Below are 60,000 nucleotides of genomic sequence, written 5' to 3'. Positions count from 1 at the left end.
CAGGTCACGCTATAGGTCAGCGTTGGCTGTATGTAGGTTCCTCTCCTAGACAATGTCAGCCGGGTGGAAATCCCTTCCCCGCCATTGTTGCCGAGTGGAGGCTCCGCAATCTGCCGCCCTTAGCTTTGGTGCAGATTCCCCTTTCGCCCCGTGTCAGCTGTGTAGAGGTCTGTCTGCCAGGCAGCGTCTCATGCGCGGCAGTCCCGCCGCCACCCACCGTCCGCGCGTGTCGGACCCTCTTACCCGGGTCAGCGTCGCGGCGCGATGCGACGCGCCGATCCCTCGAGGCGGGCTGTCATTGATTCGCGAGCCCCGGGGAGGCCGGCCGGCGGCTGACCGAGTGTCGGCCGCTGCCGGCTGGCCCGATGGACGGCGGCAGAGGAGGTCTGGACGGCCGCTGCCACCCCACCACCCGCCCACCAGGCCGCGCAGCCCGCCAGACCGGCCGCCGCCGGCTCCGGCCCACCCTGCCCTCCCCGGCGTCCGTGTGCCACCTCCCCACAACGGTGTCCTTGTGCCGGATGTGGACCGCAGCTCTCTGTCCCACTACGTGGGGGAGGGATGCTGCCAAACCGTTTTCAGCCTAGATAATTGACCTCGACGATCTAATTGGGTTGCCCGTGCGCTTTTTTTTGGCCGCCGTCTACGTGCATGGTCCGTAATGGCGTCTGGGCACGCCCCGCCAGCATAATCGAGGAGGATTTCTCGGAGCAGACATCATTCTGCGTTTGTCGCAGGCAGTCCACCACTCGCAGATGATTAATGAGGCCACGTGGTGCGCTGCGGACATGTTACGCCGTCTCCCGCTCTAGCATCGCTGTCTGCTAGCCCTGTCCGTTCTGCCAGCACGCTCCCTGTCCCCCTCCCCGCCGCGTCCCCCCCCCCCCCCCCCGCCTGACGAAATGAGCCACAATCGGGGCGACGCCGCGGTTTTTCCCTGACTGTGATTGGCCGCTGGCGGTTTTTCGCTCGTTGGCTGTCGCTGGCTCGTGGCGTTCTCCGGGCCCGGCGAGCTCGGCGAGCTCGGCGGAGAGCGGGCTCCGTGGCGTTCTCCGAGCCCGGCGAGCTGGGCGGAGAGCGGTCTCCGTGGCGTTCTCCGAGCCCGGCAAGCTGGGCGGAGAGCGGTCTCCGTGGCGTTCTCCGAGCCCGGCAAGCTGGACGGAGAGCGGGCTCCGTGGCGTTCTCCGGGCCCGGCGAGCTGGACGGAGAGCGGGCTCCGTGGCGTTCTCCGAGCCCGGCGAGCTGGACGGAGAGCGGGCTCCGTGGCGTTCTCCGAGCCCGGCGAGCTGGACGGAGAGCGGGCTCCGTGGCGTTCTCCGAGCCCGCGAGCTGGACGGAGAGCGGGCTCCGTGGCGTTCTCCGGGAGCCCGGCGAGCTGGCGGAGAGCGGGCTCCGTGGCGTTCTCCGAGCCCGGCGAGCTGGACGGAGAGCGGGCTCCGTGGCGTTCTCCGAGCCCGGCGAGCTGGACGGAGAGCGGGCTCCGTGGCGTTCTCCGGGCCCGGCGAGCTGGGCGGAGAGCGGGCTCCGTGGCGTTCTCCGAGCCCGGCGAGCTGAACGGAGAGCGGGCTCCGTGGCGTTTCGATTCAGTGGCACCGTGCGGTTGGTGCTGGGCAACTCGTGGGAGGGGATCAGCTCTAATGGTCAGGCTCAGGCATATGATGCTTGTTCTCCAAACTCTGCTGAAGGCGTGGAAAAAAAGAGATTGTTTCTCGTGGCATCAACCGATTCCATTCGGTCGCATTTTACTCATTTAATCCTGCAGACTGCGTTAACACAACGTCAATGAACTTTCCCGTGCCGTTTTCCATTGTCTGGCTGCATGAGACCACCATTCTTGTTTCAAACCTTCACTGATTCGCACCTCCTATCATCCGAGTCTCGCCTCCACCACCTGCCGTTTTCCGTTCGAGCCAGCCGCCGCGCGCCGGAGCGGTGACGGCGGACCGGCGGCAGCCGTGCGAGGTGACGGGCGTGGCGTGTGCACTCGCCGGAGACGGTCCGGTGAGCCGGTACGGCCTGGGGCTGCCGGCGCCCGCCTGCCAGCCGGAGCAGGCCGCACGGGCACGGCAGCGGCGGTGGCGGCGGCGGCGGCGGCGACGGCGCGGCGCGGCGCCCCCGCCTCGCTCAGTGACGGCTCGTGCCACCGTCACACGCTCAGCCGCCGTCCCGCTTCGCAGTGACGGCGTTCGTCATTAATGCATACTGGCTGCCACGCCGGCGCTCTCACCGCCGCCCGTGTTGGCTCAGCCCGCTGACTGGCGAGCCTTCTTCTAACGGGTTCGCGGAGTGGGAATTCGAACGAGCAGACAGACGCGTTTCCAAGCCCGACCGTGCCAATTCCATCCAGCGGTTGTAGCGGGGCGCCGTCTGGTCGCCCGCCCGCCTGAGGCCGGTGGACGAGCGGAGCCGGCCGGCGACCGGCGCCCGCTCGTCGCCGCTGCGGTGCCGATTCTCGGCGAACGGCTCGCCTCAGCGACGGCTCGACAGCGCCTCCCGATTTATCTCGCCCCAGACGGCAACTGATTTGGCTTTCTGGCAGCCTCCACTGCCACGATAATGGGCGCTGATTGGCGCCTTGTCTGCTGCCAGAGCGGCGCTCGGGACGGTTTCAAACGAGATCGGCAATGTTTGCCTGAGCAGTGATTGCCCCGGTACGCAGAAGACTCGATACGTGCTCGAAGACTGGTGTTCAGTGAAGCGCTTAATACGACCTTATCGGCCGCCGTCTTGCTGCGAGCCGGGCCCTTTGAGGGGCCCGCTATATTCTCACCATGAGTTCGCCGGCGGCGTTTATTATCTGCTTTTTTATTAGCTATCGTGTCGTCCGTGATGAGGCGTCTCGCATCGCTGCCCTAGTCTCGACGCGTAATTCCAGCTCCGTCGGAAAATGCTTCTTTCCACGCATCTGTTTCTGCGCGGCATGTCGAGGCTGCTTTCTCGCGCCAATCGAGCGGCATACCGCTCCTCTGTCACACTGCGCACAGGTGGCCGTCTTCGGCAGGGAACGGTCGCCATGATAGCGGAGAGTAGCGATCGCCAGCGCGACGGTGCTGCCGTCCGGTGGCAGCTGCCGCAACCGCGTAGGCGGCCGATAGTCTTGCCGTGTGTTGCGCCCAACGGACCTGAACGTACACCCGGCGGGAAGGGAATCCATCGCGTGATCAGCGGTCGATTCTGGGTCCGTTGGATCGGAGCAGAACAGGACGGGATGGACGCTGGACCAGGCTGTCCCAGTGCGAAGACGAAGCGTCCGGGCCGGAGCATCGCGGTCCGTTGGGTCGATTGTCAGGATGCGGTGTTCCGGTGCCGAGGGGGAATGCTTTGAGATGCCCCAGCCAAGTGAGGCAAATGCTGGGCGTGAATGGAGGCTCGGCAGCGTCCATGAATGGGCATTCAAAGTGTGAGAACTTCTTAGCGGATTGTAAGCGAACAATTACCTTATCGACGTTAAATAAAGTCACTAAGCTATTCCTCTTTCACCATACATTACGACCATCATTGTTCGAAGTGCCGTTTCTGATCGCTGCTCGTAACGTGCATCCCGTGTTTGACGTTCTCCGAACCCGTCAGAGGTCTGCTCTCGCAGTCGTACTTGCGTTCCCTGATCGGTGTACATGGACGTCCTGCCCCCGCGCCCGGCGGCGGCCGTGCCGACAGCGCCGTTTGCTAATGGTCCAGCGCTGGTACAGGGCTGGTCTTTCCCGGCGATGTTGCCATGTCATAAAAAAGGATACGAGACTGGCGGCTCCCGAGGGCCGCGGAAACTCGTTTCGAACGCAGCATCTGCGTCAGCACCTTGCGCTGTCTTCGATTGTGTCGAGTTATCTAGCACTGATCCCACGAAGTGGCTGTAGATGCGTCGTACAGTTATTATTGCAGCGTAGGCTGGTGGGTAACGATAGTTAGAGAAAGTAATATAACTCTCACGCAAAATTGTATTTCGCTTTATATGATGTCAATGCCGTTCGTCGGAGGATCTATAACCGAACGTTTTAGCCAAAGTGCTGTTACATACAATGATCATGCACGCTAGATTGATGTTTTCTCTCGCCGCAAGTAACAATTTCTCGACTCTTCTGAGCATCCTAAACAAAGCTTTGTTCTGTTGACATGGTCCGGCGCTTTACTGCATTTGGTCTTATATTTACGAGCCGGAGAGTCCAGGCGAGATTGGCCGTTTACGCGCATCGTGTTGTATGCGTTTAACTGAGGAGTGGAATTATATAAGATAAATGTGTGCATTTAAACTACTAATCTTATAGTGCCGGAGTTCACAATAATCGAAGAAACCCGAATGTTGCCGCCAGTCACCTACACCAAAGCTTTTTCTTCCAGTTTTTCTTGTTTCCGGTAAATAGCATCGTAGAATCAGTCTGAAGCCTGAGCACGTTCTTTATCCATCGGACATGCGTGGCTCTATGGCTCTGACGGAAAAGGCTCTGATGGCATCCATCAACAACAGCTCGCTTTCCTGGAATAGGTCAGAAATATCATCAGTCAAAAGTGGCAAGGTTAGACTATCCAGGGCCAAAGCTGCTTTTTAAACCGCATTGCATAAAGAATGTTTTTGTACTGGACTTACAGACACCATTTCGTGTTGACTGTGATCACCGAAAAATATTGTGCATGTTTGCAACTTAGTTTTGTTGCTCATTGCATTGTTAAGCATATTTCACAAGATAGACCTTAATCGGTTACATGTGGCAGGTCACTTTCTCGGTGAGATTGGTATCAATCCCGTTTATCGTGGTTGACATGTGCTTATTTACCAGAAAAAATAGTGTGGATCAGGCAGAGAGCTTTGATATTGGATGCACTAGCACTTACGAAGTGTGTTCGGTTTGAAAATGTCCAGTGTACCGCTGTGAAGTGGCTATGGCTGCAGCCCGCCATCTGCGATGCCTTCCATGGCGTTTCATTTGATTCAGATCCCTTGCTGGCAATTACACTGTTTCATAATAAACCCATATGCTATGAGAATTGATGTAAAGTGTGTTATGGGCTATGACATTCAGATAGATGCTGGCATTGCTGCATCGTTGCATCTATAATTATTCCTTGAGATGCTTGCAGCGTTTACGTACTTTAATTCGCTTTTGGAGCTGTTGCCGCTTAACTTTCCAGGATGGAATCCAAATTTGTCACGCAGACCACCGTGTCGTTTATCATACTAACTACACGGTAATAGTCCCGTCATTGTACGCTTAATTGGATGAGCACGCTGCAGAAGGCTTTCAAGAAATCTGCAAACCGATCCAAACTCGTTTCCGCTTCCCGAAGTTTCTTGATGGTATTCTGTTTGGGCTCGGTTAAAATCCACAACAGAAGCTCTTTGAAGGGCACTACCAGGTCTGGCGTTGCTCAAGCTTGTGTCAAGTTCATAATAATCGAAGAAACCTTAATGCTGGGTTTCCGAACGCTCGTTGGACGGCCGTGTCTGTCTGCTGAGATTGTGACGGCAGCCGTTCCGGTGGAGATGGGCTTGAAAAACACCTGGAGAAGGAGGGTCTGACAGTCGACCTGCATCGGTCAGCCAGCAGCTCTATCTAAATCAATCAGTTTTAACATGAGCCAAGCCTCGGCAATGGGTGCTACGTCGATGCCGGAGGTAATGATGTGACGGAGACAGCTTTGATCTGATTGTATGGATAGTAATCTCTAATTAACTTTAAAATAACTCAAGCGTGACTTGTCGCTCGTCCAGCTGTTCCAGTCCACATGTTCGGATTTCGCTCCTTTGTGCCAGGTGGTGGCTCAAACGGTTTGTCAACTGCAGCCCGTTTTATCGCGTTGGATATTACTGTCCGTGCGTGATGAAAGTAAAGCTGCTCCTGCACATAAGCAGCATGACACTACATTTGTGAAATGTTTTTTGGGGGAAATAAACCGGGTAATTTGCGCCATTCAGTAAATAACCAAAATATATGTTTGTAGCATATGTTTTGGCGTCCTCTTTTGCTTTCTTTTGTTTTGTTTCTTTCGTGCATGTTTCTGGTACCATTAATTCATTCTGAATTGGATGTATCTTTCATACACTTACAACATACAAACCATGCCTGTCTTTGTATTTGTCTGACGTGACGCCTGCTTGGTAAATCAAAGTTGGCGTGTTTTGTTATCGGGTGTAGTTTTCCACTTTCCTTTAGTTTGATGGCTCCATGCGTGCTTCATAAAGCGGGTGCAACGCACATTGCTAGATTTTCTGACTAACAAAAACGTGAAAAATATACTCGAAAGAGGGATAATTTGACACGCGGTCCGGCAAGTCACCCACGAGGTTGGCCGGGTCAAATGTCACGGGTTGGTGGAATTTGCGGAAAATCGCACACTTCTCTGCAGCCCGTCCTGGGAAGACCAGCAATGCTGGATCAGTGCAGAGTAATCGAAAATTATTCCTAACGCGTCCAAAAAAAAATAATAGCAACCCTATGGCGTCACATGAAAGGAAGCCAACGGAATCGTGCCTCCTCCACCCATCCTTTGCGTTCTCTCCACAAAGTTACTGTGTCAGATGTTGCCGACAGCCTTATTGAGGATACTGCGCGCACAATCCCTCTGATTGCCGGGTTCCACCCAACAAGTAATGAATGTTTCTCCCCGCCAATTGCCGCTCTCGGGGTTCGGCACAGGCGGGATCCCTGGGTGGGTAGACTGACCCGCAGTAAACGTAGGCAGTGCGGATAGGCTACCAACCGCCGGCGCACGAGCGGTCAGTGCCTCCATGCCCCGGTGATTTGAAGTTTTCTAGTCAAGGCTCTTCTCAGAACCGTCTTTAGCTCATTTGCCTACTGGATCTGAACTTCTGATACGGTTTTACTCCATGAAGATGTCGCAAATCATGGAAAGTTTAGCATGCGTTTTTGTGCGTTACGTTACTTGAGGGTTATGATTGGAGAAAATGTACTCAAATGTATTAGTTCAAACCATTCTGCAGTTTTTTGTTTGTTTAACATTACGTAAGGCTTCAGTTATCCTGAGCTCGTAATTACCAATTATCCAAAACAATGCATGTCATCACACCCCTCGGATTCTGTCCGTAAAAAAAAAACAATGCGTGATTGGTGTGGCCGGCCCGGAGCATCGGCAGCCAATAGTCTCTCCTCGTTTATCACACGATATCAGCATCTCGTTCCACACGTACATCGATCGGGTACCATCACGCAATGGCCCCAGGCGCGGGTCTGTGCGGGCCGGGCGGGGAAGCTCCATTCCCGACTAAGGCAGTGACGCGGAGATCACTGTGGGGGCATGGCGGCATTGTCCTACACCGGACAAGCGCACACGATTATTAATATTTACTCTCCAGTGGTTGGACACGGCTCTTCCCCATGATGTACAGAAGGCGTTCCTGTTGCGATGGTTACACGGAGCAGGCTTGGTCGTGAGATGTGCATTAAGTTTGCTGGATTAAGCTTACTTAATGGTTTAACGGTAACTTTAAACACTTAGAAGATCTTAAAGCCTTTTTCTTTCGCGGGAAATGATAAAAGCGGCGACAGCTATTATCGTATGTGGATTATACGTATGCAGGACATTACAGGTCCATGTCAAAGTATATGATGGGCTGACGGACACATATGGCTTGCTTACCAAGGGCCGCCCGTACTCAAACGAAAAGGAGTACTTCCCTTCTGCCTCCTTCCGTGCCCCTCTAGCTATGCGTAAACGTGTGTAAAACGTTCCCCGCGTTGTTGTTTCCCTGAATATCCCAGAAGCTGTATCGTCCCTGCATTTTCTCGCGAGGTACCTCGGCGGTGCAGCCGTTGTCAGTCGCCGCCGCCGGCCCGCCGGCAAACTAGATTGCTCGGATCTCTTGAGAACTCACCGTGTCGAATTGGACAGAAAGTGATTTCATGGTGTGCGAATCGGAGTCGCCTTTGTGCCTTCTAAATCCGTGCTGTTCTCAGTGTCAGACACTCGCGCTGGAATCGACTTGTCAGATTTGAGCTGTATGACGCTAAGCGGGGCTGCCTGGCCGGATCCCGAACTTGGATCCGTGGTCGGACCCCGCTCCTAGCCACACACTCCTGGCGGATCCCTAGTCGGACCCTGCGCCTAGCCACGCACTCCTGGTGGATCCCTGGTTGGGCCCCACTGGTAGATCCCTGGCCGGATCCAGTTCGTAAGTTATAGCCCCGTCCTGCTTGTGGATCCCTAGTTGTAGCCCGAACGTGGATCCCGGGTTGAGCCCCGCTCCTGGCCATACATTCCTGGTTGATTCCCGATTGGACCTCACTTGTGGATTCCTGGCCGGATCCGGTTCTTAAGTCTATAGTCCGGTCCTGCTTGTGGATCCCTGACTGGACCCTGATCGTGGATCCCGGGCTGAACCTTGAAGGCGGGCTCCTGAGCGGACCCGCCTGTGGATCCCAGACATAACGCGGCGCTCTCAGCTTCTGCGTACCCCACGAAAGCGCAATGTAGTGTACGGGACAGGGTAGGTTTCAACACAAAAGCAAGCCGTAGAGCAGTCGCAAGTTATTTTGTAATATGGCACGCCTATGATGTCGCCACCAATGGGTCGTGGTCAAAGTGGTGGAGGACCTAGCTTTATGCGAGACGTGTGCGTGTTTGATGTGCGGGGGTAGTTGCCTCGATGTGTTTCGGGCAATGCACAGCCGTTACAAAAATAGTTGTGTAATGTTCCTGCCATTCGCTCTGGTAAATGGAATGGAAAATTGGCCAATTTCAACATGCGTCAGCTGCCAGCAATGCATTTGTCTCGATGGTTGTGATGCGTTCTATGACGTACGCTTTGCGTCATCCAGCTATTTCTTGTGTGATTCAACTTGATGCTAGCCAATTCGCATTTCACGGACTTTATTTCCAGATAAATCACCTTTGAACGCAGCGAGCGTTGTTTCATTTTACCGCCACCGTCCTTAGAGTATGGAAATTGTATTTTATCTCTGCGTTGCATGCATCATGATATGTTCTGCTATCCAGTTCACGTAACCATTATTCACAACAATTGTTTATAGCCACACATTACACGCCCCGCCCCCTTCCCCCTCGACAATGACCGCCCCTGTCGCGTCACCGTTTTGAGGGTCACCCACCGTTCACCCTTGTACCCAGTATGCCACAGCGTCTTGCGCCATGCCGTCCCCGACGGCGCGTGCCCGCTATGACCCGCGCTCCGGCCGTGTTTCAGAAGCCGCTGGTGCGTCGCGGCGACAGGGGCGGCGGTGGGTTCGACAAGAGCCGCCAGTGTGAGATTCACATGCAGGTGGGCGGCGGCCACCAGGGCTGCTGCCGGAGCTGGCTGGCCAAGTGAGTGGGCGCCGCGTCCGACCGAGCGCGCCGCACAGAGGGGCCGCATCGGGCGCCGCGTGCTCCCCGGGACTGGTCTGGCACGCGCACACGCACACAAACACACGCGCACACGCACAGGTGTGCATGCACCGAACAGATGTGCATCCTGGGCTGCTTGTATGGCTAAAAATATTCCAGGACGCTGCACATTTGGCAAGGCATTTTTGCGTTCAGAACATACAAGCACGAGGAATTTTGGTATAAGTGCAGTCTCTGACCTTTGACTTGCGATGAAACAGATATTGCACAGCTCGCGCTGGCGTCATCGATGCGTGGCAGGGCCGTCACTCGCCCATCTGGTTTTCTTGGTCTCTGGTGTCCAGGTGTTGAAGCGTGCAGCAGCCATGTAAAAAAAAAAAACGTTGGTAACGTGCGATCCATTTTCACATGTGGACTTGCTCTTTACTTTTGCGTCTAAGCACGCGGCGCGCTGGATCGTACCTGCGTTGCAGCGGGTCTGGTTTGACATACTTGCGACTCTCCTACCACTTTTCCACGACAAACATTCGAAAACTTCCAGCACTTCCCAACTATATACCCCTAGCGTCGTGCTTTTGTTCCGCGTCGCCTGTTTTCGGCGTCATTCCACATTCCACGCCGCCTTACACCGCACCCGCGCCCGGATCGCCGCTGTCGGCCTCCCCGCCGTCCTCCGCCCCGGTCACGTGAGGACGGCGAGAGCGGGCCGGCCCTGCCGTGGCGTGCCGGGCGGGGCGGGACGTGCTCGCCACCGACGCCCGGCCTCCGGGGTGCCCTGATTCCTCCGGGTGATCAGGGCGGATCAGGGCGCCGTGTTCCGGTCTGGAGACGAGCGACACGCTCGGGGGCGGTGTCCTGAGTGGCCAGATAGGCTCGGTCGAAATCTCATTGTCAGCACCCAGAGATGGAGATTTTTCAGCGGCGCGTATATTGTGGGGGCTTGCCGGCGCTCACATTTTGGAACGCAGAGTAATATGGGGCGAAGCATGAAACCTCTCCAGAAAATTAGCAGCAGCCAGCATGTTCAGTTCATCAATGTTTGGCTCGATATATGTAGTGGAACCAGCCAAACGACACAAAATTGGCAGTCATGAATAGATTTGACGACCACAACTGGTGAAACGTGGCGGCTTCTTACTCAGAGATAGCCGATAGTCTACAGAAGACCGCACTCCGTCTGGCAACTTGAATCTAGACCCCACAGTTGGCTCGCATTGTCATTCGACCTGAGTCTAACAGCTAGCTCTGACCCGAAGATGGAGATGGCTGCAGATACAGACCCGAACCCAGCGCAGCGCAGCCACAGATCGGACCCAGATATCCTATCTCCGGCCGGTCCCCCGGGAGCAGACCCTGGATCGGCCTCCAATCCCGCCTCGCAGCTGGCCAAACCCAGCCCGGACGCGAGCCCACGACACGCTGCCGATTTTGCCCGGGACCGGGCCGGGGCCTGGCCGCCGCGGCGTCATCCTGATTGGGTCGAAGGTCGAGTCGCGTGCGCTCCCCCGGGGTCTCGTTAGGCTCCGCTGCCATCTGGACGGGCCGCCCGCCTTCTGGGACGAAGCCGCCGCGCCGCGCCTGTCTACGGACGTCCCGCTCTCCTCGGACTGCGAGGACGGCTACAGCCGCGTCGCCGCCGGCAGTGGCGTGACTCGGCCGTCGTCGGATGGCAGTCCGTGGCGAGATCTGCCGACGAGACGAGATCCGTGACGAGATCTGCCGACGTGCGGCACTGAGCGGTCGGACGTGGGTGGAGTCACGTTCGGATCCGCCCCGGCGGCCGGCGCCGCGCGTCCGGACTCGTACCGTCGGCTCTCGTCGGCGTCGTTCGCCCGTGTGTGCGCTCTGCACACAGTGTTAAGTGCCCCGCCGGCGGCCGGGCTGCCGCGTACCCACGCTCGGCCGGGCCCCGACCGGACCCAGTCCACCCCGCCCGCGCGCTCCCCGCCGCACTGCTGGGTCAGCTCCGCCGTCTGTGATCTAGTGCGGCGGTTATGGCCGGCTTTATGCCCCGCTGTGACGGTTCGCTAAATGATGTGGGCTCTTGACGACCGGCGCTGCCGATTGCCACCGACTATCAGCGGGCGCTGACACCGCCGTTGGCCGACGTGATCGGCCCGCCAGTCTGTTCAGTGTTATTTGTGACCGGATGAGCCGTTCGATCAGCGGCGCGTTCCGGACTCGGCAGAGCCGCGAAGCGGGCCAGACATTAATTACACAAAGCTGCGCGACCCGCCCACCCGTTTGGCGCGGCCCACACGATCGCCGGTCCTTAATCGGTCACCTCGGCGCAGCAGTCGGATGAGCCGCGCAGCTTTGGCGGCGTGGGGCCCGACCGGATGTTGTCTTAGAGGTCGTGTCGGTCGGAATCGGTACGTGCAGGCCGCGCCACATCCGAGCACGTGACGTGCCATCTGCAGCGCAACGACGGCGCATGACGTCGCGTAACGGCGTGTAGCGCATGGCGGCGGCTTAGGGGGGCGTGTGGCGCTACTGGATAACAAGCAGATGGCCATGGCATTCTGCTCAAACCGACTCCCGCAGGCGAGGGCGCGCTCCGAAGCACGGACCAGACCAACTTCAAACAGACTAATTTGGCGTCCGACCGCTATCGGTCGGGGCAGTGGCGGGCCGGCTGAGCCGCGGCGCGGACGGCGGCCCGTCCCAAGACAAACGGCGCCGTTTGCGGGGCATGATACATCGGGCGTGCATCGAGCCTGCCGCAGCCCGCCGCGCTCCGTGACCTGGGCCCCGGCGTCCAGTGAGCGTCACTCGGAGCCGGCCCGGGGCGCCGGAGCCCGTGGGCGGCGTGGTCTCTGCCGCGCTCTGTGACCTCGGCCCCGGCGTCCAGTGAGCGTCACTCGGAGCCGGCCCGGGGCGCCGGAGCCCGTGGGCGGCATGGTCTCTGCCGCGCTCTGTGACCTCGGCCCCGGCGTCCAGTGAGCGTCACTCGGAGCCGGCCCGGGGCGCCGGAGCCCGTGGGCGGCGTGGTCTCTGCCGCGCTCTGTGACCTCGGCCCCGGCGTCCAGTGAGTGTCACTCGGAGCCGGCCCGGGGCGCCGGAGCCCGTGCGCGGCGTGGTGTCTCGGAGTCAGTACGCTCTTATGAGGACGTTCCGCGAGTGGTAGGCTAAATCATCTACAAATGTAGGCGTGACTGATGCAAGTATCCTTGATTGCCTTGCCTCAAACACACATGTTCGGTGTTTATGGTGCATCTGTTTTAGCCATGAAAATATGTTGTCCTATGTTTTGCAGACAGCATTTAGAGATGCGAAGGCTGAGGCTTTCTTAACTTCCGCATCACCACACATCCTGTAAAATGTTAGCAATTCAAACCTCGTTTTTTCGGCGATGGCAAGCGCCTTCTCACACTGCTGAAAGGGCTGGACCATCCAAGGACGGTTTCCAACTTCATGTGGCGCAAAACGAGGCGAAAATTGCCATTCCAAAAGCAACCATTCAACTCAAGCAAACGCAAACCGGCGGAATATTGACACTTTGGCGACTCTTCCCCCGGCTCTGGGTCATAACCCGATGGCGTTAGGCGCTGTAGTGCCGCTGTCACGACTGTCATGTTCTGGCCTTGCTCCGAACGTCGAGGTCATAATGTTGCAGAAACATTGTAGCGATAAAGAAGGGCGGCTGACAAAGAGAGATTACCACAAGAAACGGTAGGAAATGCTACAACTCTGGGGCGTGCAATGAACCATCATTTCCGCTCCTCCCAGTGTTTTTTTTTTCAGAGCGAACTGCTTGCGTCAGCATATGAAATTCACCGTACAAAGAGTATTCGCAACAGAACTTTGCACTTTTCTTCGCTCAGCCAAGGCAATTCGTGTTGTGTTTTATGGAAGCATACACTTTACAAATGAAGTTGAACGATGAGGAATGCGCCTATGACGAGAAACAGGTATGAGAATATGCTGGTGCTAACTCGCGGCAGGCTGAAACAAGACCACCAGATCTGTTGTGATGCAACCTAGTACGCGATGTGGCGTGTGGGGCGTCTTGGGTTGTGTTGGCACTTAATGTGGGATGGAAGGCGAAGGATTCTAATGTTTTCATCGTTTTGTTTGGATAATGATTTTTACTACCCACTTTAGGACCTTATGTGTTTCTCACACTTTGTGCCACAACTGCAATCGCTGGATCTATGGTCTCAAAATGGTTATAGCAAATGCAGTGTCCCGGTGGTAACTTGACGCCTGCTCAGATGCTGGACCTATAGCCTTTTGAACTTCATCGAGGTGGATCGTATGGTTTGTTTATCTACTTTCACGCTGGTTTGGCATGTATGGTGTAAGCTTTTCGTTACGGTTGTGTCACAAACTCTTCATATAGCAGAATGGGCTTCCTGTTGCTCAGAAATCGGGCTTCCTGTTGTCAAAAACGATTTGGATATGACCTTTTAAGATATGACCTACCATGGTGTTTACTTGGTACGCACTACGGCGAACCAAGATAATGCAGTGTGATGCTTTTGTCAAATGCTAAAAATTATTTGTCATATGCAATTTGTTTGTTCTTTGTGCAAGCCATTTGTCCTGTGGCTATCAGCTACTGTTAACACTTTTTCATGTGTTTTTCGACTTCCTGTGTCAAGGAGAAGTGCTAAATTACGAAAGGTGCAATGAAAATTAGACGGAATCTGTGCTATCCACGCGTTTAGGGAATGCATCATGCATATTTACGCCAGTCAACACGTATGTACGTGACTAGGTTATGGCACCTAATACGGCTCGTGTCAGGCAGTTCATTTTCACAATGCAGGGGGAAAGCCTGAGAAATGGCCAGAAGAAATGTGCGCGCCCATCCTAATTTTAGAACCCCGTACACGACTTGCGGCGAAACTCAAACACAGCGATATTTTCATGTAGATGATCCTTCCACCCTAACAATGGCAGCATCGCAGCATAATACTGGCATCGATCGGACGTCACCACAAAGCGTGACATCAGCTGATGCTCCGTTTACAACAAAATCAGTCATTCCGGTGATATTCGCACTTGGTGTTATGACACCCCGAAACGTCACGACACCTCGAAACGTTACGACATCCCGAACCGTCACGATATTCCTAGACGTCACGACATCCCGAAACGTCGCGACATCCGAAACGTCACGACATTCCGAAACGTCACGACATCCCAAAACGTCGAGCTGCTGTCACTTCATGTGACGTCACGTGGGCTGGTATGGTAAACTGCCATCTCTGAAACAGGACTTGTGTCTTCTGCTCACTCTTGGCGCCATGAACGGCAGCTCTCATTGTCTACACGGGCCTCTGATTAGACAATGTTCGCCGACGTTTATTGGCGAGATGTTCTGAAATTCTCGCAGTCTTTGCACATGAGCGAAATCGCTTCTCCTCCGAGATACGTGGATAAAACTGGTGATTTTCCACATCCATGTCTTTCTCAGAAATCGTTGGCACTTTAAAGGTTTTCTTTGAATGAGACCAAACTGTTTCGGCTGGCTCGATCCCATTTAGTTAGAAGCACGGCTTCTAGGTGCTGGTCGTGGGTCCCAGCAGTGCTTTCAATGGGAATAAACTTTGGCTCCCTTTTCGCACTTCACTGGGTGTGAACTTGCAGTTTGGGAAACTCTTCGATATCGGAGATCGTGAAGTTAGGTTGGATTGTGTTTTACGTTACCTTAATGTGCAGAAGACGTTTCGGAGGATTCCTCGAGTGCAATTTTAAATTCATGGATACTATTCACTTCATGTCCTAATGCACTCCATGTGCTGCCACCAAATGCGATTAACTCTCTCTCGCAATTTTCGTAACTGTCATCCCCTCTTTGTTTGCATTGTTCCGTTTCCGTGTAACGATCGCGATTGAAATCCAGTCCCGTTTTTTCAACAAGTGCGCTGTTGTTCACCCGTTTCTGTCGTTTCCTGTTTGAGCATGAGGCCAGCGACGTTCTTCGTTTTTAGGTTCCCGACACGTTCAAAGCATGAGGCTAACGACGCTCTTCGTTTTCAGGTTCCCGACACGTTCAAAGCGGATAGACGTGATCGCGCGTATCACGTTCCCTCTCGTCTTCGCTCTTTTCAACCTGATCTATTGGACCACCTACATCTTCCAGGAAGGTGGTCAGAAAATGTAGATGCTCACTGGCACAAGAGGTATGGAGAGCGGAGTGAAAAGGGAACACCACTCGGGCGGGCGTCGCACCTCCGTGCCAACGTTTTCACTTTCACAACAGTATGCGATGTAGATATATATATATATATATATATATATATATATATATATATATATATCACCTAGCAGTGCGCGCTGGTCCCAAGAGTGTACGGGTTTGTTCGCGTGGTTTATATATGCTTGCCTCCGCCAGTCCCCCGGGGGCTTCCGGAGAGGTGTGTGCGTTTGCGCTTGGACAACCAGTGCTGCTGCTTCCGGGGCGCGGGCAGCACCCCACGAGACCCCACTCAACTGGACAGGATCGGCCTCTCCTGTCCGGCACGCGGTCGATGCGTTCACTGTACCCGCAGAAACATCCATCGTTCAGCTCTGAGCGGCTGTCAAGGGCTAGATGAAGCAACAGGGCTCTCTTGGTCAGCTGAACGTCATGATTGTGATACCAGACAATGTTATTCGACACTGCGACAATCGGACATTTTATAGCGTGGCAATTCAACTTGTTCGAGCGTCTGTGCTTGATATGTTACCTTCTTTAGTTCGAGATCGCGCGCGTTTTATAATCATCCGCCCAGATTGCCCCTCAAATACGAAGCACGTGACGGTGAAGTAACCTCTAAGTTGGAATTTATTTATCTTAAATAAGTGTTCAAACCACGCCACCAGTCCCTGGTGTCTACCGGGGCTCTTGTATCGACGTGGAATGTGCGTCCTGTGTATGGAATGCTTCGTTGACCATCTCGCGAATTTCTCGTCCTGTGAATCGTTCTCATAACGATGTGTACGTGTCCGTAAGTGCGTGTCACGCTGCTCAGTCAACAGCATCTCACCACAATAACTGCGCTCAGTCACGACCAGCGCCGTCACAGCGTGCTCATCGAAGGTGTGTCCGCTGTCTTTCCGTCGACGGGGCGAGCGCGGACCGTCGCTGCGCGCCGCCGCTGAGCTCGGCTCGCGAGTGGCGGCAGTGCTCACCTGGCACCGGTGCTCAGCTGGGCGGCGTGTGTGGCGAGCTCGGAGCGTGACCGGAAGGGACCGCAGGGGCGTGGCGTGCGTGCGGGCCGTGTCACGTGTCGCTGGTGCGTGGACGCTGCTCGCCCGTGGCCATTTGTGTCACTGTGTCATGGGGCGACTTTCTGCTGGTAGGCGGCGGTTGGAGCTCTCCGCGCTGCTCGCAAAACACGTGGCTGTTTTTCGTTGTGTTTCGACGTGCTTAGCGACGGTCTGCCGGCGTCCACACACTGATAGCGGGCACACGCTTCAGAGAACCGCGAGCGGGCACGGACCAATCCTCACCTGTGCAGCCGCGGGAGCGAACAGAGCGCGTGAGCTTGTTTGCGGTGCTTGCTCCTTACCACAGCACTGCTACGGAGGACTGTAGCACCAGCCTTGGTGCGGGCGGTATAAACTAGCTTAAATATTCATTCGCCGCTCCCTCGAGTCGTTTGTCCTCGACGCGTGTTCCGCAAACCCGGTTCCCTGGTGGAAAGCTCACTTCTGTCGAGGGGCCGAGGCGATGGCGAGGCGGTGGCGAGACCCGCGCAGGTTAACAACGCACATGATCGTACCAGCCAGCCGTCAGACATGGCGCACCGGCGCACACGCACACAGCGCACACCACTCATCGTTTGCGTCAGATGTCATTCCCGTGCTGTCGGCGGCGGGAGCAGACGTCGACAGCCGACGTCACGACTAAGGATTCATGGACCCTGCTGTTGGTAGCTGTTAGTCTGCGTTGTTTTAATATAACCATTCCGAAAAAGCATGTTTTGACGGTCATCCGGGACCATCCCCGCCGGGACGTGGTTCGGTTCGTCGTCGCCAGGTGCGACTGGGGAGAAGCGGATGGGACGAGCCTCGCGTGAGATGACGTCACCATTGAGCGCCGACTGGATCGAAGAGCCGGCGCGTCCCGGACTGCGCGTTCCGCTGCGTAGTCGCGCCGAGTGGTCGGGCCGGTCGTGAGGTGGCTAAAACTGAGCGTCGGGCTTGGCATGCCTTCATCGTTGCTTTTTCATGCGTGTAATACGACCATTTGTGGACGCTACCTGCATGCTAATGATCATGTTGACGCATGTTCGCAGGTGTAACTTTGCTGTTAATTGGGCTCGTAGCTGTAAACTCAACAATTCAGAAAACTAGCATTAGGTGTACGGCGTTGGCGCATCAAAGCAAAAGAAACAAGGGGATGGTTGCGAAATACGACGGTATTTTGGTGTACCATAATGTACTCGGAGATAATTCCCATATCACCTTAATCATTGGCTCATCATTCGAAGCCTTCCGTCTGTCAGGAATGGCAAGTCCTTGTTCGAGAGCATGGCATGAAACTATTCCCATTTTCATGCATCTGAGCAAAGCAAGGGAACAGCCGCGAATCCCTGCATAATACCGGGCACGGTCTCAGTAACGATGCATCACACGCAGAAGGCATGCAGTTTCACCAGTGGCTGCGCATAAAAGACAGTACCTCACGTGCGTCCCGTACTTGCCGCTGGACCAGCGGAATGATTGTCTCTGCCCCCAGACCGACAGGCGCTGCTGTTAGCTCTCCGGCAGGGTCTAAATGTCACGTCAAATTAACCCGAGGCGTGAACTCCATGCCCGATGACTAGCAAGGGACACACGCGCACACGTCAAACAAGCCATGGCGGTGGATGAGGCTTGCTTAGTTCATTAGTTCCACATACGGTCACCTGTGATTTGCTGTTCTACATGAGCGTTAGAGCATCTGAAACTTACGTCGCAGTTCATTGCGCGGGAAGAATAACGGAGCGGCGTCAACGACGTGGTGAAATATAATCGATAGCCTAACAACGCGTTTGAAACAAAGAGTGATCGATGTTTGGCAGTGTTTTTCAGCCAAACCCAGCAACCTTCAACATCAGTATTCGCTGACGCGGCCCGCGCGATCCATTTCATCCTGTGCTCCTCGCTACGTCCATCAAGCTACCCACACACCCGCCAGAGAGCGAGTCCTGACTTAAATACCGCGAGAGGGCGGGTCCTGATCACGCTGGAGACAGCACCGCTCCCTTCATGGCCGGCCCGACCCACACACCCGCCAGAAAGCGAGTCCTGACCTAAATACCGCGAGAGGACGGGTTCTGAGCACACTGGAGACAGCGCCGCCCCCTTCATGGCCGGCCTGACCCACACACCCGCGGGAGGGCGGGTCCTGATCACGCTGGAGACAGCACCGCTCCCTTTATGGCCGGTCTAACCCACAAACCCGCAGGAGGGCGAGTCCTGACCTAAATACCGCGAGAGAGCGGGTTCTGAGCACACTGGAGACAGCACCGTTTCCTTCATGGCCGGCCTGACCCACACACCCGCGGGAGGGCGGGTCCCGATCACGCTGGAGACAGTACTTCATGCCAAAATACGGCCTGGACATACGCTGGTGAAAATTTTGAGAGGGAATCGATGGCTCACATTGCGACAGATTTTTCACGCGCCTTCATTTCGCTGGCAGCTTTTCAAGAGATAAGACTTGTCGCAGCATTTTAAGCGGGAACAAATTCGGATGCCTGAAACTTCCAAAAACAATGCGACAAAATCCACTTAACTGGATATTGTTCTTAAAAAACCAGGCCACAGAAAGAGGGAGGGCCCTTCTGTCATATATTCGTTACCTGGACCCTGCTCCCGTCCGCCGTTGGCGGCCTAAATACCGCGAGAGGACGGCTTGGATACCGCGAGAGGACTCCATCAAACCCTGGCCTGGCCGTCTCCCGCATGATTGACCGCAAACTGATTGTATTCCTGTTTTCTTGCATATTTCTGGATCGGCGTTACTAATTGGTGTGTAAAGCATATCTTGGATACCCGTCACAGTATCTTTTTCGGAGTCATTTTCCCTTTCATCACACTGCCACAGAAAAAAAAAACCTACGGGAAGGTCCCGGCCTTATGGCTCAACGGACATTCAATTGCCCATCATTCGACGTAGCTGATTTAATCTGCTTTTGTGTGTAGGCAGGAGCGTAGTCAGAGCCTTGCCTAGGGGGTACACAGGGTTGACAAAAGTCCCTCTTATGGTAACCCCCCCCCCAAAAAAAAAAAATCCCCGGATGTAGCTTGCTTGTAAACAATGGACACGGTTTCTTTGCTTTATCGTTATTTTGCTTGTAACCAGAACAGAAACCAGGAGCTAGCGTGCAGTGATTTTTCTTTGTATTTTGAAGTTAATAACCTGCAGAAATCAGGCGATGAGCAACCGCGTGAAGCAGATTACCGGCGCCCTTAATCTATAATGGTCTAGTGGACTACTTCAAAGCCGATAAAATTTAGAAGCTTTGTCAGAGTTATTTCCTGGTTCTACAGACATTAAGACATTGCAAAGGTAGAAGGTAGATCGATATGTTTGATCGAAATTTGGAGATGAAAATTTGATTGTAGATCGAGCGTTTGGCAATTTGTATCAACATGGTCAAACCTTGTTTATCTTAAAATGCTCAAGATTCAGTCAGAATTGATCAGTGGTAAAAAACTATGTAATATGGCTTTGAGCACGCGCGCTCGTCCTAGCAACCAAGTCCTAGCAAACAGCCCCGACGTCCAACCTCGCAGTGTTCATAGGCTGCGCGGCGTCGGTCCCGCGGCTGTGACACTAAGCGATGGCCAATGAGCAAACGAAAAAGATGACGCATCTTGAGGAAGATGGTTGGTGAATTTGGTAAACCAGCATGTATGTTTAACGTAGTGCAGAAGTAAGCCAAACACAACCTTAACACGCGCCCGGGTGGCCGGTTGGATACTTTTCGCTTGGGTGCGAGGGGGGGGGGGCGCCAACTTGACTCCCCCCTGAGATCTCTGGAACTAAGAGAGCTAGAGATACCAAATTATTAGGGTGTGTTGATCTGTACGTGAACTCACTAAGGTGAAAGTTTAAAGCTCTTAGGTCATGACCTGCGGGTCAAATAAAGTCAAACCAGGTCAAATTTCAAACTGGTTTCCAAAGGGCCCCTAGCACCTAGGGAAATGTTCTAAGCAAAATTTCGTACGCTCAGTTAAGGTTAGCGACTTTGCCTAATCTTTTAACACTTGCCCGTGCGGCCGGTTGGATATCCTTCGCTCGGGTGGGGGTCAATTTGACTCCCATGAGATCTCGGGAACTAAGAGACACCAAATTCACAGGGTGTGTTGACTTGTACGTGGACTCACTTATGTCAATGTTTGAAGTCCCTAGGTCGTGACCTTTGGGCCAAATGGGATAAAAATATCAAATTCCAGATTAATATTTTAAGGGCTGCCAGAACCTAGGTAACTGTTCTAAGCAAAATGTCAGATCAGTTAAGATCAATGATGCTCAGTTAAGATCAGTGACCTTGTCTGACCTTTTTAAATGTCATGGTGACCAAAATGATGCAAGAACGCTTTGAGTTTCGTATTTCGATAAGCGACAAAAATTATACCAGGCAGCATGTTCCTAAAAACAAAATGTTGACCTGGGTCCTTTTAGGTTACTGACCTATTCTGATCTCTCAGAAGTCGATGGAAAGTGTATTATGCGGTTCCTGCTATCAATAAATGCAAAATGAGCATCAGAAACTACCCCATACAGCAAACCCGAAAGTGACTAAGCACGGTGGTTTTGACCTTGGTCTGACCTTCACACCTGACCCAAGGTCAATGTTAATTGTTTATCCAATTGTTGTGTTACCTAGGAAGGTATCCCAGAGATGTATGGCTTCGTCTAACACTCCGTTGTTTGATCGGATTGAACGATTCCCTGGAAATTGCCTTCGCTGAAACCACGGCCTGATTTTGACCTGCCATAGTTCAGCAACTTCACAAATTACATCTCAAATTTTGATGTCAAACGATCTGCTATTTAATTTTCTACAGCTATGCAAAATTTGGCGCGCCTACGCCGCGCCGTTCGGAAACCATTCCGGGAAAATCTTCGAAGGGGGTCAATTTGACCCCCCACCCGAGCGCGTGTTGATCTAAAAAGTGGGCGAGGGGCAGTAACATTGCTGCCCCCACCTTAAAAAGTGGAGGCCCATGTCTCTCCCCCCCCCCCTGTCCCTGCCCTGTTACTACAGCCATGTATTGATCTATCATTTTGAGATCATGCTTTGAACAGATAAACAGGCGCTCGGGTGGGGGTCAAATTGACCCCCGAAGGTTTTCCGGAATCCTTTCCGAACGGCGCAGTGAAGCCGCGCCAAATTTTGCGTACATGTATACAATAAAATACTGGATCGCTTAGCATCAAAAATTTGGATGTTCCTTGTAAGGTCACCGACCTGTGGCAGATCAAAGTCAGGCCATGGTTTCAGCGAAAGCAATTTCTAGGGAATCGCTCAATGCGATCCAACAACGGAGTGTTAGACGAAGCCATACATCTTTGAAATGCTTTCTTACCCAACACAAATATTAAATGAGCAATTAACGCAGACCTAAGGTCAGATATGAAGGTCAAACCAAGGTCAAAACCAACATGCTTTATTACTCTAGGACTTGCTGTATGGGATAGTTTCTGGTGCTCATTTCGAATTTCTTGATAGCAGGAGCTGCATTATACATCTTCTATGGACCTCTTAGAGGTCATAATAAGTCATTGACCCAAAACGATACAGGTCCACATTTGGATTTAGCAACATACTGCCCAACGTTGTCTTTGTCGCTTATTCAAATGCAAAACTCAAAACAATGTTGTATAAATTTGGTTACTCTCACCTTACCAATGTCAAACAAGGTCACTGACCTTAAATAAGCATGAAACATTTTTCTTAGAAACAGTTATCTAGGTTCTTGGGGCACTTCGGAGACCAACCTGGAATTTGACCTTGTTTGACTTTATTTGACCCGAAGTTCATAGCCCAGGAACCTCAAAATTTGACTTAAGTGAGTCCAGATACAGGTCAACGTACCCTGCAAATTTTGTGTCTCTAGCTTTCTTAGTTTCCGAGATCTCAGCGGGGTCAAATTGACCCCCACCCGAGCGAAAAGCATCCTGCCGGCGACCCACGCGTGTGTTAAGTTATGACAACACGAAAAATAGACATTTTACGACACGCAAGGACTGCCTTTAAACGTGCGAATTGACGACATAGAGCGTCCAAAGACAGTCATTTCGGATGCGTTGTCACTTTCGCCCGCCCGTTGACCGCCTCATAGTGTTGCCGCCGGGCCGACGACGCGCGGTCTCAGGAGACCGCAATACGATGCATCGAGGTTTTGTTTCAGACTTGCGGGTGCGCATGTTAAACATTTTTATGCTTTTTTTCTCACCTGTTGTTTTTGACTCAAGGTTTCAGGAATCCAGACGTCTATCGGTTGGCCAAGTTGGTATAAATATCGGCCCCATTTCAATCTGGAATCTACGTCCAGCAGCGCTCAATATTTTTGGTAGAACAGGTAAGAATTCTAGCAAATCCTCGGGCGGGCAGCCGCGGACCCCACGCTCAAGCGGCACGTCATTGGTGAACGTCGTGAACGGCGGTGGTGACCCACGCTTTACTAACAGCCTGTCGGTGGTGTTCCGTGCTGCAGAGTGCGGTAAGAGTGGTGCCAGTGTGGAGCGACTGCAGAAACCACATCCGTTCCGTACTTGAAATGTCATGTGGAAGGGAAGGGGGCAATTTCGTGCGCTGGTGCAATGTGAAAGGTAGCTGCTGACGTATGAGTCGTGCCTGTTTTGGAGAAGTTTGCAGCGTGCCCCGTCAGCAGGCGGCTATTTCTCCCGCTCGCACTGCTCTAAGCGCGTATATCACGGACGATCAGCCACAGCGTCGATCGGCGGTCCACCAGAGGCTTTGAGCCGCACTTCAACAGACGCCGGCGCCTTTGATCTCGCGCAGCATCTTCCAGACAACCGCAACGCTGCGGGTTGGAGAGTCCTCGGATGGCTGCCGCCGGACGAGTCCGCATGGAATCCTCACAAAGAAGTCTCGCAAAGAAGTCTCACAAAGAAGTCTCACCCGGACCCACAATTCTCCAGTATGACGCAGGCAATAACCGCACGCCGCAGGTGCCGGGCTTTGCGGCGCGCCGCTCGTAGAATGGCACGCAGTATTGCTCACCGCGCGGGATCCGGGTAAGTTATTGATGTGCGCGAAGTGATGGAAGCATTCTTCAATTACAAAAAGTTCTCAATTAACTGCAGTCCCGCAACATGGAATGTGCGCAACGAAATTGTAATCGCACATCTAAGCCCTAATCAGAACGTCTGTATGAAGTCGTTTCATACTTGATAATCGGGCTCGACGTAATTTACGTTAAGTGTGAGCCTGACCCGTTCGCACACTACCAGAGCTATATGAGACTATTCTTCATGGATGTTCAATAACGCTGAATTTTGCTGTGCTGAAATACAGGGCGTGGAAGTGAACGTCGCTTGTCCTGGCCGGTTATGGAGACGGCACAGCCGACCGTGACGCTTCGTACCCTCGCTTTGCTGAATCCAAACTTCGCAGAACTGCGAGCAGGGCATACAGCTGGTAAACGGGACGTCCTACGGATGAGTACAAATCCCAACTCTTACATCAAAAGTTCAAATAAAAAATCATCAGACTTTTGGTGCGCCACTTTCTTCAACGGAAGCTAATCTTCATCCTCGTCCTTTCGCGACGTAAATACGGCACTAATTGTTCAACATATTGCATTTCTTGAATGAGGCCAATTTCGTAAGGCGAATGCATACTTTTTCACTGCGCTAGCTGCTGGCATACGAGGCAGCCAGCTGACGGAGTCATAAACCGCCAGGAGTAATAAAACAAAGTAAATGAAACAGAATGGTGATGAGTGCGAGCTAATTCATGGCCTGTCAACGTTTAATGGAGCGATAACTAGGCAGAGTTATGGCAGCCTTAAAAGCTGAGCCACCAGCCACAGCACACGGTGCGCACACGTGGCCTGACGGCCGCAGCCCAGCCGACCTGAGCGCCACCGCGCCGCCTGGCGACAGCCGACGGAATTAAGACCTCGCGCCGCTCAGCCGCCGCCGCCGGCCGGCCAGTGCGGGCTCATTAGCCGCCGGCCGCGGCCAGCACGACGCCAGCTGAAGCTGGCCGGTCTCAGCGGCGCCGATTCGCAGGCTCGGGTCAACACGCGCCGCCCGGTCGCAGTAGCCGTGGCGAACAATGAGGTCTATATTTGGGCGCTTAGAAAAGGCTCGCTTACAAACAAAAAATGTCCGACCCAATCATATGCGTCGACCGGCGCAGCGGTTGGCAACACCACGAGGAAGTGCGAGACACGCTCAGCCAGGATCATCGGTGACGGGCTCACCGCGAAACAGTTCAGCGATCATTGCAATGAGCCGGCATGAAACGAGATTTGAACATAAAATTATAGAGGTGGCAATGTCCAGACGTTTTGCTTTTATACCGCAGTTACAATCAGTCACAATCGGTAGCCAGCAAAGCCCAGGAGCCCGGGAACCTGGGCCACACGAGCTCAAGACCCAAACGCTCACGTCACCAGGCCTCAGATGAGTTCAGAGCGAATCAAACATTACACTTGCACGCCATCAAATCACTTCTTCACGTCCTTCTTCTCCTTCTCATCCTTTTTATCGTCACCCTTCTCCTTCTCCTTGTCCTTGTCCTTGTCGCCCTGCTTGTCCTTTTTGTTGCCTTGCGACTCCTTCTTCTCCACGTCCTGGTTGGTGAGTTTGTTGTCGATCAGATTGTGTAGCGCGATCACCGAGCGGATCATGGACGCCAAGTACACGACCAACATCTGGTCGTTAGTCTTGACATACAGCGACTTGACCAGGTCGCCATGTGTGATGTTGGGCAGTAGGTTGAAGATGTCCTGCAGCGCGTAGATGATCTGGTGGTTGACAGGCAACTTGCCGTCCACCACCTGCTGCAGGTAGTTTCGGATGCCGCGGATCTGGCCGAGCAGACCCTTGAGGCCCACCAGCTGGTTGGTGATGCGCTGCGAGAGCGTGCCGACCGTGGTGTCCTTCACGTCGCGCAGCAGGTGCTCGACGCCCACCTCCTCCGCCTCCTCCGCGCCGATCTCGGTCGGCACGTGCTCGAACGTCTTCGAGGTGGGCGTGCCGTCGTCGTGCACCTCCTCGTACGCCACGTACGCTTCGGTCGGCAGCCCGATCGACTTCGGCTTGGCGTCGATGATGATCAGCACCGAGTCGGAGCAGTACCGCCGGATCAGCTCGTTGATGGTCACGTCGTTTTGGTGCAGCTTCGGACCTGTGTGGTACCAGCCGACGATCTTCTCGCGCGCGTTCACCTTCTTGAACATGGCGTACATGCTCTCCAGGTAGTCGTGGTCGAGGAACCACACCGACTTGTCCTTGTCGTCCTCGTCGAACGGCACGGCGAAGCTGTTGGACACGTCCAGCACGCCCTTCTTCTGCCAGCTGCCCAGCAGCGCGCCCACCACGCGCTTCTGGTTGCCGATCTTGCTCATGCGGTTGAAGTGGTCGACCACGCTCAGCAGCACCAGCGGGTGGACGATGATCTTCTTCACGTTCAGCTCTAGGTCCTTGGGCCCGATGGCCACCTGCAGCTCCTCCGGCTTACTGGACACCGCCGCCGCAGCCATGGTGAGGCTTCGCAAACCGTCCGAACGCGGGCTTCTGCAGCGAGGATAGGGCGTGCGTTACTGCATAGCCATTGTGACGTCCATTAGGCAATTACATGTCCCGTTTGATCTCAGAAAAATGAACGCCTTCACTGGTACGAAGAACTACAGCTATGTTTTTAAATAGCATCATTTACAGATGCGGATCAGTCCACTTGACAACCAATCCAAACAAAAGCACTGAAAGCAACAGAATGGCCACGGAGTGCAAAAGGTGCTTCCTCCATCACTAACTGCTTGGTAATATGTACACTAGCTATTTACTAGCCGCAATGTTAGGTCAGTTCAATGGTGCATTACTTAAGGTAGTTCATGTTGGAACAGCTAAAACAGAAGTGTCTTGCTTTCTCTAACCCTGACCTTGCTACCAACATCTTTTCAATTGTACCACAATTTTTCCATGAGGCCAAATCTAATCACTTTGCTTACTGAGCCTGTTTTTGTGAAATCTTGTTCACATAGTAATGGAGCAAATAAGGTGTCCGAATCTGGGTGTGTTCTTAAGTTGCGAAAACTGACTTGGCAAAAACATTGGGAACTTGATGTGGTCACAAACCATTTGATTTGATAAATTAACACAAACAAGGTTAAGCAGCATTTGTCTATATAGATTCTTGTGCACTGAAAAGTTTTGATACAGTTTAGGCCCAGTGCCTGCCTGGAATTGGCCAGTCGACGACGGACCTCCTTCCACCACTCCAACAACATTAACAACAGAGTGCCTTTGTCCTTAAGTTGAACACATTAGATGGGTTGGGAAGACAATCATATGTATCATGCAAATCATTCATTATAGCATGGTCTCTATGCATTTCCATTTGATTTGTGTGTGCCCAAAACACGGCATCAGCAGCACATTAACATCTAATGGTGCAACTTAGCCAGCAGGTGCCACGGGATAAATGAAGCAATGCTCTACAGACTATTATGTACACATGTGAACTCATGGACATGGTGTTGATACTAACACACATTTCTGATCCATCAAAACCTTGCACAAGCGATGTGGGCTGAGGTATCCGACCACCAATTTCTTTATCAAATGAAAGGGTAACCCCAAGAGACTTTGAAACATCAAGATAAAAGCACAAGTGAAATATCCATGTGCTGCCTCCATAACTAAATCCTGAGGAATGGGTCTTGTTTAGGATGGTGATGTAAGCCAAGGCTAAAATTGTCAGTGTTTACCGACAGATTTCCAGCCTGTGATGCAATACAATGGCAGAGCCACCCAGTTCAGTGTGGGTCTCCCAGCCAGCTGCCAGCTCACAATAAAAGACAAGTCACACGAGTGTCTGCTCTGGGACCTGACCCCACGTGCCCGTCATGTGACGGGCCGAGCATGTGACACCAGCACCTGAGCTGTACAGATGACTCAGTTTATGATGCAGCTTTTGAGGCATGCTCTGTGTCTGTAGGCATGGGTCTTCTTAAAAACCAGCATGCTGTTCTTAGATACCACGACCTATTATGGGACTTTCCTGAGCCCTGGCAGCTGCCCTGAAAATGCATTTTGGATATCTGAACACACCACCTAGGATTTTGACTGCATCCTGTCTTGCCAGTAGCTGTTTTAAAGCATTTATATATTTCATCAGCATATTTTTGACACTTGACAGGGGTCAAAGGTGGTTCCCATCTGCTTGACTTCATGAACCAGAGGTATCACTGACAACATCATGTCAGTAGCATTGCTTCCATCCCCATAACACTGACTCAGGTCACAGTAATGTTAAAGGTCTCTACAATGTAACTGGTCTCTAGCCTCACCTTTCTAATCTGCCCATCATTCACAGATCATCATTCACAGATACTGGAACCTTTTATTCATGTAAGGGTTTTGCACATTAAGATCCTTCATTCATCATGGCTGGAGCTAGCAGCATGTGTTGTTGAAGGATTACCTTAAAACTGAATGAACCATGAACCTTAGTTATAAGCTGTGGTCAGTACATGGTGGTTTAAGCATGCACCCATCACTCTAACTGGTAAGTTTTGTTGTTATGTCATAGACAGATATAGGTCTCAGAACTTGCAGTGTAAAGCATGGACATGCCACAAAGAAGATAGATCAAGAGGCTTCATTTCCAATTTCTTCCAAGTAAGTTTTACACATAAGTGTTTGTTGATTGAAAAACAAATTTGCATGCACCTAATTTCTAAAAAATTATGGTATGCTCATGTGAAATATTGAATAATATTGACAATACTGATGCCATGAATGGTAAGTATAAATGAACAGTTTTTGCCATATGGATAACCATGGTTGCTTCTCTTTCTTCTCTGCCATGCTACTATCACCAGATGTCAGATATTTAATTATTGCAGGTTTTAGGCATATTGACCACTGGGGTCATTTTGCACATGCTTTGTGAGATATCTTCACAATTGCCAACTACAATGTTCTCCCTCTGTAGTCACACAATATGTTACTTGGACATATCTTGAACAGAGGTTGTAATATCTTGACCAGTGCCAATAGCACAATTTCCTTAGATGACGCATGTAATGTAAAATAAGATCAAGTGTTTATATTTTTACCTATTTTGATAAACCATTAAAAGTCTTTGAGAAAATTATTGCGGCTCTGTTAACAAGCATCTTATATCTTAAGCCTGTCTGATATACATTGCCAAATTGTAATAAATACAGGTGTTTTCCAAATTATTTTTCCCAAATGGCATATCTTATTGAGCATGACATGAGCTTACAGCACTATAAGGCTCAATGGCATCATTCCATCAAAAATCTGAGTACACCAAGTTTGATGCATGATTGCTGTTTGAACACACAGACAGATCATGTTAAACCTGACCAAACCAAAAATGCATGTTACAGCTATGCTGAGCATTTTACACATAGCAGTGATCTCACTGCAACAAGTTCAGCACATACAAGTCATCAATCAAAGATAGTACTCAGAATTTGGCACTCAGACTAGCATACCAACAAAAAGAAAGTTCACAGCATTGCCTAGCCTGAGACAGCTAACCTATGTTGTGTAGACCTTTCACACAACTTTTTGCTTTTGCAGGTGGAATGCAGCAAGAAAGTAGTGTTGTAATGGCAATTTTCAGTATAACTACACATTCAGAAACGCATCATAATTATGTCTGAGCTGATAGTAGCACAGCACTGCAACAGGTTCAAAGCATCACTATTGCTTAGTCATCTGGCGCAGCACATGGGTGGCTCGCAGATGCAGAGCGGGACGTGGGACGTGGGTGGAACATATGTGACAGACAAGCTTATTTCATAGACCTGAGAAAAAGACTGGTCACAGCATCCATTCTGATCATGGGGGAACATGTTTCTGTGGACCTCAAAATCTTAAATATTGCCCCAAAAAGGGTCATGGTTATTGATGCTATCACTAGGTTCTCTGACCCAACTGGTGTGAGCCAAACAACCATTTGACCCGAATATTGATCATAAATCACCAGTGGCCATAAACGAATACCACAAATTATTAAATCAAGCATTCAAGGTGTGCAGACAATTGGCTTTGAACATCCATTTTCGATCCCTTTCCTTACCTTGTAACAAACCAAAGAGTAAAAGTTGACTAGATAACCCGCATCGACCAAAACGAAGCACACGCAACGGTTGGGTGTGGAATAAGTGACTCTAGTATAACGGGGAAATGGTGCAGTAAATCTGAACCATAGATAATCCTTAACAAAGTACCAGACAGCGCACCCACGCACCCGCGACGCCTCGCTCTCCACACAAACGAAACGAAACGGGACCTACAATCGCGCCGGTGTGCGCAACGTTTGCAACCGTTCCCAATCATCCTGCGAAGCAGTTGGAAGCTAAAAGACTGGCACTGCTCAAGGCCAAAGGGTTGCTGTCAGCTCTTGCTCATCTACCTTTTCTCAAACCTTAAATACATGTTACACCATGTTTGACATGCTATGAGCTTAGATTCTTAAATATTAGGAGTGTAGTCACTACAGAAATGTTAAAAATCGTGTTGCTCTAAAACGCAAATGTATGATGCCAATATGGATTCAGGGTTCAAGATCAAGAACACTTAAATGCGTGACGGTTCAGGGTTTTGTGTCTTATTTAAAGTTAGGCGACAAATCTTTCTCAAATCACTCACCCACACACCATTTGGGGCCCTCAAAGACCAGGTAGACCGAGAGCTGCATTCGGGGGCGTAGGAAGCACTGTGGATCGGTCTCCCAGTCCGGGGTCACAAGTTGAGGACTAAAAACTAAGCTGAGGGCTTAGAAAGAACTGAGAAATGAATCCCTTCGCCTAGACAGGGGCCCAGTTCCGGACTGGGCCCCCATATGCGGGCCATGGCTAGGGCCAGGGCACTAAAATGTCAGAGAGCCTTCTCCGGCGTCGCTCGGGGTTCTCTTGAAGCCTTGTAGTGACCCACACTCGCCTTGAAGCCTACAGTGGCTTGTAGATCAGCTGAACAGGACAGACTCATGGCCTTGACATGACATTCAAGGAGCTCCAGTTGTGCCACTTGGAGCAACCCTGGGACCACAAGAGGTCCGCTGTCAGTCAAGGGGCCAGCACCTGTGGAACGGGACACGGGGATCTAGCTCCAGAAAGCCGGTCAGATGACCTTCTCCTGTGTTGCTCGGGGAGGGGCTAGAGAAATTGAGCATTCCCACTTTCGGTTTGGTGGCCCGGTACAGAGCAGGGCCCCTGAATTGCCGGCCATGGGCCACAATTCTCGAACAAAGGCAAAGCCACGAACCTCGACTGTCAGCCACAGAGGCTGTTCTTGCGTCACTTAGAGAGCCTCTGAGAAAATTAGGAAGTCCTTCTCTCGGTTAGTCGGTGCCAAAGTTACATAACAGGTGCCTGATATCGCATGGGACAACGGACCCTGTGCCAGCTAGGGACTTCACCAAACAAACAAAGACGCGGGTCACCCGGTACCCGCATATTCACGAGAGGCCGGGCCGAGCGCGGCGGTTCGCTCGGCAGCGCCGCGGCCCGGTGGCGGCCGACTCAGAGTCAGGTTGACTGCGCCGCGGCCCAGTAGCGGCCGACTCAGAGTCGGTTCGACTGCGCCGCGTTCCGGATACTGTCTGTGTCCAGTGTGTGACGTCGACCGACCCCCCGTCATGAAATCCATCGTGATGCGTCTCGCGTTGACCACTCTGCCCCAATCGGCCGTATGCTGTGATGAATGCTTGATATGGCTCGTTTGAATTTGGTCCCATAGTACTGTTTTGATGTCACTTTTTTCTTTTCCATGTTTTCTTTTCGAACATCATTTTTCCAGCGTAGATAAACATAACGAATATCCTTTTCATACTTAAATTGCACATACCCTGTTTCTCCGTATGCATATGCATTATCACTCACATGCCAAATTCAAACCATGGTTTTTGTCACAGCTCAGTATGGCGTTACAATAGGCTTTCAGCCGCTGTCGCTTGAAAGTTGCCGTTCTTGGTACACCAGTATCCGGCAGGAGCTGAGTCGGCGAGCACAGCCTAAGTGGCCTCCCATAGGAAGCCTAGTGCGTCTTGCTTCATTTTCCGCTCAGACCGCCGGTGGCGCGGACGGTGAGCGGACCCATGCAAATGTCGGAACTAATGGAAATTCGATCCTCGTAAATATTCGAGAAATCCCGATCTGCATAGATTTCAGCGTCACGGCTTCTTGGGAAACCTTTAGCGCGCTAATAGCGGGCCGTAAAAGCGTGCTGAGAAGTTAAATTGTGACCGGGAGCACGGGCTGAAGTTGGCGGCGGAGCGGGCCGGCCCAACCGGGCCCTGCCGACGCGGCGGGGCGCGCCCACGGTCTGGCCCAGCCGGCACGCCCTGCCTGCTTCCACCCGCCGTGTGGAATGCAAGCGGAGTGTGGCTGGAGTTCACACCCGAGCGTGGTGTCGCAGAGGACGGAGGCGGTGCCGGAGACGCGCTCTTCTGCGGTTGTCTTACGTGGACTTAGTCGGTTAAAATGCCGCGTAGTGACGATCCTAGAAATGCTCCAGGCGTCCTCGCAAGCTGATCATGTCTGAAAGTGTATTTGAATTGCGATTCGAATACTAAATGCTACGGTAAAGTACGACAGTACAATCAAACGTTACAGAATCTACAGGACTAAGCAGCCGACCCTCGTCCGCGCCACCCAGGCGGCCGCCGCCACCACCGTCAGCGCCGGCAACAATACATCTCGTGCTGCACAGTGCGGCTCTCGTGCCTCTGCGCGCCCGGCACCTCCGCCCCGCGCGGCCGCACCCCCCCCCCCCCTGATTCTCATGGATCATGTGCCACGGCACTCCGTTGACCTCTACCACCTGCCGCGACACCACACCAGTCACTGTCCCGCTACGCGACGTTTCCGGGCAACGCGTACCTCGGCGACGCATCCACACTCGGTCCCCAACTCTGAGCTGCGCACCGTCAGACACGGGTGGGCGTGGCTCCCCAGCCTCAGCGGCGCCCGCCAGCACCGGCCGGACACAATCCCGTGCAGAGTACCGATATACTCCCGACGCTGGCGCGGATTCCGCTGTCTCCCCACCTCGGGGCGTCACATTATAAAGGTGGACCGACTCCGCCACAGTACGACGCCTCGCAGCGACGACCCCTAACGGTCCGGTGGCAGCGTTCTACCATTCCGTTGCCACCCGGCTCGCGAACAGTTCGGAACCTCATGGTCACTCTCCACCGCGCCGCGAGAGCGGCCACCTGGCGACCGCGAAACACAATATCATTATCAGCCAAAACCTCCTCCGGAACCCCACGCTCGAGGAACAGCTGCTCTAGGTGACAGACGACCTCGGCGGCGATGGCGATGGCGATGGGCTGCCACGTGGCAGCCACGCCGAGAGAGCCGTGTCGCCACCGCACCGGCGCTGGGCCGATCGAGCGGCACACATCACAGCTCTCCACCACCGCACGTGCTACGGCTCGCGTGACGTCACACGACACGTCACGGTGTGCGAAGTACAGTATTCGACGGACCCCTGGGTGACCCGCCCGCTCGTGCGACTCTCGGACCGACGCACCAAGCACGTTCCCCGCGCCACCGACGGCATGCGCCGCGTTATCACCGGGCGGCGGCGGCTCGCCCACGGTCTCCGCGCTGACGCCCGGCGGCGGCGGCTCGCCCATCGTCGCCGCGGTGACGCCCGGCGGCGGCAGCTCGCCCACAGGAGTCGCACTCGCATCACGGAGTCACTCCTTGGGCACGCGCGTCAGCGCGTCGGCTCGGTTCTCCGCCGATGGCACGAGCGCCACTGACAACCGTAGCCGCAGCCCACTGAACAGCTGTCAGACGACTTCGACGCGCCGCCGGATCAGCAGCTTGCCGAGCTGCTTGGTTCGGAGGCGCGCGCGACCACTGATGGCGTCATCAAGCCAGCGATGAACGGTAGCCGAGTCGGTGCGGAGGTCGGTTGTCCGTGCTCCCCAGGCGACGGCCAGGTCGACGCCTCGGATGGCCGCGTCCAGCTCGGCCATGTTGATGTGCGTGGCTTCATCCCGTCTCAGTCAGCACGCGCCTCGATGACATCACCGCCCGCCGACTCTACCACGACCCGATGGCCAGAGAACCCGCATCCGTCCAGATGTCCATGTCTTCACCCTCCACGCACCACGGGCCGGGTCGTCACTGTTCAGGCGTCCTGCGGCACAGTCCATCTGAGCACGCAGCGCTGCATCCTCCGTGGCGTCATCCCACGTCCGCGTCAGTTGGTTCACACGCCGTTTGAGCCAGGCCGCTGCAGGCCTAAGCCATCCGCACACGAGCGGGTGTGCGACCAGTCGCTCACACCACGCAAACACGGCGCGACGCGTCACACGAGCCGACGGCGCGCCCACAGAGTTGTCCCGCACCCATCGCAGTTCTCTGCTCTGTCTGGACGCGCAGGCCCCGCAGCCGGGCCACGCTGACCGCCCGCTCCGGAGGCTTACAGTCTAGCCCAAACTCCGCGAAGTGGGCCAGCACACACTCTGCACTGAGCACATCTTCATTTACGAGATCATCCACGTATGGAAGGACAGCACGCCGTGCGTCCGGGTCCTGCTCCAGCACGGACCGTACAACGGCCTTCATCATCAGAGGGGCGATGTTCAGGCCGAAACCCAAGTACGTCAGACAAAACCGCTGGCCCCGAATCATCACAGTCTGGAACGGCCAGAGCCGCTCCTCTACATGCGCCTGCAGGTACGCACGCTTGAGATCTATCACCGCCGACGCGCTCGCACCGTGGCGGCGCCATCTCCGGAGCTGATCAGCACACACGTCAGTGTCGACTGCGTGGGCCATCACAAAACCGTTCAGCTCGCGGTAGTCCATCACCGGGCGCGCCTTGAACTTATTGTACTGCTGCACGGCCATCAACGGCACCAGCCCCCTCCCCTTCCCGTGGCGACCCTCATCATACGGCACTACCCAACCCTGTGCGACCCACGCGTCCAGCGCGGCGTCATACTCGCGACGAGCGGCTGGCGGCACAGCATACTGGGCGACAGTGTTCATCAGACACTCGGGTCCCACGCCGTCCGACCATTTCCAAGCTACGGTCCACCTCCGCCCGCCGCGTCGAAGCACACACTAAAATCCGGGGCATCCACGCTCAGCGGCACACGACACGCTGCCCCACAAAAGCGAACCTCAGATGGGGACAGTACGGCCACACCCCCCAGCACCGAGATCACCGTCTCGAGCACCACCGTCTCGAGCGAGGCGCGACGGCCCGTCGGCACCTCCACAACCACACTGCCGACCCCGCAGCACCTCAGCCCACTTCCACTGATGGTAGTCGCTCGCACCTGCCGCGGTGTCCACCGTGCGCAGAAGGGAGCGTAGATGATGTCTTCTGTGCTGCCGGTGTCAATCAGGGCTCTGCACTCCCGACCATCCATCCTCAGCCGCGTGACGGGCAGCACACCGCTCACTGCTGCGCAGGAGAGGTCGGCGGTGCCGGCCCGTTCCCTCCGGCTCCGTTACCCGGTCGCTGCTGGCACCTCGCCGCGATGTGACCGAGCTCTCCGCAAGCCCAGTAGCGCGGGTGACGCGGGGCGCGTGGCGGTTGACTGTGCGGCGACACACGGCGCTGGCCGGGGGACGGCGCCGCGGCCCGTCGCAACACTGCTGCCGCTAAGACCCAACACTGCGTGTGACCCAAGATCACTGAGAACGGCACAAGCACGAGCCAGAACGATGGTCAGGTCCAATCCTTCAGCCTTGGAGCCGGCGCGGATGCTCTGGCGTCCGGCGTCCGGCAGCCCCGCGACGAACGCGCAGACCAGCGCGCGCTTCGGCAGTCCACAGAACAAGACCGACAGCCGCCGGAGGTCGGCCAGAAACATGTCAGTCGCCTCACCCGGCATCAGTCGTCGAGCGGCGAACATCTCGTAGACGGCGTGCTGATCGAGGGCAAACGCGGAGTATAGTGCGCCTCGCACAGCCTCCAGGGAGCAGCGGTCGGTCACCGGCAACTGCGACCAGACGTGGAACGCGCCACCGGCGAGGCGCAGAGGTATGACCGACTCGGCGGCCACCCCTTCAGCTGGCACAGCATCTCCGCACGCATCATCCAGCTCACGACATCACCGGTCCCGTCGTACTCGGGGACGAGGCGAGCATCGAATGTCGGTGCTGCGGCTGCCGGCTGGTGAGCGGCGGCAGCTAGCGTCGGAGCAGTAGTCGCTTGCAGACTTATTGTCGCCGTCACCCCGCTGGTCTGCACGGGAACCTGCACAGACGGGTCCGGAACACCCGTCGCCATATTGCCCAAATAGCTTGTATTTAAATTGCGATTCGAATACTAAATGCCACGGTACAGTACGACGGTACAATCAAACGTTACAGAATCTACAGGACTAAGCAGCCGACCCCCGTCCGCGCTCCTTCGCGCCACCCATGCGGCCGCCGCCGCCGCCAGCAGCGCCGGCAACAATACATCTCGTGCTGCACAGCTCGTGCGGCTCTCGCGTCTCTACGCGCCGCATGCAGGGCGCGGGTGCTGTTCAGACATCACAGCACCGCGTTCATGAAACACGTATTGCCGATGTTCCGGAGACCCGTAAGGCCACGCGGCCGTGTCCCGGGCCGCGTCCTATCTACGTTCGAGCTAATGATCCCAGGGCAGCTCGACGGGGAGGCGGTCGGGCCTGGACAGGCGACCGGGCAGAGCTGCTCCCGGTCCCACCGGTCAGTGCGCGCCCGCTCGGCTTGCTGCTTCCCTTACGCTCCTTCCGGGCGTTCCTTCCGTCCCAGTGGCTCAGTGGAATTGTTCACCTCAGCCTGCAGCTCCGGAAGGCATCACTCCGAGCCTGGCTTCACCGGGCTGTCATACCGGTCCCGGAGGAGGTGACGTGCTGTCAAGGAGCATGTAGGAGGCTCACACTGAGGCGGCGACGAGTTAGGCGCTCCATCAATCGGGCTTATGATGTTGTTGGCTGCCTCCGGATATAATGTCCAGTCCACCGCAGTCTGTTTGGCCTTTGGGTGCGAGCCAGTGATGTGTGCTGATAGGCGCGTTAAGGGAACTAGTTGTGACAATCACAAAAGCAGCACTCCCACGGATGACGGCGACTGATGGCCGCTGTCAGAGTTGGCCAGCCTTAAAGTGATCTCCAGATAAGTTGACAGACCGCAACCCAACTCTCTGATGAAAGCCTTCCCAAACAATGCCATTCCCCGGGAGTACGGATAAATCGTCAACGCTTCTGGTTGTTTGCTGTCGCCATGGTCCAAGCCGGTTGGCTACAGAATTGCGGGAATGCCCGCAGACTGCAGTACGCGTCTGATGGTATCGTCCAGCGTTGTGTGCCAGGGAGGTCTTCAAGCGCTGAGACGGAATTTTAGGGCATGGTAACCATTACAGCTCCTGCAGACGCCGTATCTGTAAGAGTCCGTCCGCAAGAGCACCGTATTTGCATTGGTGTTGGCTACACACATCGGCTCCAACCTTCGATGCTATTGAGCTGCGCAGTCTCTTGTTGTCAGTCAGTGTACCGAGATTGTCCGATGGCACGGCATGCAGCCGGATACCGCTCTTAGAAGCGCCGGTGCTTAACAGCCGGGCTCAGGCAAACTGGTCAGCCTCCAAAAGGCAAAGAGCTGCGATTGCGTTCTACGAGGTCGGGGTCCCATGCCCGCTGCTCGCGCTTAGCACCACCTTGTGGAGGTCCTAAATCGCCGGCTTCGGTTTGCCAGCCCTCCGCCACCAACTCGGATTTCCGCGCCACGCATGCACTTAGGCTTGCTGGCAGCGTGGAGGTCATGAGCTGATCGCATCAGTGGACTGATGTCACGTAGCTCAGCAGAGCAAGGTCCTTGATCTGACGGAGTCCACGGTCGCCGTATCTTGTTGGCAGGACGGATTGACTCCAGCAGTTGTCATCGAAGTTGACCTTTACTAGTCGGATTACAGCTGGATTAAGGGTGTTGTCTGGCGGTCCTAGGAGTTCTGGCATTCGAAATACCGGGGCAGCTCTCAGAACATACTGCAGCTTAGGTAGCCATAGGCTGCTTTTTTAGAAGGAGGAAGGATGAGTGGGCGTCCAGATGTTGAGGCGCTTCGTCATTCGTTCTAGATCTTCCTTTTTCTTAGCCGTCACGACATCGTCCGCAGCCTCTTTGCTGGGAGCCCCGAATGCTGTTGACTCCTCCTCCTTCAGTGCGGCAGCTCCTGGGATAAGCTTCTGAAGTCGGTCTATGGTAAAGCACCTTACCTGCCCGGAGGCTTTAAAGGGCAGGATGAACTCGCACCTAGTTGGGCCAAATTCAAGGCCGATGCCGGTCATGGCACGAATAAGTCGCCTCAAGTCGTTGCAAACCTTTTCAACATCACCACCTACGGCTCCGTCGTCCAGGTACCAGCAATTACAATCTGAGGTGACTGCACTGGCAATTGAGTGAATTGCCAGGGAGAGTGTGGCGGCCCGCATGGGTCACCTTGCTGTTTCCCAGTCGCTGGCATGATCTTGGTGGTGCCATAGAAGGGGGGAGTGGGCTAGGGATGAGCCTGCCAGAGGAAGGGAGAGAAGGTGCACGCCCTCGTGCGACACGGAGGAAGTGGTCACGGCGCGTGGTGTTGAAAGCATTGCGCATGTCGATTTTCACGACAACGCTGCATGTTCATTCAGGTGTTTAATGAGCTGTCGTGAGGCGCGGACCGCAGTTTCACAGCCCCCCGGCGTACCACAGGCCAGTTGAATGGAACACAGTTCCTGGTCTAGTTGAGCACTTAACGGCTCGAGGCCTGCCTCCATCGTTAGCCTATGGTACACGGAGTCAACCGCAGTCTGTCGAATGCCGCCATCAGACTTCCGTACGGCGATCCAAGGAGACCCTACGGAAGCTGCTAGAGAGAAAGCTCTAGAGCCGAAGATGGAACGTCACCACTGAGTGTGCGGTTAACCTGTTCCGCGCATGCAACAGTGACTCGCAATCTAGCCTCTCCCGTTGATTGACTGGTCAGATCTGTGAGATACGCCGGTCTCAAGCCATCTAGCCTGCGCTGGAAACAGTATTGAAGGAGGCGATAGCTGCAACAACATCAGCTTCCCTGGCCAAGCGTGGCTGGGTACTTTCGTCCGGGCCGGGCGGGTGACTTAGGTCTGGCGGAGTGATAGGGCGCCTGTGATTTAGGCTCTCTATCCCATCATATGAATGCTGGGCAATTTTGTCGTTATATTTTGTCGCAATTTTGCCGTTAGGCCCTCTATCGCATCATCTGAATGTTGGGCAAGTTTGTCGTTACATTTTGTCGCAAATTTGTCGTTAGGCTCTCTATCACATCATCCGAATGCTAGGCAAGTCAAGTTATCAGACGGTGATGTTCAAGGCGTGCACGTCTACTAGCCTGCTGGGCAATTCTGTCGATTCAGGCTAGCAGACGTGTGCGCCTTGAACATCACCGTCTGATAGCTTGACTTCATCAGCTTCCGCCGGCGGGAGGTGGCCGCGGAGGCGATCCGCTTGCTCTGCGGCTTCGGATGCGATCACCTCATCCTGAAGGTTGAGTGGTCTGGATACGCATCTCCTTGGCTAGGTCGAGTGATCCAGCGAGTCTCCCACCCGCGTGTGCTCCAGGTGATTACCAGCCCCGTTCTCAATGCGCAGTTGCCGAGGCGGGCGCTCATCCCATTCTCAAGGTCTGGGGCAGTCTTGCTGTCGGGCTGGGACCGCTTGGATCGGGCTGCCGAATGGGAAGCTTTCGGGAACTAAAAGGCGCACGGAGGTCGTGTGAGCCGATTTCGCTTCTGAGTGATATGTTAAGTCTTGGAAGGAGCTGGACGCCGTCATAAAATGTAAGAATAAACATTTCTGCAATAGTGAAAATATTCTGCGCAAAATATTTTCAAAAGTGGCCTTTTACGTGCAGCGTGCAGAGGCACAGCCTCCCCTTATCAAGTGTTTTTGCATGCATTTATATGTCCGCGAACAAAGGTTGAAAACGAAGTTGGAACAGACCCGTTAAATAAAGTAGATGGAGGAGCTGCAATGTAATCCTTATGTAATGCAAAGAAACACAGTTTTTCACCCGAAACCCGTCTACCCATTGAGCATTGCTGCATGCGTCCCTCCCAAAGTGAGGCTCGAAAATCATCGAGCATTTGCGCATTAAGTGACTTAAGCTTATCATATTTGCTTCATTTAACTTCCTACATTTCGTGTGAGAAAAGTACCTGTATGTCGACGCAAATCATGGGTTGCATTGGAAGGCGGCAGATACGATATAATATTATGCAAATGTCTGAAAGAATTTACGATATCGAAAAATATTTCGGAGTTAACGTTTTCGTGAAAACCGCATATACTGTTTAAACTGGACTATATGTAAATGTTCTGCCCTACTTCATAGAACATTTGTGTGTGCTTGTTTGCACATGTGCAGCTGGGGTATGGGGGGGGGGGGGGGGGTGAGGGAACAGAAAGTGGGCATTAAAAGCCGTCTGTGAATCTTGTGTCTCGTGTCTGGTATTCTTGGGGAAGTCGCAAATATCATAGTGGTTTAAAGCTGATAGCAAAACAAACTTCACTGGAGTGGTTTATTTTCAGTTTTTCTATCCTCAAAGTAGTCAGATAGCTGCTTTCTGCGCAAGGTCGATATTAACGAACTATATATTACACCTGAAGTCGCAATAAAGCAACTCACCATTCGATCACAGTACCTTCAACATCACTATTTTATACATCGGAGCGGTGCAAGGACGTCGTTCAATACTGATGATCAGTTAGACTCGATGGGCCGCGCGGATTAGGAGCGCGTGTCTACTTCTAATGTGGCCGCCCGCGCGCACGCCCCGCCGCTGAGCGGGACGCAGCGCGGGCGTCGAATACCGCGGGCGGCGCACTGCAGATGTCGCTTCAGTCGGCACAGCAGGTGGCGTCGCGAGCGGTATTCGGTTCGGGGCGGGCGGGCGACGCTCAATAGTCGCCGTGGTACTTGTAGACGAAGTCGTCGTCCAAGTCGATGGCGTTTTCAGAGCCGGGTGGGTTCAGCCGCATCTGTGGGCCAAACTTAGTTAGCCTCGGCGCTGGGCGGAACGCCGGCTGGATGACCGGACTCACGCATCGTGGCGGACAGCTTGCTGTGCCATCTTGTCGAAGAAGCGGAACTGTAGTGATGATGCAGAGCTTTGCCCTTGAGTTAGTTGATGGAAGCTGGTTGCAGCGGTTTTGTGTGTCGTCAACTGCACCTACTCTGATGCAGGGCATAGAAGCGCTTCTAAAATGCAGCGGAAATAAAACCGTTTGAACTGAGCAAGAAAAACCAAGCTGCGATTAGTACCAGTATGCCGGTATGCCGGTTGCTGGAACCGTTACCCTTCTATGTTAGCGATTTCAATGAGTCTTTTGGGTTACGTGCAAAATATGGTACAGCGATTGTGCCCATTGTTCCTGCCCCTCCTCGGACGTCTACGCCGCTATCACGCAGGCACATGTCTTGTCAGCACAGGATGCGTCTGTCAGGACCAGGTGGCTCCTTTGTCATCTTCGGCTAGTCTGAGTCATGAATAGTGACGTCATTAGTCTCCCCCGATCTCCTGCTTACTCAGACACGTAATGGCTGCGCGGCAGGGTAGTCGGGTAGTAAGAGATGTTAAGCATCGCTGTTGCGCGGCGGTTCATCGGTATAAGTTGGCCCAATATATATTAACCAATTACTGATATGATTAGCTTCATCAAAGCCATAACGACGATCCGTAAACGAGCAATAGCAAAGAAGCACTACTTAATGCGAAAGGTGGTTCTATGTTGAATTATCACTTTTCTCAGCCATATATCTCGATTGCAAATATAGATCTTGTTCAAAACTGCTGTTTCCTGTTTCGGTCAACGAAGTGTGAGCATAAAACTGCAAGCTGTGGCTGTTGGCTTAATGCCACCGGTGACTTCCAAGCCATACTCGCCCGCATCGGTCCACTGAGTCGTTGGTACTGATAACCAGTTTACTGACACTCCACGTCCCTGATATCGGCCTGTTTCGGTCGTGTTCGGGTCCGTGCTGTGAGTGCGGTGGTCTTCGGAGGAGCTGAGCGTGGTCTGTCTGACGCTGTTCTGCCGACGGATAAGCTCCGCCACCGCCTGCGGGGATTGGCTGCTCTCTTTGTCACACCAGTGGCGACTGTCCGTACGTACCGGCCCTCCGCAAATCCCGTCCCGGATGCTTTCGCTGTCAGAACACGACGCAGCTGTGTCCGTCTGTCGGGTCTGTTTGTCGGCTTAGCGCCACTTCCAGGTCAGGCTAGACATGTTCTCATCACGCGCGGCAACGGGATTTGCGGCCAGCAGTCAGCTGGCCGTGCAGCTGTCACGGTTTTCAGAGCTGGGACCAGCAGATGCGTCTGCACTAAGGTAGGTTTGCGAATATTTGCGGCCAGCAGTCAGCTGGCCGTGCAGCTGTCACGGCTTTCAGAGCTGGGACCAGCAGATGCGTCTGCACTAAGGTAGGTTTGCGAATATTTGCGGCCAGCAGTCAGCTGGCCGTGCAGCTGTCACGGCTTTCAGAGCTGGGACCAGCAGATGCGCCTGCACTAAGCAGGCTTGCGAATATTTGCGGCCAGCAGTCAGCTGGCTGTACAGCTGTCACGGTTTTCAGAGCTGGGACCAGCAGCTGCGTTTGCACTGAGGCAGGCTTGCGAATATTTTGTCAAAAGTCAAACCAGCCGTTGGCTGGTCTGTTCGCCCGTAACGGTCCGTCGTCTAACCGGTCGTTGATAATCAATGGTCTAAGTCTGCAATGGTCATCAGCTCGCGAGGCTTGCATTCGTCCAGGGTCTGTCACATCTCCAATGGTCTGGACCATGTCGAACTCATGTCTGTAACTGCTCTGGTCTGCAATAGTCCATGGTCCGTTAGACCAGACGCAGTCCGTCAGACCCGCAACAGTCTGAGGTCTGCCAGTCCTCGGGTCCAAGTCCGCGGTCCACAAGTCCTGTAAAAGTCGGCCGTCGGCCGGGCCCGGTCGCGGGTCCAGCGATGGCGTTAGTTACCAATTAGTGGCCGTCCCAGATGCCGTTCAACGCCTCCTCCTCCGACTTGAGCCGCTGCTGCAAGGTTGATCAGTGAGTTAGACACAGGGAGATCGCCGGACTACACCGGCTAGTCCAGCGAAGCGTTGCATTCGATTATTCTGACCTTGATATATGATGCACCTGTCCGCTCCGTATTATAACGGCAAGCGTATTGGGACTGGTTAAACATGACACCCGTTAGTATGCCTTCCGCTTTCCCAATGAGTTTCCTTCATGGTAGAACACAGGTCAACAGATGTGTTACATGATTCGACACAGTTCGTAATTCCCCGCCGACGCAGCTCCCAGGCGTTGTGCACCTTGCCAGTCATTGTTTCTGCCTCTGGTGTTAGCAGCCGGGCTGTCACACACGTTGCCGTCCATCAAGCACCCCGCTTATTTGCAGCGTTCGGCTGATGTGCCACGAGCCACCGATGCAGACTTCCTTCTCCACGTCACTCATTCGGCCACTCACACACATTGGTACATCGCCAAACGATTGGTTCGTTGACGAATCAGTGAATGCGTGGGCTGGGGGCGAGGAGCCCACCTGTGTTCCGCCGCGGCGTCGCCCCGAGGTACGTCCCAGTCCCTCTTGCCGCCCGCCGCACCGCTCTCCGTGTCCAGACCTCACCTCTGCCTCCGCACACGTGACGTAAGAGGTCGCCTGCCAAGGAGAGCCGCCGTCCGGCCCCGCACTCACCAGGATCCGGTGCTTCTCGGCGCAGGCGAACTCGGTCTCGTCCACGTCGCCGTAGCAGTCGGACCGGTAGTCGGCCGGCAGCGGGCGCCCCTTGAACTCGCACAGCTTCGAGAGCGGCCGCGACTTCACCAGCATGTCGTCGAACGACTTGGGCTTGTACAGCGGACAGTAGAACACGTCCGGCGTCTTGGGGTTGTAGACGATCGACTTGCGCATCATGTCACCGGCCAGGCAGCAGCCCACCTGCGGGCGCGGTCAAGGGTCGTGGCGCAGGTCGGGAGGTCACGCGCCGTGAGAGGGTTGGCGGCGACGTGGGAAATCCCGGGGCGCAGTGCGGAGCGGTGCGGCGCGCCATTTTAGGCAATGGGAATGGCGGGAGGGGCCGTGCAAGAGCCGACGTTGTCGGCTTATGAGACGGGGTGGGACTGCTCTGATGTCGTCTCCATCTTAAGCAGAGGAGCCGCTCATGCATCTTACTGTGTGACACGTGAAGGATGCAAGCCTTAGGCGATTATTCCAATCGCTAGATCGGTCTGGTGTTTTTGACAAGCGCCCCATGTCCTCTGGCAGCATGCTGGCCCGCCTCAGCGGTGCGGTTGCTCACAAGAATGGCACAGGCTTAAGCAAGTCGGCATCGCTCCACACAAAGGAACGAATTTGTCATGACTTACACACGATAGTGCTGACGTCCTCACAGCCCACGTGAAACGCGGCCCCTCCCGTAAGGCACGTGACGCACGTGTGCGATCCCAGCCGTGCCGCTGACAGGTCGTCCGGGCGGGGGTCGCGAGGTCGTGTGTTACATGCAGACAGTGGGTGCCAGACGGCCGACGCCAGCCACTCTCGGCCGGCTTCCAGACGCCAGCCACTCTCGGGCGGCTGTCAGACAGCAGCCACTCTCGGCCGGCTGTCAGACACCAGCCACTCTTGACCGGCTGTCAGATGACAGCCACTCTCGGTCGGCTCTCAGACAGCAGCCACTCTCAGCCGGCTGTCAGACGCCAGCCTGTCTCGACCGGCTGTTAGACGCCAGCCACTCTCGGCCGGCTGTCAGACGCCAGCCACTCTCGGCCAGCTGTCAGACAGCAGCCAGACACTCTCGGCCGGCTGTCAGACAGCAGCCACTCTCGACTGGCTGTCAGACGCCAGCCACTCTCGGCCGGCTGTCAGACGCCAGCCACTCTCGGCCGGCTGTCAGACGCCAGCCACTCTCGACCGGCTGTCAGACAGCAGCCACTCTCGGCCGGCTGTCAGACGCCAGCCACTCTCGGCCGGCTGTCAGACACCAGCCAGCGCCGTTCGACGCTCCCATTAGCCGTTAATTGTCGGCCAAGCCAGCCCGTACATCCTGTCCTGAGTGGCGTTGCTGAGTTGGTCAGCCTTGGGACCGGCCCCCGATGGAACTGTCACTTACCCGCCTTCACGGTCATGTTTGCAACGGGCCATCTGCCCAACGCCACTGAGGTTATCCAGCTCTAATCCTCTCAAGTCCCAGCGAATTTTATTGCTTTCTAAGACAGTGATGGGGCTCGCAGCGCGGCCGACTCACCAAGGCCAGCAACAACCAGGCTCCTGCCAGCTTTCCTGAAAATAAACGGGTCAGTCAGACGATTCGGTGCAGATAAGAGCAATGACCACAGCGACAAACAGCTGGCTCAGTTAGATCTCAAAAGATGCACATGTGGGGGATAGCAAATACATGCGGCCTTGGAAAGAGGACATATTTTCCAGGAATTTGAGATGTCGTACAATTATCCAGGACATATCCGACCAACTCTGTGAAATGTTGACCAGACCCAAACAACGTTATGGTATGCGCATAGATCTTAACGTCCATAACATAACTCCTTATGGTTGCGCTTCCAATTCAAACATCACCTAAAAGATTTACACCACCAAATCATCCCGGCCTTGAAATCGTCTCAGACCACTTCTTCTCCACCTCCAGGCCAGACCTGTCCATCGCGGCGCGGCACCAGCGCACGAGAGAGCACGCTCTCCACCTGCCCACCACCCCTCAATCAAGCCTCTGTCTCGCCTCGCCGCCTGCGCGCGGCCGGTGCAGGGGTCGCCGACCCGCGGCGCCGCGCGGCCGGCCGCCGCTGGCCCGTGACCCCTGGCGCCGCGGCGGCCACCTGGTCCGGCCGCGGCCGCTCACCGGCGGCGGTGGTCGGCGCCGTTTTTGCGCTAGGCCCGCTGCCAACGGGCAGCCCCATTTGGGGAGACGGGCTGGAGTCATGCCGGCCGGGCAGCACCTGATGACCGTGACGGCCGCCAGGGCCTCCTCGTGCGGGGGAGTAGGCTCTGAGTTCCGTTAGACGGTCACGGAGCTCCCTTCCAGGCCGGTGCGCGTGGACTGAGAGGCACGGGGACCATGTAAAACTTAAGAAGAGATACACGTAGTGTAGCAGACACAGTATGTGTGAGCATTCAATGTGTGTTTTGCATACGAAGCGGGGATTTTCTGCCAATGGGTCTTTTGCTATTTACACAGGCATTTTTGTTCGTGATATCATGAGCAAAGATGTCTGTAAATTTGTGCCTTAAAAGATGATCTTGTGCTGGAATAAACAAGCATGGTGTTAATTTGCATCGGTAGAAGCGTTCAAGCTATCAACTTCCACGATGTGCTTTACGTTTATGCAGACATATTTCTTCTCCTCGAACTCGTACTTTGTGGGATGTGCAGGGTGTTTCGCTTGAAATGTCACCTTTAGAGGTGTCAATAAGGAGGCTTGGAAATAGGCCAAGCACGCGCCGCCTGGCAAGCGTTGTTGAACATTGCCGGACATTTAGATTGGTGTCTTTTACGCAGTTATGGTGTCTGGAATCTGGAACTACAGGCCTGAGTCTTATCGCTCAGCGGATCAACACCCCACCTGCAAGGCACAAACAGGTGTTGGTCATTCTGCGTTGGGAAAAGGGCGATCGTGTTGGGGGGGGGGGGGGAGAGACTGTCGGGGAGAGATTTGGCCAGACATACGAGCATGGCTATAGAAACAAAAATATTGAAGTATTCAAGTATCTGTAATATACAGAAATATGTTATAATATGTTTTCTTTTACGAATCACAACCGCTTTCAAGTTGACATTTCAAATGACACATACTGTAGTTTGTATTCGCTTCTGTCCATTAATTTACACCACTGTTGTACTAACAGGGTGCAATAAAGCATTTCTGAGCTTTCTTTATTTTATTGTGGTTTTTTCATGAGCCTTCCAGCGGCCAGTAATAGGGTCTGAGTCGATGAATTCGCGCAAAGATTTCTAGGAGACCGCGTCTTCACCGAGACGGTCGTGGAGTTAGGAAGAGCTCCAAACGTCGAATTACCCTACAACACGGAAGGAGAACTCGAGAATGGCAGTGTGGCTGAAGAGCTCCAAATGTCGGAGCACCCTACAATACGGAAGGAGAACTCGAGAATGGCAGTGTGGCTGAAGAGCTCCAAATGTCGGAGCACCCTACAATACGGAAGGAGAACTCGAGAATGGCAGTGTGGCTGAAGAGCTCCAAATGTCGGAGCATCCTACAATACGGAAGGAGAACTCGAAAATGGCAGTGTGGCTGAAGAGCTCCAAATGTCGGAGCACCCTACAATACGGAAGGAGAACTCGAGAATGGCAAGGTGGCTGCGACAGCGAAGAGCTTAAGAGAATGTCAGGGTCTCACAGTATGCAAAATTGTCTCCTTTAACCTGAGGAAGAGGAGAGAGGGATAGAGGAGGCAGTAAGACAACGCGATTGGGAAAGGTCGTTTTGCAGACTCTGCGTTGTATTTACTGAGTATGCGATGGGGAAAGCGTGGCAGGCCGTATAAAGTTCAGCATTGAGTTCATCGAGCCTCCAAAATGTGTCCACTAACCATAATTCCGCGAGGTCGTAGCCACCAGAATGAGTTACAACGTTTGCACCATGGAGACGAATATCGGCTATCGCCTTCAATCAACAGTCCAGCATCACTTCATCGTGGTAGCTCAGGTCAGGGATTACTGCACGCTGCAGCCACCCGACAACCCGCCCTGACTTGTCGGCACGCGTTTGCAACTCCATGCGGAGATCCCCTGCAAAATTCTGCGGCATTTTTATCTTGCGTGGTCACGACTTCGAAGTGAATACTGCAGTCATCGGTATGACTGGTGGCATTCGGGCGGCGTACCACTCATATTTGAATGAAAAACTGACTGCATAATATTGATGGAGATGATACCATCATAAATAAACGAGGGTTGATGGACAATGTCAAACGCGCATATTTGGGACGCTTGCACCTTATCCCCGCGATACCTTAAATGTCTTGCGTAGACATTAAATATCTTGTTACCGTTTTGTGTTACTTCTCCGTTGTTTGTTAGCTGTAAACTTGGGCGTTGCATGGTACATTTCAACCTTAAAAAATTATTTCCCCATCTGTCGACATATATCTCGCTTATAAAACTTCAAAGGCCTGATTAATCCTTCAGGTTACTCAAGACTGCGCCCAAACGCACATTTCTGGTGCATGTCAAGTCTGGGTCAAGTTGGATGTCCATCCCTCTGACTAACCTTATATGTCAGCTCACTGCTTGTCACATCTTAAAAGATACGTATTTTATTTCTAGCCCATAGGGACCAAGCCAAACCCCTGTGACCTGTGAACGGTAAGTGAAACAATTGCTATTAAGCTGAACTTAACAGGATGATGTGCACAGAAACATTTAAGACACAACGATTTCTCCATTGCATCAAAAAGTGCATTACAAAATGATACGAATAGCTATGACCAATGTTGTACTGAGAATTACCGTTTTGATTCGGATCTCCGCTTACTTACACAGCAGACATTATTTGATATATTTGACCCGCACCCATTTTGGCAGTGTCAAAGTGTTAAAATCATGAAAAGTTATGGTTGCATTTAAATAAAAGCCAGTGTGAAAAAGAAAAAAAAAACCTTAGGGTACGGAATGCAATATATTTGCATACATTCGATACACTGCGATTGTGCGACATATTGATGTGCGTTCTTGTCTTTTCCCAAGGTGGATAAATTTTACTAATACTGGCTCTTGCATGAAACGTACAAATTCGTGCATCGCTCATCCTAATCGTCAGCCATTCCGTTTGGGAATGTAGAGCAACTAAAACAGTTCCATTGCAAGCGTTCACCAATGCAGTAGAGCAATACGCAGATTGAAAATACACAGACAGTGCAAGCAAACGACAAATGAAAGAAATATGTAACCACGTGGGGTCCAATCAATTAGGTGATAACCAATCACCAATGAGATGGTGTAAAATGTTAAAATATGGTGCATGCGGCACACGAGGAAAGAATGGCGAGTGTCGCTTGTAAAATGTGCAGATGTGCTAGATATGTCTTCTTTATAGAGGGTGTGGAACAAGGCACATTGTCACGTTGACACACTACGGTGGTGGTTTGGAGCACAAAACCCGTTCAGTACGGCATAAAACCTGTTCAGTCTCGGCAGGCTCTAGTTGGCACAAAACGTTTGTGTTCGTCGTGGCACGCATTATTTTCGTCATTGAATGCATTCCTTTAAGAATTAGACCCGGCCAAGTTCCAGACCGAATTGAGATGTGAATGCGGAAAACTTTTGGGAACGGTTGGTCTAGCGAACAAGTTTGGTAAAAATGTTAATGTCAGCTCCTCATTGCCACCTGCTCCGCCCTCCCCGCCCACAGCTTCGTCGTGAACACTCAGAGCTTGCCTCACCTCCGCAGTGCAAGCTGCACACATGAGCCACGAGCCGGCTTAAGTAGCGGCCTCGTGGAATCCCACCGCTGCGCCTCACCAACCCCAAAGAAGGAGCCTCGTGGGGTGTAGGTCTCGGAAGCGAAGGTCTCTAAGATGGATGCGGTCTTTCTACACCATTCACCCTTCTCCTTATTGCGACAGCTCTGAAATGGATATTGCTGGTCGAAAGAGCTCTGATCCAAACCAAAGGAGAAAAACTCTGGCGAGACCTTAGCCAGGAGACCTCAACTGGCCGAGATGTCTAACCCGGAGACTGCAGCGCGCGGTGGGATTGGACCCGAGTACGGCAAGACCGCCGCCGCGGGCGGTCCAGCCCCGGCTCAGCCGATACCCGGCGTCGACGAGACCGGAAGGGCGGGGCGTGATCTGGGCCGCCGCCTCGGCGCCGTGACGAGCAGACGGTGGTCGCTACCGTGACGTCACGCCCTGCCGTCGCCAGCATCGGCCTCGGGCGCTGGTCCCGCCGCCCGAGCTGGTCCACCTGACCAGCAGGCTTCCCTCGGGGCCAGCGGCGTTCGCGGAAAGGTGGAACTGGTCTTTCTGACACTGGATGACCTGCGTCGGTCCGGTTTCATGACCCCGCTAGACGATGTCCTTGCGTTAGTTTGCCGAAGGTGCTCATTTGTCTTTTCTTACTTTTCAGCTTATTGTCAACAGCAAAATGCCTATTGCAAGCATATTCCACCGGCGGGTGAAACTTGGTATTAAAGCAACAAAAGGTATAAAGGACGTAGCCTACTCAAATGTTCTTCCAGCCATGTATGCACATATCAATGTAGTGCTGAACGACTGCTCGCTGCAATTTTCAGAATCCGTGTAACCATTCCACACAAGGGCTCTGACGTGGCAGTCGTGCGGTGGTGTAACCGTCGTGAAGCCGTCCGAAAATGCCGGTGTGTGTTTGCAGGAATGTCTTATGTTCAACGTTATCACAGCCTTCTCGCTGGTTACATATGTTGCAGGCTTATGCAGAATGCCGTAGGGGCTTCTGCACCGAGAAGCATGGCCGGCATCGCCATCTTTTTGTGGACAAATTTGGACGACTGCGAGTCGGGCGAGCCATTTTTTGCTTAGAACGGGTTATTTGGCAGTGCATCCTGTACGGCGGGCTGCAGCTTTGAGAGCGACTTCTGAACACCTGACGTTGTTCGTGATCTGGCGCATTACCTCGTGGCCTGCTGGTACCGGAAGCGGCAAGGTTTCGAACAGCCGTCGCGTGAGATAACTCCGCGTTGATCTGCTGCCTCCTGTCACCGTTACGCATGAGCGCAACACAAAGCTCTCGAATATCTCCGAGCTGCTGGTCTTCAACGTAACGAGCTCTCTTCAGAATTATTGCCTGTCTGGCTTCCATACCTGCATCCCAGCTGTGAGACGCACCGCCAGAACGAAAGCAGAATGCGTGGGCTGACCAGGGTCATCCCCGAGGACCTGTTCTTCGGCCAAACCCCCTCTCCGTCCGCTAACAGGCACGAAAGATCACACGCACACGCACAGAGCCGTTGTCCCCTCCAGTCGTAGGAGCGCGCTCGCTCCCCCCGACCAGCACTCACCCATGTTTCGTGGCGGCGGTGCTGACGGTCCGTGCGAGCTGTTCGCGCGCTCGTCACCAACACAGCCGGTCCGCCGCGCTCCGCTTCGGCCAAGGCCCCACCGCCCGCCGCTCGGCCGCTTTCACCTTCGCCGCCCGCCGCGGCGTAAGGCTCAGCGCGCCGCGCCCAGCCGCCTGGAAAGCGCCTCTGTTGACTTGCGCCGCGGAGGCGACGTGGGGCGTGACGCAAAGACGGTGCGAGCAGAACCGCATCGAACAGCGCGCGACGGCGCGGGCAGAACAGCAGCGCGTTTGCGTGCAGTTCCCTGCAAGGAACTTCTCCTCACCATCCTGTTCGTCTGGGGTGTGCGGAGCCATTCCAGCCCGTTAGCGCACTTTGCTCTAATTTGTTTCCGGCAAAAGAATAACGCGTAACAGAATAGCTGTACCTCACATCAGTTCTTTCCCCGAGGTCGTCAGTTATGCGCGGCACGCCCGACCCTTCTGGAATGCGCGTCCGCCTGTTCGGGTCGCGCGCCACCGTCCGCCCGGGAAGCACGCCTGACTGCGCCCCTGCCTGACTCACCAGCCGCGGGTCGCCTGTCCCTCCTACGTGCCGCGGTGGCGTCACGGCTAGTTGCGCACCGGTCCGCCGCGCGGCGCCACCGGCGGGCGCGGCGACTCAGTCAGCGGCCGTTGCTGCGTACAGCGCGGCGGCGGAAATTGGCGCTTTCAGTGGAGCGCCGCGCCCCGGTCGCCGCCGCACCCGCAGCTCGACAGGATGACGCCCTGGCTCGCGCTGCTCTTCCTGGCCGCCCTGCTCCCGGACGGGGCAGACTGCGGTGAGTCGCGGCACGGTGGCATGCTCTCGAATCGCCGGCGAAGGCGGATGCGTGGATGCTGTGCCCTCCGAGGCATGCGTTTCCTGTTGTTGGCGCGGTTTGTCTCGAGGTGGATGATGAGTCACGATGCCGACCGGCCAGGGGGCTCATGGCCCAGCTCGGCGTTGTAACACTGTTCTGGTTGAAGCAGTGATGCGTGCTATGTGCACATCCTGTTTATAAAATGGCGGGAAACCAGAAGTCATCCCAACAATCCTACTGCTAAACTATACCGTTCAAGGTTACGAGGATAAAGGTATGTGTTGTTCCTGCCCGAACGCAAAGACCCGGTGCAGCTTCACTGATGGCGTGAGGTTGAATGGCGTTACAATAATGCTACAGGAACAACACGTGTATATATCCCGTAACCTTGAACAATGTACGTTAGCTCCAGCAACGATGTCCACCGGCTCCGTTTGCTTGATCGAGATTTGAACTGACCGTAGCGCCCGCCCGCCGGACTGTGACAGGCAGCCGTGCCTTTCATTATGTAAGGTGTCCTGAAGCCGGCACAGTCAGTCAACAGGCGTGCGTTGACCGTCACGCGGTGACAGGCTTGGCGAGCTGGGGGGGGGGGGGGGGGTTCCCCCCGTAATGACGTCAGGTGGCAGAGTTTTGCGAGGCGTCACGTATGTGCATGCCATGCTTGCGGACGATCTACTTATTTTTTCGTTCCCCTAGGATGTGGTCTTTTGTGTGCAACCAGTAATTAGTGATGCATGTAATGGATGTAAGCCTTTCCTTCTAGTGAATTCATGGGATTCACAACGTATATATGTAGAAACAGCTGTCAACAACATTAAGTTGCCAAACAAAGAGCAAAAGAGGAGTGTTACTGCCCCATGGAGACTGCGCTCCCGCTGTGATACAGCAGTACTGTACAGCATAGCGATACAACAGCAGCACATCGCTTCACTGGAGAGCAGACTCGCTACAACCGGCTTCCTGCGTCCGCGAAGTGCGCAGCGCGAGTTGCGCTCCAGTAACGTACTGCTTGCACGCGTCAACACGGCGTGAGCTTTGTATCTGTGCTACAATATTTTGCAATCCGATCTTGCCTCGTGTAACGTACCGCTGAGATACCAGTCTTCTCTTCTGTGCTGCCAGGGTCAGATACCGCACAGACTTCGACCTCTCTCGTCTACGGCATGATGAGAGTGTAGTGCTCGTTCGTCTGGGCGACGCTCCTCCTCGACGTCGGATAACGACTCGTGCTGTCACCCTCAGTCCGGTCCAGTAAGCCGTGCCGCCACCCTCAGTCCGGTCCAATAAGCTGTGCCGTCACCCTCAGTCCGGTCTAGCGTGCCATGTCGTCACCCTCAGTTCGGTCTAGTGTGCCGTGCCGTCACCCTCAGTCCGGTCTGGCGTGCCATGTCGTCACCCTCAGTCCGGTCTAGCGTGCCATGTCGTCACCCTCAGTCCGGTCCAGTAAGCCGTGCCGTCACCCTCAGTCCGGTCTAGCTTGCCATGTCGTCACCCTCAGTCCGGTCCAGTAAGCCGTGCCGTCACCCTCAGTCCGGTCTAGCGTGCCATGTCGTCACCCTCAGTTCGGTCTAGTGTGCCGTGCCGCCATCCTCAGTTCGGTCTAGCGTTCCATGTCGTCACCCTCAGTTCGGTCTAGTGTGCCGTGCCGTCACCCTCAGCCCCGTCTAGCGTGTCGTGCGTCACCTTCAGCCCGGTCTAGGGTGCCGCGCCTTCACCCTTAGCATTGTCCAGCGTGCGCACCACGTGACCAACGAGTCCCCTAGTGTGCCCACCACGTGACCAGCGAGTCTCCTCGCGTGCCTACCACGTGACCAGCGAGTCCCCTAGCGTGCCCACCGCGTGACCAGCGAGTCTCCTCGCGTGCCTACCACGTGACCAGCGAGTCCCTCGCATGTCCTCCTCAGCCAACTGCAGCGTGCCCACGATCATGCGCGACCAGTGGTACAGCTACGAGGACGGCCAGAACACCATCACCGAGCTGGACGCGACGCGCATGAGCGGCCGCGGCGAGTGCGTCGCGATGGTACAGGACAGCTACCGCTACACCATGCTCTTCAAGGACAACAGCTGCTACCACTGCGTGCAGCTGCTGGTGCGCACCATCAACGTTATGGAGAAGCGCGAGAGTGAGTTCGGCGTGGGTCTGGAGGGAGGGGTATCACAGCGTGGAGCACGTGCCCCTGCAGGTTTGCGTTTTCATCCGTGCAACTACCGCACGCTATCAGCGCAGTTCTTTTACCTATTTTGAGCATCATGGCAGATACCATGTGCTGGCCAACGGAGACACGGTCTCCACACGAACGACACAGTTGGGTCGGAACGCATGCCCTGGGTTAGACAGCACGCTGCGATGCACGCGCTTGCCAGCGTGTGCGTGTAGCGGGCTTTGACGGCGCACAACAAACCGAGGTAACGTGGCATTTTACAGAATGTCTTATCACACCTCCGAATCATTGCTCTCAAAATGCAAATCGTGGCTCTGTTCCAATCCATGGTCGCTTTTATGCAATGCTGAGTGAATTCCTAACCTGAAACGTGGCCTTGCAGCTGGCTGTGTGAACTTCGCATCTTCGTTCTCGCCTACGCTGGAGCAAGTGTGCAAGAACTTGGACACTGAACAAGATCTCATCACACTCTTCAATCAGAACTTCCGACCCAAGATCTGTCGGTCCAGTTTGGAAGGGCGTCTGGCAGTTTGCTTACCAAAATCGATTCCGGTTCGTACAAGCTTATTATAGAACTCGATGATGTTATGTAACGTGATAAGTAACTCAACAGGCTAGAGGACGCAGGGTTTCGCGCAATGAAGAAAGCCGCTTACTAGCCACATATGCTGCCCCCCATGCTTACATACGCTTGCTAGCCGCATGCCAGCGAACTGGGGACGAGTCACATATGCTTAGCGTAACTAAAGTGGGGTCAAACGTTGTGTCGCATGACAGTTGTCAGTAATGTCTTTGATCGTGATAATAGTAGGTGATTAGCACAAGACGTAGACGTTTTATGGCTTCAGTCCCGGCACTCCCTTCAGGCTGAGAGGTAGACGACACCATATAGACCCAGCAGCTGAGCGCGTTGTGAAGCCCCAATGACAACAACCACTCCGCTGTTGATGGGGCCCCGCCTTCATCCTCTGCTGCAGGTTCACCGGCGAGTGCAACAACCCAGACAGTCGCTTGCGCTCTTGCCAGGAGCTGGGCAACCAGTTCCTGATCGCCAACCAGAAGTTCACCATGAACTACGCTCGGTGCGAGTCGAAGGACGACAACACTGAGCGGGATCCGCTCTACCGCAACGAGGACATCAACCAGGGCAAGGTGGAGTTCGCCTGTCTGGGCGACTGGAAAGTCGGCAAGAACCACTTCTTTGCCGTGGCCAACACCAAGGAGTCGCGGAAAGAGGCCAAGTACCGTTGCTTCCTAAAAAACCGTGACGACGACCTGCTGCTGGGCAAGAGCATCACTCCAGAGTGTAACGTGCTGAAGACGCCCCAGGACAGCCCGGAGAGGCTCAGCCTGACACCAGGTACGGCACGATACAGCTACCGGACGCTGGGAACCGGAGAGGTTCAGCCTGACACCAGATATGGCACGAGACGGTTACCGGGCACCGGGAACCGGAGAGGCTCAGCCTGACATCATGTATGGCGCGGGGCAGTTACCGGACACTGGGGACCGGAGAGGCTCAGCCTGACAACCGCGAGACAGCTGCTGGACACGGGAGACGGGGGAGGCTCAGCCTGACATCATGTATGGCGCGGGGCAGCTACCGGGCACTGGGGACCGGAGAGGCTCAGCCTGACAACCGCGAGACAGCTGCTGGACACGGGAGACGGGGGAGGCTCAGCCTGACATCATGTATGGCGCGGGGCAGCTACCGGGCACTGGGGACCGGAGAGGCTCAGCCTGACACCGCGAGACAGCTGCTGGACACGGGAGACGGGGGAGGCTCAGCCTGACATCATGTATGGCGCGGGGCAGCTACCGGGCACTGGGGACCGGAGAGGCTCAGCCTGACACCGCGAGACAGCTGCTGGACATGAGAGACGGGGGAGGCTCAGCCTGACATCATGTATGGCGCGGGGCAGTTACCGGACACTGGGGACCGGAGAGGCTCAGCCTGACACCGCGAGACAGCTGCTGGACACGGGAGACGGGGGAGGCTCAGCCTGACATCATGTATGGCGCGGGGCAGCTACCGGACACTGGGGACCGGAGAGGCTCAGCCTGACACCACGAGACAGCTGCTGGACACGGGAGACGGAGGAGGCTCAGCCCGACACCAGGGATGGCGCGGGGCAGCTACAGGACACTGGGGACCGGGGAGCCTCAGCCTGACACCAGGTAAGGCACGACACAGTTACCGGACACCGGGGATTGGAGAGACTCAGTCTGACACCAGGTATGACACGAGACCGATACCGGACACCGGGGATTGGAAAGACTCGGGCTCAGACCAGTAACGGTGAGAAGTGCACCCGTCAGCGTACGGACTTTCGGTAAGTTCTGCACCGAGTAGAGTCGTATACGGGGCCGTGCTCACTCGTGATGGAGAGCGGTAACGGCCAGAAAGCTGCGTACAGGCACGACGTTGCTCAGGTCCGGAGGCAGATCTGCCGCGGGCTCGGCATGAAGCGGCCACGACGCCCGGTCCGGGGCTCTCTTCGAGTAAGGACCGCACGCAGTGTGTGGGGAAGTGCAGCCAGCCCACAGTCAGGGGGCGGGATCTTGGGTGGACCCGGAGAATGGCGGTCCGTCAGGACGACACGAATGCTCACAGCGAACTGGTGGGCGTGCTGCGGCCAGACAGCGCACAGCTGGGTACTAGAGGGCTCCGGATGCGCGCTGTCGCATGAGGCCGGGTGCAGTGTCTGGTGTGGACTGCCCGACGGTGCGGTGGCGGCAGAGGTACCCAAGTTTCATCTCAAGAATGGTGTGGACCGATACCCGGGTCGAATTCCCACGACTGGCACTCGACAGTGGGGGACGAAAAGTAGTGCTTATTCCGCGGTCATCGACAGCGTCCTATTTTCTTTGCTTGGTGTGGCAATTTTAGTTCTGCCTGAATTATCTGATATCCTTTTGCGCATTTATGGCGTGCAATCTCACATCAACGCGCGATATCTATCCACGCGGTAATGGTTTGGCGAGCAGTGGGGAAGCTGTGAACTTTACCTGCCTAATTTTTATCTGGATTGAGAGGAAACCGCGCTAAGACCTGATCACAATGACACTTAATGCAGGGAGCATGCTACCATGCGTTTAAATGCATAGAATGACTAATGCCTCTACGGTTTTGCTAAAAGTAATGCTGATATTCCTAAAAACACGTTATTACGCAATTTTGCTTTATTGTTCACCTTCGTAGTTCCGTAGCATTGATGGTACAGTCTATCACGACCCAAATTCACGTGAAGCAACTCTGTAAAAATTTTAGATTGGCGACGGTCACCATCCATCGGCCAGAACTGCATCGTCCGTCTATTACATGTCCCTCGCTATTTCGTCCTCCTGCAGAGAAGTCAGAGACGGTTACACCGCTCTGCAGCATGCCGACCAACTTCACCGGCGACTGGGTCAACACGGCCAACACCGACGCCGACGTGGTCATCAACTCAACGCACGTGGTGGAGACGTACTACCCTGACGAGGGCCGCTATCGCCGCACCATCTACACCTGCCTGGAAAAGCAGGGCAACCGCTACATGATGGCGCGCCAGAACATCGACGGATGGTGAGGCGCGGGGCCGGCGCGCGCTTCTCGTCGGCCGCTCTCCTGCGGGCGGGACACCGGGCCGCTGGTGTACGCGCGAGACGACGCGCGGGGATGTCAGTGAATGGGAGGTGCCCTCGGCTTGTGCGCGAAGGCGGGCAGTCCACGGTGACCGTGTCACAGGTCCTAGAGTCGCCTCAGTTCTGCCCGCCTGTTTGGGCTAACCCGAATCTGTTGGGTGCAGACATGAGTGAAATGACGGACACGTGTGATTTGCGTTGGTTTTGTACCTTAAGTTGCAGTCAAAGTGGTGAACATTCCTACACCACCCAAAGCTTACTTTTTGTTTGTAACGAGCAATTTGGTTCAAAATTACGTAAGTTGTTCAGTGCATAAGCAAGGAACATTATTCACATAGATAAGACAGTAGTAATAGCCTTATTCCTCGGAGAAAAATCAGGAGAATGGATATATAGATGGGTTGATGCTTCGGCAACATGCCTTTATTGAAACAATTGCAGAAAGTTTCCTTTATCGGCAGCATGTCTTTTGTCGAAACAATAACACTTCTACCAGCTGTTTCGATAAAGGCATGTTGCCGAAATATCAACCAATCTATTTCTCCATTCTCCTGGTTTCTCTCTGAGGAATAAGGCTATTCCTACTGTTTGTCTCCATGACGAACAAGATGAAAATTGCTGTGTAGTGGATGTTATGAATGCCACCAGTATTTATTTTAAAACCGCGCGTTGCCTGCTTGCCCCAACAGTCAGACAGACTACGTGTGCTTCGACTTCCTGCCGATGCACCACAACGTGATCCGGTACCGTCGCGGCCGGGAGCTGATCAGGAACGAGTTCCACACCGTCTGCGCCTGGAAGCAGTTCGAGGGCAGTGACGGCATCAAGCAGGTCGGCAAGGACGGCTCCTGGCTCTACAACATCATGGTCGGTGAGTGGTCTCCGGATCGGCAGTGTGTCAGACGCGGTAGATGGTGGGCAAGATGTGTTGCAACTCTCTTCAGGTACAGATGTAGTTGTGGAGAGCTGTGTAGCAAACGCGGACGTAATGTGGCAACGTTTATCGGCTCGCGCATAACAGCTGCAACTTGAATGTGTATTACACTAATATGGCTACATGGCTACATCCTGGAATATTCTAGACGCAATTATGAAATCAAAGCGATCTAATTCAAAGCTGACTCAGATTTTCCTTAACGCATAACTTGCCACAACATTGTTTGAAGCTATCTTGGACTGGGTACCAGAGAAAGCATGTTTGATTTTGACAAGCATCGTCAAATTCCTGTATTTATCTTGCTGCGCACGTGCGTCGGTCAGTGCCGTGCAGGCAGCGTTACCTGGACACGTCTGGGCGTCTCCGTGTAGGCTTGCATTACTTATCAGTCAGCTATTGTCCTATGTTAGCACGCGGAACGACACTGACCTGTGTTTACTTGCTGCTCTCACTGGTGACCTGCGTTAGTTCACCGCTCCAGGTCGTGACCTGTGCTGGCTTGCCGCTCCTGGTGGCAACCCACGGTAGCCCGTGATCCAGTTTTTGTCTGATAATATTGCCTAGGATCTCAACTGTCAGGTATCATTTCGTGTGAAAATGGCCCAAGTTAGCAATGTCGTTGTGGCAAAGCCGACGGAATACAGTAGGTGACAAAGTTCATAAAATAGGCGGCTCGAAAGAAAAACATTCTGCAGAAACACAGGCATGTCTAGTACCACTGAGTGCCAGTTCCCGAATGGTGTTAGCCTTGTCCGCTATGCGTTCCGATCACTGCCACCTAGCGGTGGCGAGCAGCCGCCGCCGCGCTGGCGGCGCGGGCTGAGCTCTCTGTCCCCTCCTGGACCTCCTCCTGTCGACGCGCCGCCAGCCCTGCAGCGCGGGACTTCCGCGGGCCCGGCCGGCCGATCAGCCTCGTGCCGCTCCCTCTGCACCTGCAGCTTCCAGCCGGACCTCAGGTCCCAGGACCGGGACCTTGACCGGTCCAACCGACAGGTCCCTTGTGCCGCTCCCTCCTGCAGCCGCAGCTCTGTCCCAGCAGGACCTCAGGTCCCAGACGAAGCCACGGACCGTGAGGCTGCTGCTCGTTCCGTTTGAGGCGGCGATCTGAGCCGGCCGTTCTCACGCCTCCCCGTAGCCAAGAAGCCGGTGCCGATCGGCTGCCCGGTCGCCGGCATGTTCAAGTTCGAGCAGCAGGGCGAGATCAAGTTCGCACACGCATCCTGCACGGCATCACCGACTCGCCGCGGCCCGACCTCAACTGCCAGTACGTCATCTCCGAGTTCGCCGCCTGCAACCAGGGCCAGAAGGCGCAGACCGAGATCAGCATTGACAACGAGAAATGCTACTCGGTCGACTACCTTGGCCGGCCGCACGACATCTACAGTAGGTGGCGCGGCCGTCGCCGACGGTGCCGCGGGGGGGAGGGAGAGGGTTGGGGCGGGGTGGGGGGGGCAGGGGACTGGCTGTTCTGTGACGCACCCCGCTCCCACCAGGCTTAGCTCAGTGGTCTTCTGTTGTTCCGTGTTCCCCGGTTACTCGCCAAGGTGGATGCACTGAATGGTGAATGGCTGGTGAATGATGGTGAATGACTGGTGAATGACGGGAGTTGTTTTTTTTTTGCCACCGAACGGCCGTCGGACGCGCGAGTCTGCTCGGGTCCGATGATGTGATGCCGCTCATGTGTGGGCATTAGCAGGGGCGGACCCGGCAGACTCCTCACGCGTCGTATCGACGTGAACAGCGCCATATCAAACTGAGCAGGAGACATTTAAGGACAACTGAGCAAGCTGAAGCGGCATAAGCTGGTCAATGCTTGATTCTTTGCCCTTGAAGATCAGAAGAATTCGCTTATTGTTAATAGATTTAGTAGAGAGCAAGAGAGAGAGAGAGAGAGAGAGAGAGGAGAGAGAAAGAGAGAGAGAGGAGAGAGAGAGAGGGAGAGAGAGAA

General features: G+C 54.4%; 3 protein-coding genes and 1 pseudogene across 5 annotated transcripts in view; 2 read left to right on the top strand and 2 right to left on the bottom strand.

Moving 5' to 3' along the window:
* The window catches only part of LOC119093036 (glutamate-gated chloride channel), a 34,820-nt gene extending 17,617 nt beyond the window's left edge, over positions 1–17,203 (top strand). Inside the window, exons 5-6 of the mRNA XM_037215928.1 lie at positions 9,155–9,273; positions 15,283–17,203. Coding sequence (XP_037071823.1) covers positions 9,155–9,273; positions 15,283–15,406 — 243 coding nt within the window. The 3' untranslated portion in view covers positions 15,407–17,203. The remainder of the gene's footprint in view (positions 1–9,154; positions 9,274–15,282) is intronic.
* A 7,325-nt stretch (positions 17,204–24,528) lies between these two features.
* Rpn8 (regulatory particle non-ATPase 8) lies at positions 24,529–29,759 on the bottom strand. 2 transcript variants are annotated; one of them, XM_037215926.1, is made up of 2 exons: positions 29,541–29,759; positions 24,529–25,999 (listed from the first exon to the last, which is right to left on the bottom strand). In XM_037215926.1, exon 2 carries the CDS (start codon positions 25,963–25,965, stop codon positions 24,928–24,930), a length of 1,038 nt encoding a protein of 345 aa, XP_037071821.1. In that variant the 5' UTR covers positions 25,966–25,999; positions 29,541–29,759; the 3' UTR covers positions 24,529–24,927. The 2 variants fall into 2 exon arrangements, with proteins under 2 accessions (XP_037071821.1, XP_037071822.1); XM_037215927.1 differs by having other exon boundaries at positions 29,712–29,731.
* A 10,225-nt stretch (positions 29,760–39,984) lies between these two features.
* Positions 39,985–50,616, bottom strand: LOC119093033 (uncharacterized). Of its 2 annotated transcripts, XM_037215925.1 has the most exons (5): positions 50,480–50,616; positions 44,720–44,754; positions 43,171–43,413; positions 42,447–42,503; positions 39,985–40,458 (listed from the first exon to the last, which is right to left on the bottom strand). In XM_037215925.1, the coding sequence occupies exons 1-4, from the start codon at positions 50,481–50,483 to the stop codon at positions 42,450–42,452; spliced, it is 336 nt and encodes a 111-aa protein (XP_037071820.1). In that variant the 5' UTR covers positions 50,484–50,616; the 3' UTR covers positions 39,985–40,458; positions 42,447–42,449. The 2 variants fall into 2 exon arrangements, with proteins under 2 accessions (XP_037071820.1, XP_037071819.1); XM_037215924.1 differs by lacking the exon at positions 42,447–42,503.
* Positions 50,617–51,155: 539 nt separating this feature from the next.
* On the top strand, positions 51,156–59,435 carry LOC119093032 (uncharacterized; annotated as a pseudogene).
* Positions 59,436–60,000: the final 565 nt, after the last annotated feature.

The sequence above is a fragment of the Pollicipes pollicipes genome, unplaced genomic scaffold (genome assembly GCF_011947565.3).
Source record: "Pollicipes pollicipes isolate AB1234 unplaced genomic scaffold, Ppol_2.1 Scaffold_3890;HRSCAF=4567_pilon_pilon_pilon, whole genome shotgun sequence".
Lineage (NCBI taxonomy): Eukaryota > Metazoa > Arthropoda > Thecostraca > Pollicipedomorpha > Pollicipedidae > Pollicipes > Pollicipes pollicipes.
Note: the sequence above shows the minus strand (reverse complement) of the source record. Positions and strands in the feature narration are given on the sequence as shown.

Bases quoted from the DNA above. Each gene is read 5' to 3' on its own strand.
- Rpn8 (XM_037215926.1), bottom strand. From the start codon at position 25,965: ATGGCTGCGGCGGCGGTGTCCAGTAAGCCGGAGGAGCTGCAGGTGGCC.
- LOC119093033 (XM_037215924.1), bottom strand. The intron at 43,414-44,719 runs GTGAGTCGGCCG...CCGCGCCCGCAG, and splicing joins CCTGGTTGTTGCTGGCCTTG to GTGGGCTGCTGCCTGGCCGG. The intron at 40,459-43,170 runs GTGAGTGCGGGG...TTTGGCCCACAG, and splicing joins CCGAGAAGCACCGGATCCTG to ATGCGGCTGAACCCACCCGG.